This window comes from Magnolia sinica, chromosome 2 (genome assembly GCF_029962835.1).
Source record: "Magnolia sinica isolate HGM2019 chromosome 2, MsV1, whole genome shotgun sequence".
In the NCBI taxonomy this organism is placed as follows: domain Eukaryota; kingdom Viridiplantae; phylum Streptophyta; class Magnoliopsida; order Magnoliales; family Magnoliaceae; genus Magnolia; species Magnolia sinica.
In genome coordinates this window covers 9674795-9740750 of record NC_080574.1, presented here as the reverse complement: position 1 = coordinate 9740750, position 65956 = coordinate 9674795, and the positions used below count along the sequence as shown (strand labels likewise).

Below are 65956 nucleotides of genomic sequence, written 5' to 3'. Positions count from 1 at the left end.
CCCTCCTACTCATTTATGTTGCGGTTAAATGTATGCTCTGTGACTTTTCGGAACTCTAGATCCCGTTACATGAGAAACTCATGGGAGTCTAGTCCTCTTCAAATAATATGTCAGCATCATCACATACATTCTTAAATTCTTCTAGATATTTTTCAGACGTATGCTCTGTGGTTTGCCGGAGTTCCGGACCTTGCAATATCAGAAATCTGAGTCTGCCTAGTCCCATTTTAATCTCATCATCTCGTCCCTTAAGATCATCTTACCACACGAAGCAAAGACCGTACACCCGTACGGGCAGAGATGGTGCCTAACACATTTTCTCTCTGTAACTGAGGTCCCTTACTCAGAATCTCAGGTCACAAATTAAGAGTCAATTCAAAGCGAGGGAGTCTCCAGATTCTCTAACTTTACATATTCTGCAGGTTTTAGCCGACTGCGGGATTTTGAGTTAAGTGGCTAGTAGTGACTCTAAGTCAACTACATCATCAATCCAAATCAACCTACACACTCCCTAAACAAACATAAATCAACGTGGGCGCCGATTTTCCAGTGTTCACGGGTATTAATCAGCCTGTCTAAATGCAGAGAGCACTAGCGTTCAACCGGACATTAAGTCGAGTACAACCCTAGCATGCTCGCACTTTTTAACTGCACATAAAAACTGAATACAGACTCCATGAGACCATAGTTAATGGTGAGGATTCAATCACAAATGTTTCCCATGGTGTGATCCACCTAAGATTTGAGTTAGCTTCATTTTTTTTTGTGATCATGCTCTAAAATGAGCTTTTCAAAGTGGTTAGATGGTGTGGATTTAAGACACATACATCATTATGAGCCCCACAAATAGGGTTCTCACCTTATCTGTTCCCCTTAAGTTAGGGGTCGACCACCAGATCTTAATCAAAGTTGATTGACTGCTTGGTTCCTTAAAAAAATACTGAAAAAGGAAAGGGTGAGAGAGACAATTCCTCCATAACCTTCTCTTCATTTGATTTGTCTAGAACCTTCTACATTCCTCTCCCACTTGATTGAAAATAAGAGAAGGTTACGAAGGAATAGTCTCTCTCCCGTTTTCTTTTTTCTTTTTATATAAACCCCACTCATGTATTGTTTTCAACATTAGAAAAATCAATTAGCCTCCTTCAAATGCTATTTTGTCGTATTCAAAACGCTACCAATTTCTTTAAGCTAATCTTCCTCATTAGGCCTGTTGCTGCCCAATCCATCATTCATTCCTTCAACACGAACACCCAAACGCATGATCTCAACGATGATAACAACATCAACGTTGACCAACGTGTTGAACGGTCGTCCATCTCCCGCGGCCGCTGCAACAATGATTATGTACCAACTTTGTTTCCAGGTAGCAGTAATCTATATATGCTTTTTTCTTCATTTTGTACTTTATAAACAAAAAGTCATCTAGTCCATGGTACCATCTGAACTAGTGATCCTGTTACTCTTCACCATTTCAAAACGGTTAATCTAGTTGTGCCATGATGGTAGCGGATGGGGCACTTGTCTTTAAGGATTTCAATTTCAGATTGATGTTGAAAACTAAATTTTTTCCAAATGTTCTCGATCCACTATATCCGTCGAGAAGCTTGAGCCAAGTGTTGAACCTGATGAATCAGATGATGGAAAGCCGTTTTGTTGCCATGTAAAAGGGAATGGGAGGCATATCGAGGAGGGGCTTCGATGTCCGAGAAGATAACGACACTCTTTATATGAGGATCAATATGTCGAGCCTGGGGAAGGAAGATGTTAAGGTTTATACATTGCAGAATAGCCCGATTATAAAAGGGAGAAGGAGAGAAGGAGATCAAGGATAAGGAGAGCAAAAGGAAGTACAATACTAGGATCGATCTCCCGCCAAAGGTTTACAAAGTGAAGGGCATAAAGGTGAAGATGAAGAATGGAGTGCTTATGGTCTTGGTGCCGAAGGTGAAAGAGGAGTTGAGGAAGGATGTTTTCCATGTCAAGGTTGATTGATGTTTGGCTGGTGAATGCGTTTTGTTTCGTTTTGTGACAGTCTAGGGATATTTGTTATTATTTTTAGTGGGTCCAATGTTGAAGGGAGCCATCCATTAATCAGATGGGACCACTCTCGATGGGATTTGCTTTGAGTGGTTCATTTACGTAGGTCTCACCCTGCTCAATAGTCAAGATTTATGCCTCACTGTTGAGAGTTTGATCAATGGTCAGGGCATCGAGGCGTGTGGATTGGTGAGTAGTGGTTGTGTAAGTGGCTACCTGTCAGTGATATGGATTGTCACCTTGATAGGTCCATCACGAGTGGACCGTCTCTAAACATCGAGCATACTTCTGATGAACATTTGCGACTCCAAAAGGTCGACCCAAAGTAAATCCATTATGTTCAAACGTATCATCTCTGTTATGTTATCTGTTTTTACATGCGAGAATCTTGGACCCGGGTTTCATCGGCGGCCTGCCCGGGGAGTGGAATTGGGTCTACATGACGAATGCCCGTGATCTCATAGTTATTTGCTATATCATGACACCTATTACCAATCTAGTATGTTCAATCCATTGTGGAAATATTTCTCTACTTAAGTGCTTAGAAAATTGTGAGAGCCGTGTGCCAGATTGGATGCGGATTGGATGTGCCCCGATCACAGAGATGTTCCCGTGTCCCCTATTATACGGAGTTGCATGCTCATAGAGATGATCGTGACAAATCCATTATGTCCATCAGTTTTGTAAGATCACAGTGGGACAGGGAAAACCAGGCAAATCCAAAACTCGGGGCCACACCAGAGGAGACAGTGCGAATGGGAGCTTCCATCGTGTGAAGGAGCTGACCATGATGTTTATATGTCATCTAAACCGTTCATAGGGTTATCACCACTCAGATAAAACTGTGGCCCTCACAAGGTTTCTAATAACGGACATTTGATCTTCATTTTTTGGTTTGTTTTGAATCTTTTGGATATGCTCTATTTTTGTAATCTTTCGTAGTCTTGCAAAATTGTCGTCCCATTGTGGTCTTGCAAAAGCGGACTTGCAAAACTCATGCACAATGTGAACTAAACAGGTACAATATTCCTGCAGCTCGCCCATGTTGGCTCTCGTTTGTTTTCAGTCACATGTGGTATGTGTGGGCGTGCAAGAACCAATCGCATGGCGAACAACATTGACCCCAAGTGCCAAATAGGCAAACACAGATGAGACCTGAAAATATCAGTCACCTATTCAACCACCTCCACAAAATTGTCGATGATCAAGCGACCGTCAGAGGATGGGGTTCTTCCTCCAAAGATGGGTTGCACTTTGTCTTTTGTATGAAATGACTTTTTAATTACGAAATCTGGCAAACACAAAGGAAATACTCACATTTGGTCGCATAAAGCAAATTCAAGATGCATTTTAAATAGTACAACTGATTGTATTGGAAATGAAATAGTACAACGTATGAATGTATACTAGATTACAACAAAAGATTATCGTTACTCTTAAGATAAATGTAAAGCTATGATACGGAAAGATAAATTGATTGTTTTGTTTGGTTAATATGAGATGATTTGTTATGTCAATTTATCGTTATATTTTTAAGCTTCCTGGCTATGCAGATAGTCTGCATCTATTTTTGTTCTTTATTGCAACGGTTATGAATTGTCGCCACCTTAATCTTTTAGATCCTTATCCCTAGTTGTATTCTTCTAATTGTTCATCTTCTCTCGGTCACTTTTTGTCAATTGAATTTTTCGGTCGCGCCTCATCAACAGATGATGCGCACTATCCGTTTGAATGCTAATTGTGCTTCCATAAATAGTGCTCCAAATATCTTCAAAGACTCCTTTTTATGTGCTACATCCTCTTTGTGTAACAACACATGTTATTTTTTGATTGACTATTTCAGAAATGGCCAAAATTAGAGTAAAACTGCCCCAGCATGTAAGCCACCCATTTAAAGAAATAATTGATCCCATATAGGCCGTGCCATTCAACACATGGGTATTATTACACTAGTCAAAACATGTTTTGGGAGCTTTTATTTTAAATGCATCTAATTTCGAATTAAGGTGATTCCAAATCCTTAGTCGTGTTTAACAACTTGTAACCCAAATACTATAGATAAAGAAGACGAAAGATACATTTAGATTCAATAGCATATTTTCATGAGTTTGTCTCTTTTTTTTTTTTTTCACACACGCTCACGTTAGTGAAATTTCACCACTTATGATACTTGAACCCTTGACCGGGTGTTGATACTCCTGGGAGTCTACCACCCAAGCAAGAGTAAGGATCCACATGAGTTTGACTTTGATTACAACATAACTCTAACATCCTTAATCACTGTACAAGTGATATTTGATAGAATAATTGCAATGGGCCCATTGAAATAAATTCTATGGCAAAAAACCATGAAACTCCGAGCCTTGGGTGGGCCACAAGCATAGGTTCACAAATGAGTAATTTACCAACAAATTTCAACAGTTGATTCACATGACTAATGTTTGGATTCTACATATCATTTTATTAATATAATTTTAGTGATATAGCTCATAATTTGATTATTTTGGGCTATTATCAGCGTGTCACCTGTGCAAATGAATTAGTAGTCTGGTGAGATATCTGCTACACGTGCCACTTTCTGCATATAAAAATGAAAGAAAAAAGGGAGATAATTTAAAATCACAAAAAAAATGGGATGTCATAAAACACATAAAAATGATGTATTTGAGGTACCCTCATCTCTAAATACTTTCCAATCCATGCTTCTAGCACAACTTTTAGACAAGGAATACTCTCCAGTACACGTCGTCAAATGGTTACAACTGGTGAAAAGAAAATCGGGCTGAATTTTTCTAACATACCCGCTCATTTTTAACATCAAGGCACCGCGCCACCTTCATCTCTGGAAAGTATTGTCTACACGGAAGGTCCGTGTACCCGGGGGTGCATTAGCTGACCTGTACAAAACTTGTAGGCTTCGCAAAGCTAACCCACAACGATAGCGTTGCCAATGGGCCAGGTTTGGGCCTTAAATATCAAAATTTTAATAGATCCGGCCCTATGGCCTGGCCAGAAACAGTTATAAATCCGGGCCGGGACCTACCCAGGCCCGTCCCGGCACGTTGACAGACCTACTCAACAGTGCATAATTCCCATATTCAGAGAACTGACTGCGATCGCAACTTTCGTGGTTTGACTGCAGTTGCTTGTATGCCACTTGTACAAGTTGGTAGCGCCTACGTATCAACCGGGACATTGGCAGAGTATCCAACTTCGACTCTTCCACTCTCCAGGGCGGGTGCTTTTAGATGAACGATCCAGATCATCGATTGTCATCGAGAATCAGGGCAAGGGACGAACTTAGCAAAGCTCCCTTATAAATTCCCCGAGGGCGAATCACTCCGCTAGCTTCGCGTATCTGAGTCCAGAGAGAGAGAGAGAGACAGATGGATGAAGAGGAGCATGAAGTTTATGGTGGAGATATTCCAGACGTGGGAGAGATGGAGGCAGAGATGGACGCCAACCATGCCGACGTCGATATGTCCAGGACCGACGAAGACGCTGTCAAGGTCATTCACTCCCTTCTTCTTCTTCTTCTTCCTTTCTCCATTTCATACCATCTCGCGATCTCCAAAACCCTAAGATGTCGTTGCAAAGTGTGGATTCTCTGGGATTTGTGGGGACTTCAATTTGTTGGGTCGTTTAGCAGCAAGGATTTTGAAGGGTTTGGATTTTTATTTCACCAAAGTCCCTCAAAAGAGCTCCTTTTGCATTCCCACCTCAAGGCTGATTTGCAAAATCCTCTTGTTGGACAGGTTTCAAAATCTACTGGATTCCGAACGATTTTAAATCCACGCTGCCAAACGACCCCCGAAAATCAGAAGAAGATATTCTGACGAGATGGCTCAGAATCCTAACCCGTTTTCCTTCTTCTATCTGTGCAGTTGCAGGAGCTCGACGAGATGAAGAAGCGGCTGAAGGAGATGGAAGAAGAAGCTGCTGCTCTCCGCGAAATGCAGGCGAAAGTTGAGAAGGAAATGGGATCCGTACAAGGTAACCTCACTCTTCTTTCTGATTTCTCTGAGTCAGAGCTCCTGATTCGGTGTTTCAGATGTTGGTTGCCGTTCTGTTATTTTCTAGGGAAATGTACAAGAGGAAAAATCTAAGACATCATGGTGCATAAAAATTGATCCTTGTGTTATTAGGGCTAGATACAAGAGGACGGATCTAAATGCAATGTGGCGCATGAAACACATCCTTGCCTGTACCTCTGTTCACAAAATCGGCACTCACTGTTAATAATTTGAAATTCCTCAGCTTGGTAGAGCTGTACTGATGCAATCGCCCCACATCCCATACGTGCACGCTCCACATGCGTGTACAAGAAAAGGACCACATTCTCTTTTTAGCCCATTACTACTTTCCTTTTCTTTCAAATCTCCAGATTAGGAAATTTCTCCTTTCTTTCATATCTTTAATTTAGGCCGGGGATAATTTTAGATTTTTCTCTCTTATTTATCTTCTTATTTAGGCACTCTCTTAATTAAAATGCTTTTTTTATTTAGGTGCTTTCGTATATTCTCAGATTTTTATATTCCATAGCCTTGATTACATATTGTAAGGGCTGATTATAAATAGAGCCTATAGCCTATGCAATAAGACAAGTTGGATGAAATTATCTTATTTTCTCCACGATAGTTGTTTTGGTGCGGGTGGGGGTTGAGCTTGCTCACAGTCTTGCATTCGTTGATCTTTAGCATTCGGCTTGAGGATTGTTGGGTTTTTCATGCAACCTCTTTCTTTTCTTATTGATCTATTTGCTTCCCCTTTCGGGATTTGCGTCAAATTGGTATCAGAACAAGTTATGCTCTTGGGAAAAACTAGAAGAAGGTAAATTTTCATCTCAATCCAACCTTTTATCTTTTCCCTTCATCCATTCATCATCTTTCATGTTCTTTTCTTTTATTTTTCCCATCCCAAAATCACCAAACCCTAACCGTACAAAAACAAATCCTTCCAACTGTACTACATCCTGATCCTGTTCCAACCCATCAATTCTTTGCTCCTCCTCTCTTTCCTTACCAAAAGAAGAAGACGAAGAAAACAAACTTCTCGCATGCTTTGTGAAATCCCATTGTCTTATATGCTGCACTAGAAGAGGGATGATTTACAATCCTAAGATGGCTATGCAACTTCAAGATGAAACTGTCACAACCTTGCAACAAGTGGTCGATTTGATCACAAAACGGGTGGATGATCTAGAGTCCCGTTCCACAGTCAGAATGAATGCTTTGGAAGAATGTATTATTGTTCTTGAAAATGCAAACAAGGGAATCAATCCAAATCGCAAAACCTTTATGGATGACCTTATGGAGAATTGGAGTCCGGAAATGTTGACTCAATGCATCTTGGTTGGAATTGTGATTTCCAACAAGAAGAATATGAGCCTGGCTATGGGACCCAACATCATCACTTTGCGCAATCGGGAGCCAGATGGATGAACAACTAGATCATCCAATTTATCTTAAAGGAGGAAGGAATATTCGCACTTCAGATCCCGCTAAGTACGTCAAGATTGATATTCTAGATTACGATGGTAATTTAGATCCCAAAGTGTTCATTGACTGACTAAAGTCAATGGAGTGATATTTTTGTTGGTACGAAATGGAAGAAGCTGTTAAGTTGCGTTTTGCTGCCTTGAAACTTAAAGGTGCAGTTCAAGACTGGTGGTACGCAATTGAAGAAGATCTACAATGTTGTTGCCTTCCTCAAGAATGAAGTAAAGGTTTATACCGCTGGATTATGAGACGATCTCTTTTCACGAGCTCCTCACGCTTCGATAGGACAATCTAACCGTGGAGGAGTACACAGTGTTATTATGACTTAGTCATTCGGTGCTACCTAACAGAAATTGTAAGACAACAAGTGGCGTGTTATTGCAATGGGCTACAGTTCGAGATTCAAAGAGAACCGGTAACAGTTTGGCTCAACAATGTAGCTGAGGCATGTCAAATGGTCTGAAAAGTGCAGGAGCAGAAGTTGGTGATAAGGCGCGGTAATGTGCAATCTCTTTCTTTTCTTATTGATCTATATGCTTCCCCTTTCGGGATTTGCATCATGTAGTTTGAGAATGAGAAGGTTCATGAGTTAGATTTTTAAGTAGGTGATTCAAGTTCTCAATGATGGAGGAATCTACTGAGATGTGTTCTAGTACTAATTGTACATAGCCGCATGCTGATCCATGCGCAAAATTTATATTTGTGAGGGAGTGTGGGACATTTGAGCTGTGCAACAGATCTCACCATGTAGATGACCTGGCCCAATTATTGGGTTGTTCAATACATTAGGTGGCTGCTGTCAAACAACCATTTACTCCAAAAGCTTAAGCTGTCAGAGTGTGGTGTATCAATGTATATCAAGGGACTTTATCACTTCAACACCCCCGCGCATGTGCGAGGTGGGAACTCTGCACGGGAACATATTGACGAAGGTGGAGGGACACTCGCACCATAAATAGGCCGGGCTTAATTTCCCGGTCCTTGGGCTGGACCTGATTTTCCTGAACCCCCCCCCCCCCCCGGGAGAATAATATATTAGCGAGGCATATTTGCTGCTCTTGAGATTCGAACATAGGACCATCCGCTCTGATACCGTGTCAAACAACCATTTACTCCAAAAGCTGAAGTTGTTAGAGTGTAGTGTATCAATGTATATCAAGGGACTTTATCACTTCAACAGCTGCAATGCTAGGAAATAATTGATGGCTTTGGAAGAAAGTGGGGGAGGAAAAAAAGAAGAAGAAATTTCATCTTATCAGGTGGGAGGAGGTTTGTAGGCCTTATAAGGGGAAGTGTGGATTAAAAGGTTGGACACACTGAACTTGGCTTTGCTGGGGAAATGGCTTTGGTGATTTGGGTCGGAGGAAGGGAGGCCGTGGAGAGAGGTTATTGCTTGCAAATATGGGACCACCCATAATGGGTGGTGGGTGAGAGAGTCCTCTTTTTGTAGAGCTTAAGGGGCTTGAAAGTTGACATGTAAAATGATGTCAAAATTCAAGAAAGGGGCTAGATTCTACTTTGGAAATGGTGAGAGAATACTTTTGGAGTGACATGTGGATCGAGGACCTTCCACTTTGTGATGCTTTTCCGCCCGTTGGCGGTTTAGCCGTGCGAGATCTTGGTAAACAGGTTGCTTCTTGAGGTGTGGTACTTGCCTGGTTTGAACCCTCGTAGGTAGAACCTTTCAAATAAGGAAGTGGAGGCTTTTGTTTGCCTCCAACAAATGCCCCTTGGTGTAAGACCTTCTAGGGAGGGGGGAACTTGATGATTTGGACCAAGGAGAACTGTCACTTCTCAGTGCGCTCTCCTTTTACAATCTTATTTCTAAGAATATTCTCAAGGTGGAGTGCTCTCATATGTTCCATGTTTGGAAATGGCCCCCAAGGTTGCAACTTTGGCATGGTTGGTGGGGTGTAACAAGGTGCTCACAATTGACGACTTGCAAAAGATTCATGATAATTCCTTGCCACTGTGTAATGTGTGTTTTAGATACGGAATCCTTGAACCAGTTATTCATCCACTGCAGGTTTGCTCGCAAGGTTTGGGAAGGAATTTTCAATCGATTCAATGTCCATTGTGTTATTCTAGGCTTGATCAAAGGCCTCTTTATAGGTTGGCATGGGAGAAGAGGTGGTTCCCGGAGGAGAAAGGAATGGGACCTGTCCCTTCTATTAGTTATGGGCTATTTGGAGGGGAAAGAAATAGCAGGATTTTTAAGGATATCAGTGAGGATTTGATGGTTCTTCAGGGGTAATGAATGATGTATTTCTTTGGTTATCTTCCCCTGACCTTGGCTTGTGAGGTTGGTGGGGTTCTTGTATCTTTTGCCCATCAGGCTTTTCTAATAAATTCTCTTCATCTTTCAGGAAAAATGCTTTTACCCATTACGACATGCCTCTATTGATTGACTGGATTCATTAAATGTGTTCTTTTGTAAAGCGAATACAATATATTGTATGGATGCAGTTATGTTGTTTATTTGTTTATTTTACATCCATGCTCCATTCCATTTTTTGGGTTGCATTGTCTATGCAGATCCTAATAGTGCAGCTGCAACACAGGCAAGTAGGGAGGAGGCAGATTCTCGATCGGTGTTTGTTGGTAATGTAAGTTTTGAAATTTACTTATTTCAAGCTATAAGAGCAATTTGTTATTAGAGCATATTTCATTTGTCTAACCATTTTTTAGTAAGCTACTTATATATTTTCTGACGAATATATGATTTGTTGCTGGAGACAATAATAAATTTGAGTTTTTTTATTTATATATATTTAAGTTAGACAAAAAAAGAAAAAAAAAGAAGAAAAGGAAATGGAGACGGTACTCCTAAAGGCAATGGAAGACAGTCTCTGATTACAAGAGAGCTTGAGAACATCTTTAGGAAGAGCCTCTGCTAAAGAATTGACATCTCTTGGAAGAACAGGGAAAAAAAATTGTGGGCTCATCTGCAGCCCTCGAAATTATCTCGTTAGTTACAAAGCCATGTCTCCAAGGAGCTCTACTCGAAGCAGCAACCCAAGACACAACAACTTGGAGTAGTTACCTTCCATTATCGGGCTGCCTGAGAAGGTTTCCTGTTCTAGAGAGTCCTTTACTATGGCCTCCAACTTACCTTGTAATTATTTGAATCCTCATAACTGATATGGCTAGAGAAGATAAACTTAATCATGTTGTTATTGTTTTGAACTACTCTGCCAATATCCGAATGCTCAGATTCCCCAATGAGCAACCATCAACATTTAGTTCCACCAATTTTTGGGGTGGCTGCCTCCAAGAACATTTGATTTTAGGGAACATAGGTCCTAAAGGATCTCCTGCGATACAACTTCCAAGGTCTTTCTCAACCATACCCCAGCTGGCCAAATCAGATTTAATTCATTGTTCAACTCAGTGTCTTGGAGTCGCAACGCCTTTAAGAATCTATTCTATTCTTCTCTTTATATGTATTTCTCACAAGCATCTGTTGGAGCATACTCCAAGAAAATTTCCCTCTTGGTTTGAATGGGCCTGTAGACCAACCAAACACTACAATGCAATGAAACTACAATGCAAAGAAGGTGGTCCATTGACTCCTTCGCTTCTGAATAGAAAAAAAAACACGTTAGGAAAGGCAATGTTCCTCCTTTTTCAATTTTATGTGCTATGTCTATCTGGCACAATCTGCAGCTTGAGTCAGAGCCAACAACTCCATCCTCCTCCACATGGCGGATAAGGCTGCGATACAGGGCAATTTGCTTTGTAAAATTTATTTGGCAAGAGATTTTCAACGGATAAGGCTGCGATACAATGCAAAGAAGGTGGTCTATTGACTCCTTTGGCTTTTGAATAGGAAAAAAACACATCAGGAAAGGCAATGTTCCTCCTTTTTCAATTTTATGTGCTGCGTTTGTCTGACACAAACTTCAGCTTGAGTAAGAGCCAACAACTCCCTCCTTCACATGGCGGATAAGGTTGTGATACATGGCAATTTGCTTTGTAAAATTCATTTGCCAAGAGATTTTCAGATGAGGAAGGGGCTGAAGCCCCATATTCTTTCATCAATTTCATTAAGGGAGATGAAGGTATTAGTACTAAACAATTCAGAAAACATGCTAATTTCTGTATCATGAAGGCTCCTCCTAAAATTCACATTTCGACGCTATTCCGCCTATAATTTCAAAGTAGTCATAAGCACATTGTCAACTGACAACAGGCATAGTCTGGGAAAACTTTGAGCCAATGGAGAGTAGCAAAACCCATAAATCTTCCCAAAATCTGATTCTATCCAATGGAGAGCTGCAAACCTATAGATCTTCCCAAAATTTGTTTTTGTCAACATTGCCTAGATGAAATCTCGTATTGTTGATGAATACTTTTCCCACAACTTTCAGAGGTTTTTATGGAGGCCACAGGGGAAAAGGAGATGAGATAGTGGTTCTTGGCTTATGTTGCTTCTGGCTGTTTGGTCGTCTATATGTGGGGAGAGAAGTAGGCGTCAGTTTCAAGGCTCTTTTGGATTAGTCGAGGTGATAACGAACCAAGTCAAAGGGTGGATGTTTGCTTGGAAATTAGCCGGTTGTTAAGGGTAGTATTGGGTGTGGCCCCATGTGGGTTTCTTTTCTTTTCATTGCTTTTGTATTCTCTTCCTGTTTTGCTTATTGTGTGCATGCCTCTCTAATAAAATTTCCTTAACCTTAAAAGAAAAATAGGTCATAGCATTGGGTTATGTTGCACGTTGGTGGTCTTCTTTAGATGTCGCAGGTCGTTCGGGTTTCATGATCCGCCACAAATTGAATATGCTTAAAGAGAAACTCCATAGATGGCACAAGGGGTTTTTTGGTCAAAGGGAGGTAGAGCTCGATTTCATTCTTTGGGAGCTTCAAGCGCTGGATATATTGGAAGAAAATGCCTCCCTGTCTTATGAAAATAAAGCATTTAGGGATAATCTTTCTTCTAACTACTCTAGACTCGAGGGAGAAGAGATTAAGTGACACCAATGTTTGTGGGCTACTTGGCGCGAAGAAGGCGGTAAAAACATGAGATTTTTTCATGACATAGCCAAAGCCCGAGTCTACGCCAACTCTATCTCTTCTCTGGTGGCACAAGGAGGTTTTTGGTCAAAGGGAGGTAGAGCTCGATTTGATTCTTTGGGAGCTTCAAGCGTTGGATATATTGGAAGAAAATGCCCCCTGTATGATGAAAATAAAGCATTTATGGATAATCTTTCTTCTAAGTACTCTTCTAGACTCAAGGAAGAAGAGATTAAGCGACAACAATGTTTGCGGGCTACAAGGCACGAAGAAGGCGATAAAAATGTGAGATATTTTCATGACATAGACAACGGCCGAGTCCGCGCCAACTCTCTCTTCTCTGGTGGTTAATGGAATCAGATTGGAGGACAAAGATTTCATCTCAGTTGCATTTATCGATATCTTCTCTAGCCTGCTTTCTAAAGACCATTGACCAAGACCTTCCCTCGACAGCTTACACTTCAACAACCTTTTTCTGTAGGCGGCCATTTCTATTGAACTGCCTCCCTCAGAGGAGGAGATTAAGGATGCGATGCTTGACTTATAGCTACCCATTAGCTTTCTTTCAGTTTTTTTTTTTTTTTGGACTTGGTGAAATCTTACATAATTAATGTTGTTAGAGATATTTTTTCCCCAATTTGGTTGTCTTTTGTCGGAATTGGGCTCCTCCATAGCCTTAATTCCAAAGGTCGAAGGGGTTGTTTCTCTGAGGTACTTCTGGCCCACTAGCCTTATTGGTAGTTTATATAAGATTTTGGCTAAATTGTTGAGCCATAGATTGAGAACCATTCTAGGAAAAATTATTTCTCCTTTCCAAAGTGCGTTCATCTCGTGTCGCCAAATCCTTGACAACACCCTTTTGGCTCATGAGCATGTGGACTCTTGCCATCAGGTTGGTAGGTAGTGAATTTTGTGCAATTTGGATTTGGAGAAGGCGTATGATTATGCTGACTGGGTGTTTTTAGAGTATATGTTGGTTCGTATGGGATTCGGTTCGAAATGTAGAGGTTGGATAAAGACGTGTTTCTTCTGCTATAGTTTTTAATTCTGTCGAATGGCTTCCCCTTTGTTTATTTTAAGGCATTCAAGAGAATCCGCCAAGGGGACCCCCCTCTCCCCCTTATACTCATTGTATCTGAAGCCCTAAGTCGTCTACCAATAGAAAATCAAGATGTGGACTTGTTTCAAGGTTTTTTGGTTCCCAACTTCTGCAAAAGTCACTCATCTTCAATTTGCGATTGATACCCTAATCTTATATGATGTTGTGGAATCCATGGTGGATGACCTCAATAAGATTGTTTGTTTGTTTGTTTGAGCTAGTATCTAGTCTTAAGGTCAAACTCGCCAAGTTTGAGATTCTAGGTGTCAACTTATCTCCTTTAGAGTCTTCCAGCTTTGCTAACCTGTTTAGCTGTTGAGTGAGATCATTCTCGTCATGTTACCCTGTGCTTCCTCTCTACATTGGTAAACCTCCCAAACACTCGTGGGACAAGGTCATCGAAAGAGCAGAGAGAATACTCTCCCCTAGAAGAGTAAGCTCTTATTGTTGGGGGTAGAATCACTCTCATCAAAGCCTCCCTTTCCAACCTCCCTATTTATTTTATGTCCCTCTTTTGATGTCCCAAGTTTGTCATCGACAGAATCAGTAAATGTAGAAAGGTTTTTCTGTGGTGTGGTTGCTAGTCTTCTGGAAAATTCCATTTTATGAACTGGAAAGAGGTTTATTCTCCTCTCTTTGCTTGGGGGGGGGTGGATCAAAAGATTGGAGGAGGTTAACTCGGCTTTGCTGGGCAAATGGATTTGCAAGTTTGCCAATGAAGGGGGTAGCAGCCTTTGGAAATCTAATATGGTTCGATTGCTATGGTTTGAAGGAATAAGGAGTCCACTCTTAATCAGGCATCCCACATTTGGAAATCTATTGCTAGGATGGCCCCTATTGTTTAGGAGCGTGTGGTCGTTGCTGTGGGTGATGGCTCTCGTATCTGTTTATGGGAAGCTACTTGGCATGGTGACACCCCTCTTCGTGACATCTTCCTTTCACTTGCGGCTGTTTGTGCAGTTTCAGAGATTACTGTTATAGAATGTTATTCTGATGCCAAGGGCAAGGGAGGGCGAATTCCTCCATTGTTGTCGGAATCTCCGAGATGATGAGGCAAATTAGCTGATCATCCTTCATTTGTTTTTGCAGAGCTTTAGCCCCATTTCAGAGAATCAAGTTCAATGATTTGGAAGTTCCACGCCAGATTATCTCATCATGCCCCCATCCCCCCAACAACTATGTTTCTCCAACCTATTTCTCTGGTGATCCTCATGTTTTTCCAACCAATTTCTCTGGTGATCCTCTGAAGGTAGCGACTTTCGCCTGGTTAGCTGGTAGAAATCCTATCCTTACCATAGATAATCTTCACAAAAGATCTATGGTCCTTCCTAATGTGTGCTTGCCGTGCTATGAGGATGCTAAATCATTGGACCATTGATTCATCCACTGTTCCTTCACAAGGGAAGTTTAGTCCTGCGTGCTTTGATGGTTTAAAATTCTATGGATTATACCATGATTGATTGAAGCATTGTTTCGTTTTGAGTTCTCTAAAGGTTGGAAGAATCACAGCAAATCTGCTTGGGAGTTGGGACTTTTCTCTTTAGGCCGTCCTTTGTGGTGTTTTGTCAGAGCGCAATGGCCACTGCTTAGATAATAAAAGCAGTTCGGCCTTGGGGGTTTTCAATAGGGTTCTCAGTTTTATGAGAGAGTGGTTGCCTTATTACCTTCGGGTTGTGGGTCCTTTTTGGTTGTTGTATTGTAGTTTTTTTTTTTTTTCCTATTATTGTTGTTGTTTCTCTTTTGTGGCCTTCGAGCCTCCTTAATAATATTAAGTACCTTTCAAAAAAAATATGTTGGCAACATATCATTCATGAAAGGATTATTGGAGGAGAGTTGGGCTATGAGAAGCTAACCTCCTTCCAAATCATGAAGCAGTTGTTGGGATGACTAGAGTCAATATGCCATGAATCGTTTGGTGCTCAGCTTATGAAATGGAAGGTGTGCCATATAATGCCCCGAAGCTCATGGGGCTTGTAATAGCAAGAATGGCGATGCTGAAGGGTACGGCGTTCAATTTGTTGAGGAAATTTTCGCCTCAAGCCCTGTGTGAACTTGTTGCCAATCTCTGATTCAAGTTGATCTTTTGGAGGAGTTTGATAGATCCATGCCTCCTTGAGATTAATGATGCCCGTGCCGATCTCCTTCGATTCCCCACTTGGTCGGAGGGTGGTTATTGACAATGTCATGGCACATACAAGGAAGGTGCCCTGTGTCGGTGTCTATGTTCGACATTCTTTGGATCACTCTGGGGACTTGAAAGTATATGGAGAAGTGACTAAAAGAATAAACATATGCTTGTGGTGTGGCTCATGTGTTGCTAAATGTACCCCATGCAGTTGATGATACTGTTGAGTACTCTGTTGAAGTTTGTCATGTAGATGATTACTTGAGGCATGCCTCTTAAACCACCAGAGAGAAGTTCTGAATGGGTTGGAGAAGTATGAAGTATGAACAATGCAAAGTGATCATATTCTTGATTGATATTAGACCTCTGTTGTATGTCTCAGCTATATTAGTGGGCATGACGGTGCATCGTTGTTTTGTGTATGGGGGCTCATCTGTGAATGCCATCTCTCTTGGTGTTTGCTGCTTTGGTGATTCCCTGGAGTGAAATTGAGGCCAGTACTTGATCATTTGTGGGGTTGGGGATGCTATTAGTGACTTGACTATAGCAGCAAACCTTCATATCATATGCTGACCAATCAAAAGTGTGCATTTCCTTCCGTTTTATTGATGCACGCCTTTCCTATCACTTGTTATTCAGATGACACTGGAATGAAATTGCACCGTCAACTTGGCACCAGTGCGTTATATACCCTCTAAGAGTGTGGCAATAAGATTGTGTCAAGGGGGTTGAACACCCATTTGAAGTGGCGCTGAGTCTCATCATACCAAGGCTGCTTGCTTTCCCATGAACCCTATTGAGGCAGGTCTTACAATGGTCACCTCATAGCCTGTTTTTATACCGAAAAGTTCAAAGCGACCATTACTATCTGTGCTCATTACACGCAAAGTCACCCCTAGTGCGTGTGTTACTTAGGTGCTTACTGCTACCTATAGAGACCATTACTTTCACGTGAGCTGTGTGGACCCACAGAAGAAGGGTTGTAGCTCGACTGCTCGTGAAGCCATCGTAGTGGCAGCGTCTATTTCAGAGTCCGAGTCTCCCTGGATACCCTAACATTGGTACCTGTTGTTTTGAAGAATGCGAAGAAATCAGAGCATGCCTCCAGTTCATCGACCTCAGGGGCATTTCCTATGCTGTTAAGCTGTTGGGTTCATGAGAAGGATGCCGTAAACCTGGATAAAGTATTACGGTGCATTTAGCAATAGGCTTGGGCCCTTGATATCTACCCTGAACTTGGAACAGAAGGTTGGTGGGTTCACAAGAAGGATTTTATCAAACTGGATACAAGTATTATGGTGCATCTGGCAATGGTCATATCACTGCTAGAACTTAGAGTAGAAGGTTGGCGTTTTTTGTCTGCAGAATCTGCACATATGGGGTTTAGATTGCTGGGAAGATAAATATTTGGGTTCACGAGAAGGATGCTATAAACCTGGATAAAGTATTAAGGTGCATTTAGCAATAGGCCTGGGCCCTTGATATCTACCATGAACTTGGAACAGAAGGTTGGTGGGTTCACAAGAAGGATTTTATCAAACTGGATACAAGTATTATGGTGCATCTAGCAATGGTCATACCACTGCTAGAACTTTGAACAGAAGGTTGGTGTTTTTGTCTGCAGAATCTGCACATATGGGGTGTGGATTGCAGGGAAGATAAATGTTTGGGAAGCTTGCAGAATTTTTCTAGTTTGTGGCATGCACTTGTGACTCCGTTGGAGCGTTTTGGTCATCGAAACTAGTGTTATGAGCTGGCCGGAACTACTTTCTTGGAGTTATGCATTATATTTAGATTATATAGTTGGGACTTGCAGCATGATTTCTATAATGTGGCAAACGGTGAAACATTTGCATGTGGAACATAGGGCACTACATGAAATTTGAGCATCAGTTACTGAAGCCGGGTCTATTGATTAAATAACTTATGAAATCAACTTATCAGTCACATGTCCATCCTCATAACTAAGTGTGATAAATCTATTGATAGACTATATCCTTAGATTGTGTCTCGTTGTTGATTATTTATTTCTTGAAGTGGTTTTGATATAAAATTTTCCAGTACCCTTAATTCTGTTCCTTCTATTCATTCTTCATTGTGTCAGTAATTTATCATGGAGGAATTACAGGGTGGTATTCCGTCTCCTTGTTGATGTGTTTATATTTCTTCTAGTGGTTCCGATATAAATATTTCTTGTATCCTTAATTTCTGCTCCTTGTATTCTTTCTGCACTGTGTCAGTAATTCATTATGAACTAGGGGGTGTTGCTTATCAGCAGGCAGTTTTCTGAAGATTCATGACTTGCTGGGATCTGACAAATTGGGACAATCATTTGTTGGTAAAAAAACATTGGTCTGATAAGACTCACCATCATTGGAGTTTATGCTGAAAAGCTTCCATATTGGAAGGTTCTAACCCTTTGACAAGATGGCTTACAGAGATGGTTGAGGAGAAAGTACAGTAAGTCTACATTCATTGGAACATAGTTCAATGGTCAATTGATTATGATCTTCCGATCTTTGACTTTTTGGAGTGTTTCATTGAAGATGGGGCAACTCATGGTCCCAAATGTGTGGAATCCAGTGCATCAACAACATGTATGCTTGAAGATGAGCAGGGCCCCATAGTTCCTCTTTAGTAGGATTGGTTATTTGTATTAGCGGTTGATGTTTCTTCTTAGCAGTGATTAATCTGACTATGAAAATATTTTCTTTAGCTTGTTTGTATATTTGGAGGCATGCATGTAGATGATGTTATGTGGCAATATTTTGTTATGAATGTTCGCACTTCCAACTTGGAGTCAAGCTTTGACTTAGTGTCTGATAATGGTCGCAGGGTAATTCTTCAGTCCCCAAGTTCTTTGATAACTTAGCGCCGGGAATTGTTGCCTCATATGTGGGATGCCAGGAAGTTGTTCTGGTATAATTAAGCTGGGTTTAAAAATGAAAAAAAAGGAAAGCCACATGTATGAAATTTTATGAACAAAAAAGAAAAAAAAGAAAAAAGAAAAAGAAAAGAAATATCAGATAAAAGAAGGGCAAAAGAAAAACCAGAAGGCCCCAAAAGAAAGAGTGAAAGATGTAAGATATCTTTTGAGTAAGAAAAATGAGAAGAAAAAAAGAAGATGAAAGGCAAAAAAATAGGTATAGACCTAATCCCAGTAGGAAAAAAAAGGGGAAAAAGAACTAGAAATTAGATGGCCAGAAGGAATCTGATTCTGAGGCATTGATGGATGCATTGAGACAACAATGCAGAGCCTAAAATGGATCAGTTGACAGTGACTGAATTTATTTGCTGGCTTGGGAGTTGGGATAGCAGAAAGGAGCTGTGGGTATCTGCAGTTTTAGATGCAGAAGCCAAACTGGTCAAGATGATGATTGTTAGTCTCTGGAATATCTATATTCTTCACGGAACACGGTGAGGGGTCTCGATCTCTTTCTCGTGACCTTGCTCTCTTGCTTGTGATGTTATTTCTGCCCAGATCATGATGATGTCCTTCATACTTTTTGACAATCTTAAGCTTGTTTAGAATATATACACTATCATACCTTGAGGAATTTGCTGTTGAATACTTCAATTCAAATCATTCCTTATGGAAGGGAATTGGCTTACATGATCTGCTAAAGGATGAAGGGATTATAACTTAGATATCATTTATCTGCACCTTAGAAACTTGGTAAAAGTCGATCAATTCTTCTTTAATGACAACTGCAAACACATATTTTGTACAAACTTTCCAATTGCTCTCATTTAGAGAAGAGGAGCTTACTGTAAGCGTATTATGGTCAGCCACCAGGGTGGAGATACTGTATGGGTGTGGACAATACTAAATGAAGCAAAATGGTGAATTTAACTTTGGGTAGTTTCTTGGTCCACTTCCTATGCTGTGACTGTTACTGTTACAGCATTACAAAGAATAAACTATCCCGGCTTCCACATTTATGACTGTGAGCTGTATGATAGTCCATAACTTGGTCACTTGTCTATGTTGGATGTGTGCATGAGGTTACGGAGGTCATTTCAGAAAAAAACAACAACACATGATATGCCTCACACATCAATTTTAATAACATATCATCATAATCTACATAATTGTGAAAAGTTTTGTATTTTATCGGAGAGAAGTTGCATGTGAGCCTTTGCCATGGCCAGTAACCGGTTCAGCGGTTCCAGGGCCTGGTTAAAAGGGGAAAGTTCATGTCTGGAACTTTTGCCCATCTACCATATAAATGCCAACCATGGGAGAGAGGCCAATAATAATAAAAAATTACTTGATATGGGAGATGGAATGTACATGTTGGACAATACACTTTGTTTACTTCCCAAAAAATTTAGGTACCTAATGTGTTTTTTTATTTCTCTAAGATTTGGCTGTCAAGGAGTTCTGACCTCAAATATAATAATTCATGATCTACTAAGATGGTGCTTATGCAGTTTGTCGAGGTCTGGTTTTTATATTAGAGGCATGAGATTGTAGGTAGTTGATATGCACAGCAGTATGGTGGGACATTGAACTGAGGTGAGGAAAATGGTGAGGATTTAGTAAGACTCTTTTTTGCTGCTTTGAGAGTAGCAGAGGTAAGGAAAACAAGGCAAGAGCAAAACTCAAATAGCTGATCTCAGCTTAAGACTTTGGTAAAAAAAACAGTTAACAAGTGGGGTTTGATTCCTGGAGCTATTGAATCATGCCTTTTGTTTTATGTTCTACATTTCCTGGATTTTCAGTGCCAGTTATTTGATTTTACCATCAGATGACAAACTTTTTTCAGTAGGTTTAACAGATATAATACATACCAGTGTTTTAAAACCTGGACACCTGTCCAGGTGATCCGACCAGTTTGGATCAGAGCTGGTGACCACAGTGAGCTGGGTTACCTTAAAATCCTGTCTGTAAGAAAAGAACTAAACCACATGCATCAAAGCTTGAACCCATAACTTCCACTACAAAAGAAAACAAATGCTTCAGCCACTAGGCTAACAAACAGCAAAGTAGCTGTCATGTGTGTGTGTGTGTGTGTGTTCTATTATTTAAACTAGAGTTTATTTCATGCGCTGATTGGACCAAACTGCTCACAAAAAAGGGGTCAAGGCGCAATCCATGTTTTAAAACATTTGTAGAATCTGTGCTCCTGACTCCCATTGTTCCTCCAGGGGGGTAAGTATTCTCTTTGCAAATCCAAAATGGATTTTTTCCTTCTTCGATTTATTCTATAGCATCTACAATTTATTCGGTAGTTAGTCAAGTGTCTGATGTCTTTTATGTACTGCTGAGTTAAATTGCTTGGAGACTGGGAAATTTCAACTTGTATCTGTGGATGAGTTGTTTGAACCATTAGAAGTTGGGATTATTTAGAATTTTGCTTAGAAAGTGGAAATGCATATAGCATTCCAAGACTCATTCAAATATCCTTTCCAGTGTAACTGGATACCTTCATCTCTATCTTATTTTCTCTTTCTTGCTTTAGTCCTCCAGTTATTTCAACAAATACGCAGAAGAGTGAAATGACATAATTAGCAGCATATCTTAAATTTTGACTGAAAAACTTATTGCCGTTTAAAGCTGAGATGCTAGGAATACGGTTTGCCGAATTGATGCAGAATGGACCATTTTGGGAAAAAAGGGTAAACCTTTACGCTTTCACCTTTTCACCCTTTTGTTTTATTCCAATGTACTGGGCCCTAATCCGGTGTAAATAGATTATAGTGTTTTACTTCCCCCCTCCCCAGTTTTCAAATTTGTTTGGGAAAAAAAGGCTGATGTGGGCTGTATAATCCAACACGGTTTGATGTGCCGTATCATATCTGGGACTGTTACCACTATTTAGATCCTTATGAATACCACTTTCAATAGCCCAAAAGCCCTATAGTGAGTGAAGAGCTTTCCTACATGAACTCTTATGTTTGCACACATGTAGTGAACTGCTTTCCTGCATGAACCCTATATTCACACAAAATCACTTGCTACCGCAGACTATTTTCTTCAACCCAAATCTCTGTTGCCACTCCCGAAGCAATGTGCATATTCATTTTCTTCAGAAACATTATCCCCTCCTCTCGCTATTGCTCTTTACACACCTCTCCCCATTTCAGAAGGTAAAACTTGTGCATTTTGTCTGCACCTTTCAACAGAAAGCCCCTTTGGTTCCTTTCCAGCCTCTATGAGTAACACTAGCCAGAAATTTGAAATGGGTCATAACATATGCAGCCTTATTGTCTCACCGCATAACATATGTTGATGATTGGAATTATGCAACCCCCAAAGGATGGAAACTTGAAACTTGCTTCTCTGACCTGAGAGCTTCCTATCAATGCATTCCACAAACTACATCCTAGAAATGATTAGGTGACTTTCTAATACATAAGGCGGGCCAAGATATGAAGAGAGACTGGAAATGCTTAGGCGGCTTTCTATGAGAGCTTCCTTTCAATGCATTCCACAAACTACAACCTAGAAATGCTTTGGCGGCTTTCTAATGCATAAGGGGGACAAATATGAAGAGACAGGCTTCCTGGCTTTACGGCCACACCTTTTTATTAGATATTCCACCCGTTCCTTTATATGAATGCCCAATAATTCACTCTTTTTAAGATTGATCTCGTTGCTTAAAAAAAGAAATGCTTAAAGACATCTTTCAGTCTTTCTCAGATTCTCCAAGTTATAACTGCATTGCAGAAAAGAAGAGTATAGTTGGTGAGTTGAAGGTGAGATACTTGGTAGTTGGTACTCTTTTTCTGACCTGAATCCATTGATAAGCCCTCTCCTCAGCTTTTTTCAACATTTTCTTGTGAGCTTTTTTTTTGCCAATATCACAAAAGGGAATGGAGAAAATGAGTCCCCATGAAAGAAACCCTTCCACCCTCTAAAGAAACCTTTTTGAGGCCCGTTAGTTATAACAAAGAAGGCCAAGCGTGCACATTATGCTCTCTCATCCCCATTCTCATCAACAAAATGATTTCAGGCTGCCCATCTCAATACCTGGAGTCAACGCATTCATGATTGATCAAGAGTCTGCCTCCCAAACAAGATGCCCCTTGTGATTTTCAAATCACACTGCTGAGAACTATTAACTTTTATGAGGTAGAACCGGTGTTCGAAATATTGGTATCGCATTACGTATCACATCCTTGGGATACAAATATGTATCAGTTATCGCAGGATATATATCGTTTATATCGGGTAATTTATCTCACTTCTTGGGAAACATTGGGAAAATGGTTGGTTTTTTTTTTTTTTTTTTTTAAATGAAACTTTATGGATTGTTAAAAAAGACCTTAATATACACTTTTAAATCATAACATCTCAAAAAAGAAGTGCACATAATGGGCTTTCTTTATATAGCGTCCTAAGCTGTGCGTTGTCTGATTGAACTAATGCAACCATATTCAAATTGAATGCATAACATTTAGAGTGTACGTTATGGTCATTTTAGCAAACACTCCTAAATACTTCGAAATTAGTCTCAATTGATAGCTGGTTGAAGGGAAATTTCGAATTTTTTTTTATTATTAATTTTTAATTAAAAAATGATTTTTATTTTCCGAAAATTGATAAGGACTAAACAAATCAGTAGATCAGCCCTTATACAGGTTTGATATCATGTTTGGAGTGCAACATTGCAAGCAATTTGAGAGAAATTGGGGAAATTTTGAATTTTTTGCATATCAGACTCAAATTTCGAAATTAGAGTGCATGTGATGATAATTTCATCAAATGCTCTAAATACTGCGAAATTAGTCTCAATTGATAGTTGGTTAAAGGAAAATTTCGAAAAAAAACATGGTGAACGTGAAAAACCAATGGATATCAAAATCAAAGCTCAAACTCCATGATTTTTCATGCAAAACATGAAGAACCAATGGATTTATTATCATTTGACACTGATTTAATATAATTTTAACAAAGAAAAAAATGGATTAGAAATTGAAAATTTTTACCGGATCAAACATGTGGGATATATCGGCACTACCTATGTGTTTCGTATCACATAGGTGAGATACCAGATATATCGTGGGATATATCGGCTGATATCATTGATATTTAAAACATCAGGTAAAACTTTATAAGGACCTCCAATAAGACTTGTGGGCCTGCATTTTATAAGACACTCAGCACCCTATTTCTTTGTAACCAGAGCTGTAAAAGAGGCTCCAATGTCTTTATTCCATAGAATTCTGTCATGAAAGTAATGGGATCACCTTTGATCTCATTCAAAAATGTTTGGAAAAAATCTACCGGAAACCTATTTGGTCTTGCTTCTTTAACTATAAATGTAAACACCACTTTTCAGTTTTCAGGAGTTGGTACTAAGGAGTTGGCTAACTTGTTGGCCTCTATCAAAGTGTCACTAGCTGTTACATCGATTTTTCTAAATTAACTCTTGGAATCTTTTTTTTTTTTTCCCTATATTATTTCCGTGGTTCAGAACCTTTATAAACTATATGCAACCCATCTAATGGAATTCTGATTTGCAATTACTAGGCAGGGAAGTGGCATGAAAACCCTCAATCCTTTACATGATGCCCTTTCTCTGGCTGCTTCCTATGGACTCAATCCTATTCTGGATGGCCCTGGGTTTGCAATAGAAATAACTTCAAAGTTGAGTTTCCACTCCGGACAGTAGATTTTAATTCTGGCCTCATATTCTTATCACCATTTCCAATAATGTCCAATCCATCCTCACTATGTTGAATAGCTAAATGCCATCAAAATTCCTTGATAAAGACCCATTTATGATCCGGATCCTGGATAGATTCCTCAAGTTTTTTCCAATAGCATTGCTATGTTGCACCTGGTCCCGTCTTTCCATAATCTATGCACGATTGCAAAAGGTAACATTGTGGTTGTTCATCTCTTTTGTGGTTGGATGGTGCAGTTGTTCAGTGGCATTGTCTCAAACATTCAGCTGCCATTCATCAGCCCATGGTATCTAGAAATAAAACATTAATCAGGGGGTGCTGACCATTTGTTTGAGCTACTTACATACCATCACATGGATTGTACAGGGCATCCTTTATTGTAGATCTAAGTTTTCTGTGTTTTGGGTTTAGGATTTGGTTGTCCTGGTTCCATTAAAGAAGAAGGAGAAGGAGAAGAAGAGGAAGGAGGAGGAGAAGAAGCAGGAGAAGGAGGAGAAGATGAAGCAGGAGGAGGAGGAGAAGGAATGAGGAGGAGGAATGTCCTGCTGTTTACCCAACTTCTGGTGCATAGTGTATGAATTTCTGAAATTACTTAGCAATGGGCCTCAAGGTGAATATTGGTAAAAGTGAGTTACTGGGGGTAGGAATCTTGAAGGAATAAGTGGGATATTTTGCAAGGATGTTCGAATGTAGGGAGGGTTCTTTTCATTCTACATATCTTGGTCTTCCATTATGTATTGGAAAACCAGCTAAGCACTTTTGGGATAAAAATTGTGGAGAGATTTGAAAGCAAGCTGTCCCAATGGAAGTGTAGATATCTGTCTTTGGGAGGGAGATTAGCACTAATCAAGGGCGCACAATGTCTAATCTTCCGGTCTATTACATGTCACTATTTAAATGTCTGAAATCTGTGTTAATTAAATTGTGGAGAAAATTAGGCAAGATTTCTTGTGGAAGGGAGCAGAACTCAAGCACAAATTTCATCTTATGTAGTGGGATGATGTATGCAAGTCTTGGGATAAAGGAGGGAGCTGGTTTAAGGAGTTAGTAGGTTTTGAATCATGCTTTGTTGGGAAAATGGGTTTGGCGGTTTGGAGTAGAAGAGGGTTCAAAATGGAGAGTGGTGATAGATATGAAATATGCGGTGGAACAAAGTGGTTGGTGAGTTAGGTCTTCTTCATTGTATAGGTCATCATATCTTTGGAAATGGGCGGCATCAATGAAAAGCGAAGTGTGGGAAGGGGTAGGTTTTTCTTTGGGAGATGGGAAGAATATTAGGTTTTGGGAGCGATATTTGGGTGGGGGAACAAAAGTTTAGTGCAAAATTTCCATGTTTAGCGGGGATTGCTTTGGAGGCTGACTTGCTTGTGGATAAATGTTATTCTATTCAAGGAGAGCAAGTTATATGGGTTCCGCTGCGTAGGAGGAATTTGGCGGATGAAGAGATCAAGGAGCTTATTGGTTTGCTTGACTTGTTATCCAAAGTGAATCTGTTGGTCTTAGAATCAGATTCAATGTAGTTGAGTGACAAATCAGGAAAAATTTCAGTGAATTCTATCTATAAGTTGTTAAGTGAGGAGCAATAATGGAGTGCTCAGTCTGACTTCGCCTGTTTAGCATTATGGAGCACCTCCAAAGGTGGTAGTGTTCGCTTGGCTAGTGGGAAGAAAGGTGTTAACAGTTGATAACCTTATCAAGCGAAAGTCAATTCTCCCGAATGTTTGTTTGTTGTGCTATCAAGATGTGGAATTGGTGGATCATCTCTTCATTCGTTGTTTGTTTGCACAAAGGTTATGCGATTGGTTTTTCAATTTATTTGGAGTAGTATAGGTGATGCTGTGTTTTATTGGGCAATTTTTCTTGGTGTGGTATGGTGGGGGGATAGGAAAGGTTGGGAAGAAAGTGTGGCGTCTTTATTTACTTGTGGGTTTATGGTTTCTTTGGCTAGAGAGGAATGATTGATGCTTTAGGAATCAAAAAGGGGCAGTTATGGAGGTCTTTCAAAAGGCTTAATCTCATGTCATGGAATGGGTGTTAGCGTCAAGGATTCTCGCTTGGTTTCCTGTTTACTGGGTTGAGTTGTAATTTGATTTTTTTAGTCTTTAGACTTTGTATTCTTTGGCTTCGATCGAATCAATAAATCTCTCATTGTTTAAAACCAAAATTAATCTCACTAGGATTTTCAGCGCTCTTGTTTTAGTATTTCTCTCCTTTTCAAGGTATTGGAGTTCAGTTTCAACGTGATTCCCGTGCAGATGTTTTGTATGTCATTGGTCATGCCCTGCTGCTTGGAATGATGATCACAATGTTTGGGACACTGGTTGACTCAGCACCATCCAGAAATTAAAAAAAAAAAAGAAAAGAAAAGAAAAAGGGGAAAAAAAACGACGGATAAGAACCAGTAGCTCCCTCCCACTTGCTTTAAGCCCCAACCACCGTGTACATTTAGATTCCAACAAAACTCCCTATGCATTAATCTATTTTAAACAAGCCTCTTAATAAATGAAACGTTATACCCATTAAATTTTCCTATTTTGTTCCCCATGTACCCTTTAGGGCCTCTACCCTCTTCCCCGTAAAAATGCTTGCGTGACTACATATAGTCTCACCAGGCTGACTATTCGTCACCGTGGATGGATGGCTTCATGCGGATGAGATCCACCTTGTCCATTAGGTGCACCACCCCATGTTAGGCCTTGATCCTGAACATCACACTGATCCAAAACTCAGATGGGCCTCACCATCTGAAAGTGTATGATCTGCCTAAAACCTCTAAATTCACTCGGTGTGGTCCACCCTAGTTTCAGAATAGCATGATTTTTGTTGTAGTACCTTCATCTTGGTGAGAAGAGTAACATGAATGTATTGGATGGCTTTATACCACAGTGGTCCCATACAAGCTAATGGTGAGCTTCGTATTCCAACTCTTCCTTACGGTGTGGTCTACATGAGTTTTGGACTGACCCAATTTTTGGTTTCCAAGGTGAACATGAGGCAGTGCACCTGATGGACAGCGTGGATCTTATGAACATTCTTGCCCACATAGTGCTCGGTTAATTGTAGGCATGCCACTCGATGACTATGCGGCTGCTACCATTGAGCTTCCCATCTCTACAGGTCTCTTTCATTCTCACTGCCTCCACGACACTGTATAAGACAGATTTCACTTATTTGCAGCTGTGTGAGCGTCCTTGCTGGCCAAACAATGCTTGGATGTAACAACATGCAAGATCCAAGCAGCTCATCAGGTGGACTGCTTATGTAGGTTTCATGAGACAAAAGAAAAAAGTCTGGCTCTCCAGTCTAGTGGGCAATACATACTGAAAAGGAGTGGATGGCTAAAAGAAATTGACTACATATGACATTCAATGTGCCTGTGTGGCCTAGAAGATGAGTAAGAACAGACTAATCTTTGAGCTAGGAAACATCCATGGGGGTCTCTACCTAATGAGTAGCATGGATATCATATTTAGTCATGTGTGACCAAAGAGCAATTTCACTCCACTTCGTAGCTGCATTCTTGGTCAGTGGAGGTTTGCTCCAATACGTCTGGAAGTATGTATTCCCATACGCTGGGACTTTGGCCTTGAATCTGGGTCATCTTCCACTTAGCTAGACTATTCATATGATGAGTCTACTTTGTATGGGTGTTGCACCATCCACATTTGTGTAAGCTATTTTGGATGATCTAAACTGAGTTGAAACGTTGTCCTGTATAGTTGAAGAGTCGCCACTATGTTAAAAGTGATATTGAAATACTAATGCATAAGGGCGTAACTGGAAATTCATATAAATTTAATGTGCATGCTCTCATTTTTCTTAACTAATGGGGTGTTTGGGAAGCATTTCTTTAAAGCACTGGCACACAGGAATGGAAATAGAGGGAGGGGGCAGTTGGTCCTGTAAGAACCAGTGAGGATATTTGGTCATTATCCCAAAAAACAATTTATTAGATGCAGGGATCCACTAGGAAGAAAAAGGAAGAAACTATTTATGGGATGCAGGGTCCTCTAGCCTGTTATCTTTGTAATGCAACTTGTTTTTTCTGGTTTGGGTCGTCTTATTGTTCGGCATTTTTGCTTGTCTAGGTTGTCTTAATGATGGGCCTATTTTCTAATCATTCCTAGTCTCTATAGATGATTTATTTTAGCTCATGGTGGTAGTTGGTTTATGTGAATCATTCCGCCCTCAATTGATCTTTTCACTTTTATTAAAATTTTAAGCAAATAATCTCTCTCTCTCTCTCTCTCTCTCTCTCTCTCTCTCTCTTGTTATGCTGTGAAATTTCATCTCTCTCTCTCTCTCTCTCTCTCTCTCTCTCTCTCTATGCTGTGAAATTTCATCTATGGTTAAGAGTGCTAATGCTTATGCCTTATGTTATATGTTTAGACTAGGTTATGCCCGCCCCTAAGTCCCAGCCTTACCGTGTTAGCTATTCACTGACATGTTGAAGGTTATGCATTTCGACATGGATGTTGTATCTGGACACACTTTCCATTGCTATATTAATTTAGACTAGTCAATGTTGTTTGTATCTGGACAGACTCTTTGAGTTCCCTGCTCTTTTCCCTCCAAATTGCCAGTGGAACAAGAATGGCTATGAGATCTGTGGCTTTTCTCATCCAACTTGCAATTGGAGCTGGACAAGCAGGGAAAGTGGAGCTCGCCAAATTTATTTTCCATTTCTAGTCTCAGCCTTTATGGATTGGTTGTGGTGAAGAAGCCAAGAACCAAAATTTGATTCTGGCTGACCTTCTAGTTCTCCGTTAGTTCTCGATACTGTTGATATCTGACATCTATAATGCAACTTCTATGTGCAAAATCTTCTGGGTCAAAACATTGAAGGTCGATTATGCGTGCACACCTGAAGAAGTGCAGCAGCATTTCCAATCTTGTGGAACTGTGAACCGAGTTACGATTCTGACAGACAAGTTTGGCCAGCCCAAAGGTTTTGCTTATGTGGAGTTTCTGGAAGTAGAGGCCGTTCAGGAGGCTCTCCTTCTAAATGAATCTGAACTACATGGCCGTCAGTTAAAGGTGGGTTAAACCTTGTGAGCTTTTCACTTATTTGTTGATTTGGACGTCATGCGGTTGTGACTTCCATGGACTTCCTTATTAACAAAAGAGCCAACATGCAGGTCTTGGCTAAAAGAACTAATGTTCCGGGGATGAAGCAGCACAGAGGAAGGGGCTTCAATCCATACATGGGTTATAGGTTCAGAAGGCCATATGTACCACCATATTTCTACTCCCCTTACGGATATGGGTGAGTTGCTCATTGCCTGTTGTCCCTTCAGTTATTTTTTCCTTTTACGCGCCAAGGATCTCCTCAGTTTGCTTGGTTGTCAGTTTGTACGGTGGGTTTCATAGTTTAGTGGCGCTGTTGATATGATGGGACCCAACATGATCCCCATGCAAAGGATATTTTTGCATATTTGTTTGTCCTGGCCATTGAATACGGTCTTTTCCTTTTGAATGTGGACCATCTGTTCTCAACCATCTAGTTTCTGCCTGCCAACTGAAGGGTTAGGATTTTTCCACGTGGGAGATTTCTGGCTTGAATGAGCCATCACACTGGCCCATCAAAGCAACAAATTGGATCACTGAACTATGGTCCCACCTTTATCAAGGAAACGAAAATCAAGTAGACTATAATGTAGTTTGGTTGAAGATTGTGTATATGATACATTGATTCTTATTAGATTTGTTGTTGAAAGATCTTTGGATGCTTTTGCAGGAAAGTTCCCCGATTCAGGAGGCCTATGCGCTACAGGCCCTACTACTGAAAGGCCACTTCGCATTGAAAAAGTGTGATAATCATAGAAGCATATATTATCATGGGGACCTTTCTGCCGGTTTTTACTTGTGCGTGTTATATTCTCGTCACAGTGCAACATATGCGATCATTTCCTTTTTTTTTTTTTTTTTTTTTGTCGGATGCTGGAAAAGTGTATCGCATTGGAGTTGCAATGTTTCGGACAGTATTTAGTGGAATCTTGCAAATTTGACTTATGATTAGTTGATGCAGTCAGTTCATTCGCTAGGTTTAAAGCTGTTTATCTTGCCAAGCACCTCTTTGACCGTCCATGTCAATGTATTATATGTACATTGCCATACTCTGAAAATGTTGCCCCTATTTGAAGACCTTACAAAATGTGTGAAAACAGTAACTCCCACACTCTCTCTCCCCTAGAATATCTAAGCCCTGTATCCTGTGGACCAACTTTGTTGATCATTTGGCATCCTGAGAAATATGAATGGTAAAAAAGAAAAGAAAAGAAAGATGGGTCATTGATATGCTTCCTCCCACCAGATACATGACTTGGTTGGATTTTGGTGTTTAAGTTCAAGGGATTTTATTTATTTATGTAGGCAAGCAAGAAAACTCTCTTTATTACCAAGGGGCCGAAGCTCCATAGAAATGCAAAGGAGCATCAGGAGCAGAAGGAAAAATGAAAAAAAAAAAAAGCCCACATCCCAGGCTGGGAAGAAAAGAAGCCTACACTTTGGGCCATGGGCCTGTGAAAGTTCACACCCCCGCCAAGAAGAAAAGGAGGAGCCCACACCATGGGTCTGGGAAAAGAAAATAGAAGGCTCAAATAAAGGAGGCTAGCTTGGAGATAATGTAACTATGTAAGTAGCAGTAGCACCGAAGGGAGCACTAGACAATTTCAAAACGAATGCTCTATGCTGCTTATTCACAACGTTCACTTGAGCACTCACAATCTTCACTTGAGCACTAACGCCGGAAATGTAGGAATGCACTGAGTGAGCAAACTGGTGCATAACCCATGGGTAGTGAGGTATTCAACAGCAGCAAGCACTTCCTCATGCATTTCAACCAAAGCACTTGATATGGAAGAACATCAAACCTGGAGAGGCCAAAAGACAAGGTTTCTAGGCTTTTTATCTCCTGACCCATAAATGTCAAAACCCCCCAGAAGAGAGTAAAGCATATGAGCCCAACTCTGGTGATATCGATTTCAGCAGAAGATAAGAGTCCAATGAGGCTTGGGAACTCTTCCAGTACAATTTCCGGAATCAAGTGGATAGTTCAACCGCTATAAAAGGCCTGCAGACAAAGGTGGCACTCGGATGTTACATCTTCCAGAACATATCAAAGGATTACATCTTTCTCTCTTTTTTATTTTTTTGGGTGGGTGGGTGTTGGGTGGGGGGGAGGATCTAGAGCTAAAGATACGGTTATTCTGTTCCCTCCAAATGTGCTAGATAAGGGCAGAGAAACAAAGTCTACTGAACAGTATTTCTACCTAGACCCATGGAACACTCTTATAAGGTTTCGAACTTCTTGAATCATAGAGGGGCAAACGGCAATGGGAATAGATAGCTTCGAGTGAAGCTTTTTCCAAATCCAAAGAATATAGCTACTACTAAAGAAAAGATGTTTGATTGTCTCTGGTCTGCTGGTGCAGAAGAGAATCCATATGATCAATAATTTTAAAAAATATCATCAACATGTTCTTAGTTTTGAGGCGCCCCAAGAAGGCCATCCTGGCAGTAATGGAGTGCTTTGGAATATTTCCCTTAAACTAAACCAGCTTATCATCCCAGAGAGAATCAAGAGCACAAGGACGCAAGCCACAACTGCCGTGGTAAAGGTAAAAGATCCCTTGGGGCTAAAGGTCTAGACAATTTCATCGCCAGTGATCAGTGGAAGCAAAAAGGTTTTAGGTGCTGAAATGGACCCCGATATATAAAGATCAAATTGGAAATAACCTATATTTCGTACATGTCAATCTATGTGGAGGGTTTGGTGTGGGGCCATAAAACCGAATCTAGGTGATTGGATACGTCATCACTCATCAGATACTGGGTCATGGTTAGCAAATATGCATTGTACGTGGACCCATGTTATTTTAATTCACGTGTTAGTAACAGGCTGACATACGAAACACGTTCAATACACCTTTTGTATGTATTGTGTGTGATGTGATACAAGGTGTACCATCCCTTGTATCATTTGCACCCCACGACAAGTTTCAGTGCTGTAAGGCCACTGTATTCTCCAAAACTGGCCAATCAGGAGGTTCTGACCTCTTATCGTTGGCAAACCCATGTGTACAAAAAAAAAAGAAAAAAAGAAAAAAAAGACGATTTAAAAACCACGGTTCTGATCCTGAAGATGTTCTGTTGAAAAGTCAATCTCCACTTAAAATTGAAAGGTGGGCCTCAATGCTCGCATTTCTTCAGCCACATATTTGTGTGGACAACCTGATTAGGAACCCCTGTTGCATAGATTAGACGTTGAAGTACATGCGATATTGGACAACAAGAGTTGTATTGTGCACACACATGGGCGCAAGCTGAGGTTTCGACGGGTAACCTCAATGTATATATGTTTACACACACACGTGAACAACTTGCAGAGTATGCTTTTCTAGGAGGACAACCGGTTCCATTTTCAAATCTATATGTCGAATGATACGCCCCCACTGTTATTTCTGCAATATAAATATGGTATAAATGTTTTGTTTTTTTTTTTTCATAGGGAGGAGAACAATTAGGATGGCGGGGCGGGGTGGGGTCCCGCCAGTCATCATATGCGTCCTTATCAATGTGGCCAGTCATCAAGTGTCTGGCCAGTTATCAGACATGGGCGGTTGTGCATGTGGGATCCAAACCTGGGTTCCCAACTCATGGGTCGGCGCAGAAAGAGTGTGTTTCGACACCAAGGTCGCGGTTCGAGTGCTCATGTGATGTCTATATGAGTCACTGTCCCAAAAAAAATAGTGGGATCTGGCACAGTAATGCGATGCGTTGTTTTGTTGCAAGTGTTGCTCAAATGAAAAAAATAAAATAAAATGATCAGTGACACTTAGAATTATGGGCTATGCTAGATTCCGCATGTGTAGCACATCATGTATGGTCGTCCTTGGACGTTTTCAGCACATGCTCATGATGGCAGAACCATAAATGATGATAAGTTTCATTACTTATCTTTTCTTTTTTTTTAATAATTAGTATCACATGCAGCGCTTTTAGCGTTTGTCTTTAATCATTTGATGCTTGGAAAATGTGAGTTTATCTCTAAATAATGGAGTGTTTTTTTTAAAAAAAATACTCTGGCTGCATCTGACACTTGATACTTAGGCACTTGAAATTATACACTTGGCAAAAATTAACTCAAATTAAACATACTAAATAGTATGTAAAAAATAATAATGTAGGATATTTTTCATTTTTAACCCTAACCAAATATATTATTTTTTGGTGCATTATACATTTAAACTGTTACAAGTAGTTGCCTTGGTGTCATCCTGACACTCTGCTACACTAACAAAGGTATCTGAACTAAACCGGCTAAATTATGAAATATAAAAATGTTTGGTTTACACACACACACAGACACACACTCACTCACATACGCTACAATGGGTACTTGAACCCATGACGTTACCCACACACCACTATGGGTGCTTGAACCGATGTCTTTAGCGTTGAAAGTCATGTTAGTTTACCGCTAAACCATGGGTAGAGACCTATTTTGGTTGCCAATAGTAATCTATGATTCATGCACGCTAATTTTTAAATAAAACCATCGAATATTTTTCATTAATAAGTGTTTAACAATTTAATATTTCAATAGTAAAATAAGAATACTTTTCTTGTTCGCAATATGACACGTGATGTAATTTAGTTTGAATTATTTGTACGCCAGATAGGCACGGTTTGGCTAGTGACAGATAGTGACGCTCACACTAGCCATGTAGCTAGTGGTCGATATGTAAACCCCACCATGATTTAAATGTTTTATCCATGGTTTCTATCTACTTTTTTCAAGTCATTTCAGGGCTTAATCCCAGGAATGAGAGGGATCTAAGTCTCAGGTGGACCACATCACAGGAAATTAAACAATAATAATTGATTGTCCACAATAAAAACCTTCTGAGGCCCATGGACATCCAACCTGTTGATTAGGTCATACAGATATGGATGAAGGGAAGAAACAAATATCATCTTGTTCCAAAACTTTTGTGGCCTGAGAAGTTTTTAGTGATAGGTGTGAACACTATTTGCTGTGATGGGCTCACTAGAGATTTGAATCTACCTTATTTTTTATGTTATACCATACAATGATCAAGGAAAAATGGATGGACGGTGTGGATGAAACACATACATCATGGGCAGGCCACAGAGCACCGACCACTAGCCACTGCCTGGTGGCATGGTCATTGGCCCAACCGCGTCGGCAGTTTTCCTGCCTGTGTATCATCCATCAGACTCTCTCATGCTGCAATAGTATGGCACATCGGACTCTGGCCATTGAATTTTTATTTATTTATTTTTTTCTAATAATCCCAGCCGTTTATTTGATATGTATTTCCTTGCATGGGGAATAGGAACAAAAAAAAAAATAATAAAAAAATAAAATAAAATAAAATCCTAAATAGAATTCGTCAACGCATCGATTATGCAGGGCGGGGATTAGATACGGACAAAGTTAGTGGCCAAATCGTTACTGAAGTGACTTCACCAAACTCTATAGACCCCACCATGATGCATTTGTTGTATTCATACCGTCCAACCATTTGTAGAGATAGTTTTATAGCATGAGAAAAAGAATGATACAGTTCTAAATTTCAAGTGAACCCACCACAGAAAACCATGGGATCAGTCACACCCACCGTTGAAACATTTATAGGGCCCACCATGATGTTGTTTTTAGATCCAATCTATTCATAAGTTAACATAGAGATAGATGAAGTGAAAACAAAATATAAGCTTAATCGGAAACTTCTGTGGCCCCTAAGAAGTTTTGAACGGTGGATGTCACTATCACTATTTCATACGGTTTGGAGAGAGTTGGATTTAATTGGACCATGTATAATTATTAAATTTGACTTAACAACTTTCAAACATGCCTTTGCATTGGCCCAACTGTGATAGAGACAGTCCTATAAAAGCCCGTCACTTATCAATATAAAAGCTCCCCACTTCTCAACATTACTATGAAATGGTGCAAATGAATAACTGGCACACAAGCATCAAGTTTCTATAGATAATTTTATTGCATGTGCTACTGATACAATCAAAGAGGGGATGAAGAGGAAATGTATGGAAAAGGAGAGTGAATAGCCATGAGTAGAGTTAGGCATTGGGTTGAGTTAGAATTGGTTAGAAGTTCACTTAATACTCAATGAAATTCACAATTGACCTAGTACTTGATAAATTCATCTCGTTCACCGTTGACCATGAACTAGATGAATTTAATCGAGAATGGTAATGAATGTATTTTTTCATAGTGAAATTAATTGGTGAAAATTTACTTAATACTCGGTCAAATTTACCTAATACATTGTAGGTGAGAAAAAAAAATGAAACCATAAGGTCTTTATATCCTGCCACACACCTAGAATGAAAAATGAATGTATTTTTTCATAATGAAATTGATGGGTAAAAATTCACCTAATACTCGGTCAAATTCACCCAATACGCAATCAAATTCACCTATTACTCGTTAAATTCACAGTGTTCAATCAAATCAAGTTTACAGTTGATTGTGGATTTTTAGGGTTGACCGTGACTCATTGTCTATTTCATAATCGACTGTGGGTTTTCATGATTGACTGTGGACTTCACATATTAATTCCCCATTAGGCTTTCACGATGGACCGTGAATTTTATGGTCGGCTATGACTCTCTAGACGGTATGGTCGACTATGCATTATCATGGTCGACCATCCATAATAAGAATATTCTTGTCCGGAAAAGGTTCTAAAGTTTAGAAATGAAAAATAAAGTATTAAAATTTAAAACAATTACTTAACTAAAAGTGAAATTTATGGAGATAAATTTATCATGTTCTTATTATACTCGTGCAAATCCATGATCGGCGTACCATTTCCATCGTTACTATCATATGGATAATTTTTGGCTCAACGGGTGGTTTACAAATCCACGACACGTTGGGCCCAAAACAGGTGGTTTAGAGGATTCCGGTTTTGGTGTTATTCATCCGGTGGTAACGGCACCATGCGGGGCCACCGGTAGTTGGGCTCGTCAGTTAGCCCAGATTCACATGATTTGTAGACACGCGTATACCCGTCACTTCAATATAATTGAGATACCACGTAAGCACTTCGGCAAGGTACCCGAATTGTCGATCACAACCGCTTTAAGCAGTGCCTAAGATCATTGGAGCCTGCCATGTTGTATACGTGAAATCCACTCCGCCCATCAGGTAACAACCCTTATTTTCACTGTACATACAAAAAAAAATAAAAAGAAGATTGGCCAGATTGGACACACTCACGTAAAAATATAAAATAGTGCCCAAAACATCGATGTATTAGAGCAGTCCGATTTTATGTATTATCACTTCATCTGGTGATTCCAACCTTATGAACGGGTTTGATAAAAGATACAAACAATATTAACCCCACAAAGAAAACTATAGTTGGCGTTCCATTCATATTTTCACTGTATTGTGGTCCGCCTGAGCTGTGTAGGTAGCTGATATTTCTCCCTACGATCTTAAATTGAGTAGTGTACCTGATGGATGGAGTGGATTAAACACATATAGCATAGAGATAACCGAAGAGCTATGGTGTTTAACGTGCTGCGTAAAACTGGTGAGGTATGGTTTCGGGTCCCTTCTGAAAGTTTACCTCCGACAGTACGTACGAATAGCATATCCTTCACACGATCTTGTCTGCCCTTCAGACCGTATGTAATGGATAGGAAGCGGATTAGCTGGTGTACCTCACACCGGCTACATAGCTGCTGTAGGTACGTATCGTGCGAAGACGAGCGCTACGCTCCTCGAGCTCCGAGTTGTACGAAGGAGATCACAGTTACATGGGCCCTATAGTGTGTATTTATTATATATACACCGTTCATCTATTTTTAGAGATCATTTTAGAGCATTATCAAAAAAATGAATCATATCCAAAAATTATATAGGCCACACCACAAATAGTAGTGAGGATAATGATTTTCACTGTTAAACAATTCATAGGGCCCATATAACATTTATTTTCTATCCAATCTGTCTATAAGTTCACGAAGATCTAAATGAAGAGTAAAAGCAAATTTCATGTTGATCAAAAACTTCTGTAACCCTAAAAAAGTTTCAATGATTGCTATATCTGTCTTATTTTTCATCTCACACCTTAAGATAAACTCAACAAATGGGTGAACAGAACGGATATTACACATATCTCGTGATAAAACTTAGAGAATTAAATGTGTCTCATGATCCGACGCAGAGATTTTGCTGACTTCAATACAGCAGCTATAGCTGGTGTGAGGTACACCAGCCAATCCGCTTCCGGATACGGATGGCCCACGTGGAAGGACTTTTCTGGCACGGATTTCGGCCATGTGCCAGAATCCCCTGCACGTGGGTCGGAATCATGCCTCGTTACTGGGACTCGCACAGCCGCATTTGGCGGAATCCCGTTTTGTTGCATGTGCACGCGCCACCGGATTCGGTAGCGACCCCTCCAGTTACAAGCTCGCCACCGGTGAGTGCTATAAACGCTATTTGGGTCTCACCATGATGTATTTGTTTCATCCATGCCGTGCATCTATTCTTAGAGATCATTTTAGGTCATCTAGTAAAAAATGAGGCTATGAAACTCTAATGTGGACCACACCAGACGAAATAATGTTTATTGAATGTCAACTGTTAAAAACTTCATAGGAACCACGAGGGTTTTGAATACCGTTGATCTTCGTGTTTTCCTTTGTCCAGGTTTATGTGACCTAATCAACAAGTTAGACTGCAAATGAAAAATATAGTGAGCCTTAGGAAGTTTTTAACGGTGGAAGTTCAGTCACAACTGATTAATGTGATGTGGTCCACCTAAGATTTAGACGTGCCTATATATATTTTTTTCAAACCATAAAATAATACGATAAAATGGGTGGCTGGAGTGAATAAAATACATACATTAATGTCGGACCCACAGCACCGACCATCTCCCCGAACCACGGAGTCCGTGTCCGAGATCCCTTTTACCCACCACCATGTTGTGGAACGCGTACTACCCCGGCCTGTGCCGACCTCTAAACAGGCTGGGAATCTGTGCGATCTACCGTTATTTATGATTCTATCAATACGGTTCATCCATTTTTCCATGTCATTTTAGGATAGAAGCTTAAAAATCAAGCTCCTTCAAGACTCAAGTGGACCACACCATAAAAAAACGGCAGCGATAATGACTCCCACCGTTGAAAACTTCTCAGGGCTTCCATAGATGTTTATTTGCCATCCAATCAATTTAAAAGGTCATATAGATCTGGATGAAGACAAAACACAGAAATCAGCTTGAAACCAAAACTTCTTCGGTTCCAATAATTTTTTTTTATTGGGCTGTTTAATCCCCACCGTGTGTCCCACCTGAGCCTTTGATCTACTTTTCTTTTTCCTCTTATGTCCTTAAGAGATATGGGAAAATTGTATGAACGGTGTTGATAAACCCTGTATATTAAGGTGGTCCGCAATGCCCCAGCCTGTTCCGAGCTCGGAACAACGGGGTAGTACCTCATCCGCGTCCTTCTCTCTACATATTTTGTACATGGTTTTTTAGTCATCCAACCATGTGTCGGCCATTCATTGGATGATTGATAAATTTTAACAGGTGGGTTACTGCTTAGACAGATTCACTACATCGGTGAAGGGTCTTGATCTCGTGACACGTGTCACTTGTGCTAATTCAGATTGAAGACGGCCTGATCCGTGTGATTTTTGCATGGTACCACATGAAACGATCCAATGATGGTAGTGTCCAAGTGTCTCGATCGGATACACTAGACTGTACGTGATGATTTCCCATATTTGCGAGGGTCCCGAGACTTGACCCATGGGGTTCGATCGAGTAGAACATCCAGGCCGTGCATCAGGTGGGCCATCCGTTTAGATGACCTGGTCCAAGGTTGGTGGGTAACATATTTAGGCGTCTGACTTCTTTAACACGCGGGTTGCTAAGAACTAGAATGGCTGGTGGATTATTTAGACGGTCACCCATGACACAGCAGTTACTCTTTCAACTACTGAAGTGAAATTGTAGTCCGGCAGCTGAGCCACAAGTAATGGGCCAGAATGTAGACAGCTGACCATTCTCTGACTCAGTTCGTCCACGGATGCAGCGGATATTTTCACCTGTCGCAACTCATACTCTTCCTATTGACCATTCATGGTGGGATCCACCCCTTGAGCGGCTCAGATCAACCATACAGATGACCCATCTAGCATACAAGCAATTCTTTTGATAGTCCGCGGACTACAAGACGGGGCCACTTTCATTATTGGAGTACGGATATTCTCTCATCACCAGACAATCCACCAAATGCTGGGGAGGTGTGGGGCCCACTCGATGGATCCGTACAATGAGTGGAGCGACTGACCCTCGCGAGCATGCTGATGAGCTGTCTCACGAACGGCCATTTCCATTTAAGAAGAGATGATAATGTGGAGCAGGAAGAACTGAAACATGGTAGTAGAGCCATCTCTACAGTACGGACGGTATGGTCACCTGCAAATCGGGTCCGTCCATATGCAGGTCCTAGAATGGATGTTTAAAGTCTAAAAAATAATTCTACTTAGAGAATCCTATCCATCTGATCTGTGTCTATAAATTGACGGTGGAAAACAAAAATGGTTAAAGAAGAAATATGGAAGAGGATGAACGTAGGAAAATAAGGGATAGGATTTTTCTCATGGATTTTATTTAAGCCATTAGCCCTGGTGCGAGTATGTGGGTGGACCAGATAGTATTACCCTACCACGTTTCTTATGGAGAGATGGCTCTACCATGTTCCGAATCTTTTCAATCCGTACCTTATAATCACGCGCTAAAGTTTGGTGAATGATTGATACATCCAGAATTATTTGATAGCCTTATCAGTGTACGGCTGCTTGAAATGCAGGCTCATAGAAACAACACACGTGGCATATCTTGATTTTTATAATACGTCAAACATCTCTCGAGAAACACGGTCATATGAGTTACTGTGGAAATAAAACCATTGGATATTTTTTTATTAACCATCCATTAATGACCTGTTTGTTTCTCAAGGCCTGTTTGGCCGGGCGGATTAAGAGGGATGAGAGGGATGGGCTGGATTTTAAGGTAATGATGGTGGAGTCAGTGGATTGGTTTAAGATCCATAGGATTGCTATACCCCGGATGTTTAGCATGCCCAGCATATCCCCGAATGCTACCTTCCAATTTGTCCAACCAAACACACCTCAAGCATGATTGAATGGGATTAAGAGAAATGAGCTCAATTTTAAAGTATTGATAGTGATGCCAGTGGATTGGTTTAAGATCCATAAGTTTGCTATATCCCAGGACAAGTTCATCGAGTTTGTTTAGCTCGTTTAGCATATCTCAAAATTTTACCATCCCATCCTTCCTAATCCCAGTCCGGCCAAACACGCCTTAAGTTACTTAAAATTTGTTACTATGTCACAAGTTACTTATCTTACTTTTTTTTCATTAAGAAAATAAATATATTTGATAAACAACTTATTTATAAGCTTCTCATCTCTTCAGTCTATTTATTCCTTTGGCAACTCACGTAAGATAAAAAAAAGCTTAAAAAATTAACTAAAGTGGTTACATATGTTAAGAAAAAAAGTTACTTATAACTAATTATAAGCTAAACTTATTTAAAGAAGTTACTTATCTAGTGCTGTAAGTACAAAAAGCAACTTACTTGGTCTAAGAATAAGTAAATAAGTATAATTTTGCATCATAACACATCTAACTAATACACATAATTTAGGCTGTTTAATTCCAATTAATTACATGATCAGTACAATTTTAATTAATTTATAAATGCCTGCATGTAATAATGACAATATGCTAGAGTATTGCTTTTATTATTTTATTTTTAAGTTTATTGCACCGGACATTGACAGTGACTCTAAACCAAGCACCACATACCATGATAAGTCTGACAGACCATTACATGCTATGAGGGAGTGAGAGGCCTATACAAGCAGGTATGCATATCTAGGTAGTGGATCACACATATCACCGTCATGTGATTGAGAACGTGAAGTGTCTGCATATAAGGAAAGTTAGCATTGGTGTAACAACAAGGCATTGGCTGATCCCATGATTTTATTTTATTTTTATTTTTATTTTTTTTTGCGTCGTTGCTGTTGAAGACTGTAGGCTGTTTAGTTGGTCCAAAAAAAGAAAAAGAAAAAGAAGTGTGAACTAATATTTTTGGACTGAAGTTGCTTATAACTAAAGAGCATCAATGGTCTGTTAGAAGCAAGATTGACGGAGAAAAGACAATTTCTAAATAAAATGGCATTTGTATCCTTTTTCTTGTGGGCAACACAAGTGCAATAGCCTTTTTGCCCTTTCTATCATAGGCTCCACTTTTATGAGATATGCCCATAATGCTTTTTTATAAGCTCATGTTAAGGGTTGCAGGTTCTATGACCAGAAGTTACAGGTAATTGGGTAAATTTACTTCATGGGCTAGACACGCTGTCATGTCCCATTATAGTGAAGGATGTATCTAAAATCATTCAATTAAGGCTTCCATGCTTGTGGCACAGTTTCTCAGTAATGCTTGTTGGATCATGTATTTGATTGCTCTGTATTTCCTCCAAACTATGTCATGCGTATGTTCCAAGAGCCAACATAAAACAGTGCAAAACTAATATAGGATAAATTTTCAATCATGGTGCAGCCCAAATATTTAACTAGCATATTCATATAAGAGATGCTCGCATCCGACTGGCTGGAACACTCATTTACTCTTCAACCAGTGGATAATTTCCATCATTAACATGTTTGTGCAACATTGAATTAATTGAAACACCTACGTTTTCATTATTTTAGTGGCTATCTACTGTATAAGTTCAATGTGGGCTGCCAACCTGACACAATCCTGCTTCCATTTCAGGCTAGAGACAGGCAACAAGAGCATAAAACCCCCCAAAAGTGCAATTAGTTGGGAAACCCACTTGGGGTGGGAGTTTGGGAATGTCAATGGTTTTTTGTCTATGGAACCAGATGAGCGTTCAGGGCTAGTTTCAGCATTACATGATTCTCTTAGTAGGACCAACCTATTAAATGAATTGGATGTCACATACACATCATGGTTGACAACTTATATCCCCAAGTCATGGACAACCTATCGGATATAATTTATTTTGGGGAAATAATTGAGTCACGGTGGCAATGTTACTCGCCAGTATTTTTATCTATGTCAACATGACAAGTGGGTTTTGTTTACATGCATTGGCAAGTTAAGCTACCACACTGTGTATGTAGAATCTAAACCATTCATTTGGTGCCGCGGTGAAGTTATGAATAGATTCCAGGATCTAGCTTGATCCGTTAACTGATGTGGGCCTACAACAAAGGTAACAGCTGAGGACATTGTGGAGGGTGTGACTCAGTACAAGCTAGGTGAGCTACCCACACACCTCAAGTGTATTAGAATGCATGACGGAATTCTCCTTCCACCATCAGGGACCGCACATCATGCGTCTTGGTCAAAAATTCCCTCAGAGGATGGTTTCACACATCCGATTTAAGGCCCTGGAGTGGATGGGAAAATGGTGGAAGGGAAAGGTAAGAGAAAGGACCAAAGGAATGCACAAGATGGTCCCACTAGTGTGCTTATTGATCATAGCCAACCATCTCCCCCCACCAGCCACGTGTACGGTGGATAGAGATGGCTCAATAAGACCATTTGGATTTGATTGTAACCAAACAACCAAACGCATAATGTTCTCACATTTTAGAAAAAAAAGAAGAAGGGAGAAGCGGCCTTTCTGCTTTATTCAAACTCCGAAGCTCTCAACCACATTTCTTCGAGTATACATAACATAAATATAAAACCCAACAAAGATAAGGTTCTAATAAATATTTAAAAGCCTCCAAACAAGGAAACCAAAAACACCAATAATAGGGTAGCAGAGGTGGCAACTTTCTCTCCTTAGAGCCCCAATGCGGCCATGGGGTCCAACTGCAGGTCGGCCTGCTGCGATGTGATCCTTCTCTTTCTCAGTCGCTCAGCAATGATGAAGGCAAGCTCAAGGGACTGGGAGGCATTGAGCCTTGGGTCGCAGTGTGTGTGGTACCGTGAGCTCAGGTCATCAAAGGTCACAGTCCGGGACCCCCCAATGCACTCCGTCACATTTTGGCCCGTCATCTCAAGATGGACGCCTCCCGGGTGGCTCCCTTCTTGCTCGTGCACATCGAAGAAGGCCCGTACCTCAGCCTAATGTTAAATAAATACAACATTATCATTATCATTATTGTTAAGGTACATAGATCTGGTTTAAGAAGAGATGGTGTATAGAGGGAATATGCTAATAAGATGCTATTCAGATTTCAAAATACAATGTTCGGTATATATTGAATATAATCACACAAAACGATAGATATTTACTTCGAAATCCAAGAATTCAAGAATCTTTGCTGTACATGTAAAGAAAAGAAATGCTTCAGTGCTCTCAGAGTATTATAATAGTTGTGTGAGTTTTAGTTAGACTGTCCGATCAATCGATTTGAACTGTCCATCTGAGTCCAGAACATATACCATGTAAAAATCTTACTGATTGAATGATACAATCCATCCTTGATTTGGCCTATTTTCTATAGCCGTTGTTTCTTCCAAGCCATGGATGAGATGGCTATGAATTCTTAACAGAAGTGATTCTTTGGAATCATTTGCAATCGATGATGGCCTCTAACAAATAGATGGAGCAAATTATTGATTGGACCTACTTTTGTGTAAATGATCTTGACAATTCATGTTAAAGACCATTGATGGAATGATTATATTTGTTGGGTTGGTGCAATACTTGCATGGTTATCTGTGCAATGTCCGTTGGACCTAGTGAACAGTCTAGATCAATGGATTGGACAGTCCAAGTGCCCCAATGCAATTAGAAGCACTATAACTTATAGTGCTGCAAAAAGCACCTGAGCATTTCTCTATAAAGAGAGAAATATATTGCTTTCACACCTAAGTTGGAAACAAATAAATAAAAGACACCCACCAAACACCTCTAATTTTATAGTCATACTTTTGCTCTTTTCTTCAATTAGTATAATGACTTTTTGAGTGACTTGCAAGCAACTAGAAACTACCTGGTCACCCTCTAACAATGTTTAAGGTCTTTCCGCAAAAGAAACCTTTTCTTTTTATTTATGAACTGAATTTCCAAGATTATGGCATCTTCCTACCAAGTATCTGGTGACTGGGATTGTAGGGTCTCTCCAATTAAGAGAGGGGGCCCACCAATTTGAAGGTCTGCATTGACATGGGCATCGATTGAATGGTGGTGATGGTTATATATTGGGACCATAGGACGGATTGATAAGCATGGGCAGCAATTTAATAGCAGAAATCATAGATGATATACCCCTAGGTGAATAATCATACAGAGAGAACTTGTAAACCATTTTCCAGCAAGTGTGTAAATCCAATCGATGAGGGTGTGCATCGATCCAACAGCAGCTATGGTTTATGTACTGAACGTCGGAGGATAGTTCTGAATCTTATGATTGATGGGCATGAGCACCAATTGGAAAGTAGAGATGGCGTTTACCCGAATACCAATATGTGAATGATTGGTTCCACACACTGGATTTCAGTGTGTGGAACCAATCAGTGCTCACGGGAACTGACCCGAAAGAGACATGGTTTGTCGTGTGTGGTGTCTTATGCTCTGGTACCCAAACAGGCCCCAAACATGAGGGAGCTCTTCTGCACATGATGAAAAAGCTCCCCAATTATTTTCTCCTGTGGTTGTAGTCTCACACCATACAAAACCACATGGTTTGAAAGCTACGTGCAGTGCGAGTCACATGGGGAAAGGCTCTCTGATTGTCCTCTCCCATGGTGGCAGTCACAGACCAAGGAAAACCACATGGTGCAAAGCTACATGCAACACCAGTCACATGGTGAAATAGCTCTCTGATTGTCTACTCCCAATTAGGCAATCACACACCACAGGAAACGATGTAATCTTCTTTTTTAGGCATCTTGATTTTGCCTTTGATTTTCAATCAACATGGTTCACATGTGGAGTACATCCAAGCTGTGTATCAGATGGGACCTAGAGTGTGGATGACTTGGTCCAACTCATCATGTGGGCTACACATGAACAAAAACAGTTTGACGGTTTAGAAAATATGTGATTTCCTTGAAAACCATCATTTTTTGAAACACGTGTGCCCAATCTGATGAGTCGACAACCGGCCAAGTTTTGGGCCACACATACAATAATGTGGGTCTCACCTGGTAGACCCCACCAAGTTGGCACAGCTGGATGAGTATAGTGTGGAGAGGGTCCTGTGGCTTATGAACTTCTATGGGTCAAGGCTAAATATTGCATGTATATTTTGTATTGATGGGCATGTGCAATTGGACTATAGAGATTTTTCCATAGACCAGATTTAGGCGGACAGCTTCTATAAGGATGATTTTTCTCTGCTACCCAAATAGCTAGTGACCCAATATCATAGATGAGGAGATGATCAACGACAATAGATCCATGATAACAAGGCAATTAAACATCAGAAAAGACAGAAGAGAAACGAATCTTACCCGAATTGCATCGAATGGGCGAGTTTTGAGACCACAAGGAGCCTTGATGGTGTTTCCGTGCATGGGATCGCTGACCCAGGTGACAATCTGCCCCGCGTGACGAACAGCTCTGATCAGATGCGGAAGCTTCACTCTCATGTTCTCCGCTCCCATCCTAGCAATCACAGTTATCCTCCCTGCTTTGTTCTGAGGATTCAAGATCTCGATCAGCTTCACCAGGTCGTTGGGGTTCATCTTATCACTCACCTGCATTTAGAAACCCGATCAACATCTCTCAATCCACAGCATCCGATCCCATGATCTATCACCAGACTACCTACGACCAATGTATGAGTCTATCATGAAGATGTATATACCTTGATGCCAAGAGGGTTGGCAACACCTTTGAGGAACTCAACATGGGCCCCGTCGAGTTGCCGAGTGCGTTCCCCGACCCAGAGCATGTGAGCTGAACAATCATAGTACAGCCCCGATGTCGAGTCCTCCCTGGTGAGTGACTGCTCGTAAGGCAACAGCAGGCACTCGTGAGAAGTCCAGAATTCCGTTGTGGTCATGATTGGGTGGTCCACTGTCAGCCCAGCAGCGGACATAAACCCCAATGCCTCGTCAACCCGGTGAGCCAGCTCCCTGTACCTGTTTCCACAACAAACACCATAACCCAACTCAGCACCAATCTCACCCAACTAAACTGAGTCAACCCGTTCCAAGTTACTGAGTTCAGCACGTACCTGTCTCCCTGCTCACTATGCTCTGTGAAATCAAGATTCCACTGAGTGACCCTCTGCATGGCGGCGTACCCTCCGGTGGCGAAGGCCCGCAGGAGATTGAGCGTGGCCGCAGCCTGGCAGTAGGCACGGATCATCCGCTGCGGGTCAGGAATTCTGGACTTCTCATCAAAGGCATCGCCATTGACATTGTCACCCCTGTAACTGGGAAGCTTCACACCGTTCTTCTCCTCGAACGGATCAGATCGTGGCTTCGCAAATTGACCCGCCATTCGCCCCACCTTAAAATTTTCAAGAAAAAACCCCAAAATCCAAACTCAATTGTCAATGCCACTATTTCAAGCAAACCTAATTTCAAACAGAAGCGAGGAGAAGAAGTAGAAGTACCTTGATGACGGGCATTTGTCCACCGAACATGAGGACGACTCCCATCTGGAGCAGGATTCGGAAGGTGTCCCGGATGTTGTTGGCATTGAATTCCTTGAAGCTCTCGGCGCAGTCTCCGCCTTGTAGCAGGAAGGCCTTCCCCATGGCAGCATCGGCAAGGCGATCCTCCAGATGGCGGGCCTCACCGGCAAAGACGATCGGAGGGAAGGCCTCTAAGGTCCGGAGAACGGAATCGAGATCATTCTGATTAGGGTATTCTGGGAGCTGAAGGGCCTTCTTGGATTTCCAGCTGTCGACGGCCCATTTGGTGGGGATCGATGGGGATGACGGCAGCGGTGGGGATACCTTGGAGGAGGGCTTGTCGGCGACAATGGGGTTCTTGGGGGCATCAGCAGCATGGACGGCTGAGATGGGCTTGAGGGGTTTGGTGGGGAGGAGAGGGAGAGAGGGTTGGTGGGTTTTGGAAGATGGGAAAATAGAGGAGTGGTTGGTTTGAAAAGGGGCTTTTGTTGAGAGAGAGGAGGTGCTTGACATTGCCATTTCTTCTCTTCTTTTTAGTTCCTTCTCCTTCTTCGGTCCTTCTTTCTCTTCTTTGAGAGAGAGGGAGAGGGAGAGGGAGAGAGAAAATGCCCTAAGAAGGGTGAGAAGAGGGGGAGAGATTTATAGAAGGGGGAATGAGGGGGTTGGTGGCCAGTGCAGGGAAGGTGGTGGTTGAGAGAGGGAAGAAAAATTACAAATTACATAAATTAGATAAGGTCCTGATCATCAGAATCTGTTCATGATAGTGGTAACTGCGATTAGATGATCCAGATTAGATGATCCAGACCGTTTATCCGATCGGGCCCATTGTGGATGATGAATAAGTCAAAAATTATCTTAAGCTGAAAGATTCTCTAACTGTATCAGTGGCCTAGAAATTTTCGTGAATTAAAAAGAGGCAAAAACATAGTGAGAAATGCCAGATATTGAATGCTCGGATCTTCCATCTTGAGACGCGGATTGTCTACTCTCTGCCTGTAGCGAGGTGGCTACCGGACAGTGCTCTGTGGGCCCATCATGATATATCAGTTTTGTCCACGCCGTCCATCTATTTTAAACTTTTGTGGCCTAAAGAGTTTTTGATGGCGGGCGTTCAATCGCAACCGTTCTCTTGTGCTGTGGTCCACATAAAATTTGGATCCGCCTATTTTTGGGCTGGGAAAATGGATGGACCGAATGGATAAAATACATACATCATGGTGGGGCCCACATAGCACCATCGAGTAGTGGCTACTGACAGCATTGGTAACTGGCGGACGCGGATTAGCTACTGAACTTGGCAGTAGTGAGTTTTGCGACTGAAGTGACGTAACTACGTTCTGTGGGCCCCGCCATGATATATGTGTTGTATCCACACCGTACATCCATTTAGAGAGATTATTTCAGGGTATTACTCAAAGAATGAGGCAGATTCAAATCTAAAATGGACCCCACTACAGAAAACAGCAGGGATTGAACACCTACCATTAAAAACTTCTTTGGGCCACAGAAGTTTTCTATCAAGTTGATATTTTTGTTTTCCCTTGTTCCATTTCTTTTTTTAACTTATAAACAAGTTGCATGTCAAATAAACATCATAGTAGACCCTAAAATGTTTTCAACGGTGGGCGTCACCGTCCCCACTGTTTTATGTGGTGGGGTTAACTTTAACTTTGGATCTGCCTTATTCTTTGGCTCATGATTTAAAATGATTCTTTCATATGAACGGATGGTGTGGATATAACACATATATCATGGTGGGGCTGAAAAAAACGTGGTGGGGCTAAAAAAAACGTGGTAACATCACTTCAGCAGCGAGACTCGCTACTGTCGGGTTCAGTAGCTAATCCGCGTTCGTAACTGGCCGATACACCTCGACGTATTGGAGTAGGATACGTCGGAACTCTGGATTTGGTTCTTTTCGAATAAGCCCCCGAGTGCGAGATGCCCAAAAATACTCGTACAAGATTGTATATTTCTGCACAAAGGCTACGGAGGCCGTCCATATTCAAAGCTAAAGGCAGGTTAAGAAAAGGTTGAAAAAATGCACTTGTCTTTTATCCACCATGCAAGTGAGACCCATCAATTAAACGGTTTGGATCATTGTAAATTAAATAACCCAGACTCAAAGTTGTATCCTTACTGTTGCGCCGGTGGTAGACTCTCCGGAGTTTCAACAACCGGTCAAGGGTTCGATTATCCATCGTGGTGAAATCCGACTCAGCGTGACTGTGCGGGGTGCGTGGGATGTATGTGGTGTATCCTCACGCTCCGTCCATTTTGAGAGGTCATGTTAGGCAAGGAGACAAAGAATGAGTAAGATCCATGCATATTTGAGATCCAATATGTTCAGAAGTTAATAGTGACATGGACGAAAGGAAATCACAAATATCAGGTTGATCAAAAACTTATGTGGCCCATGGAAGTTTTTAATGGTAGGACGTTTTCTTCCAATAAATGATGTTCCAACAGAGATCCGTTGGTGGATGTTTTTCCATTTAAGTCATGAGTGCATTCGGCTTATTGATGTTCCAACAGAGATCCGTTGGTGGATGTTTTTCCGTTTAAGTCATGAGTGCATTCGGATAGTACACTTGGCCAGGCAAAAGTAATTGTTTATCTTAAGAAAAAAAGGACGCAGGTTTCTGTGAAAGATTTTCGTTTGAAATTCCTGCACTAGGAACCTAGGTGGGGCCAACTGTGATGTTTGTGAGAAATCCTACCTGTCCATCCATTTTTTTAGTTCAATTAATGACTTGAAGCCAAAAATAAACCATTTCTAGAGCTCAAGTGGGCCAAAAACGTGATTATTGAATGTCCACAATTGAAATATTGGTAGGCCACAGAAGTTTTGAGTCATGCTAATATTTGTGATTTAAGTTCATCCCAGTATGAATGAAGTTATTAACGGTATGGATGACTTGTAAATATCATTGTCAAACCCAGGTAGATTTTAATGGTGGGAATTTCCCTAACTACATTTTCCTTTAATACGGCCCACTTGAGCTTTGGATACGGTTCATTTTTGGCATCATGTCTTGAAATGAACTCAAAAAATGGATGGAAGGGGATGATTTCTCACAAACATCACAATAGACCCCACCTGGGCTTCCAGCGCAGGAATTTCATGTGAAAGCCTTTTGCAAGAAATACGTGTAGATATGTAGAGTTTACCAGTATATGATCAACATTTATCGGTATATAGCCAAAGGAAGCGGATTGCGTACAGAGTAAACTCCGTAGGGTCCACTGTGATTTATGTATTTTATCTAGTCTATCCATCCATTTTATAAAATAATTTTATGGCCTTAGCTCAAAACCTAAGCACATAAAAGGCTAAAATCAACCACACCAAAAGAAACAATATGAATTAAATTTATACCGTTAAAAAATTATTGGGGGCCACAGAAGTTTTGGACCAAGATTACATTTGTTTTTTACCTTCATCCATGTTTTTTGATTCTTTGAACAGTTTGAAGGAAAAATAAACATCCCTGTGGGGCCTGGAAAGGTTTCAATGATGGAAATCATTATTTTCACTGTTTTGTGTGATATGGCTCACTTGAGATTTTTATAAGTTTCAATTTTAGGCTCAACGCCTAAAAATGAATAACATAAATTCATAGTGGGCCCAACTGAATTTTCTTAGTATGACAACTGGATTTCGTGGCTAAGTGGGTGCATAGCGGAGAAATATTTGTTAGCTCTCATTTTGTTGGCCTTCCAATAAATTTTAATTTAGACTTTTTTTATTCTTCTTAATTTTAATGTTGCTATAATATAGAAACTTTATAATTAAGAAATTTTAATTTTGTTATAATATAAAGCCTTCGTAATTAGGGAGCCTTAGGTGATTGCCTCACCTGCCTGCCTGTTTGAGCCGTCACTGCCCGTACATGTGCTATCGTACTACAAGCGAGAGATCTGATCCATTCATCATACGAGAGCCAGGTGGAGATTCCCTTTGCCGAAGAAAATGGAAGCGGATGCCGTGGAGTGCCACACACCACCAACCTCTTCGACGTGGCTTACAAAATGATGGATATATAAAGTGGACCACACAGGAAAAAGAGAAGGGATTGAACGAATATCGTTGAAAATTTACTGGTGGCTGAATAATTGTGTTTTCCCTTCATCCAAGCTTGTTAGAGCTGGGAACAGGTTATATGACCGCTCTAGAAAGGTTTTAATCGGCAGATATTATTGCCCTATATATATATACACACACCTGCAGAAACGCTCACCTGCAAACCAGTTCGTACGTACTACATACTAACTTTTTAGAGAACCCATCATACGTTAGGTGGATCCAAAATCTGAACCGTTCATGTGAAGCAGCACCTCGTGAAACCCAGGACCAAGTTTTACTTTGATTAAAACTTTGATGGGCCATGAAAAATGAAAACAGTTTCCTTCCTTAATTTGCATTTCTCTTTGCTATGGCCCACCAGAATTTTAGATCAGGGTGAAAATTTTTCACATTGGGTTTCATGGGATTCCACATCACATGGACCGTTCAGATTAGACACCCATGACACGTGTGCAAAAGTGCGCACGTGCGTAGGTGCGCAGGGGAGGCCACTTGAGCTTTGGATCAGGATCCAAGGTTTTTTGTTCAGACAGTAAAAAGATCTTGAAAAATGGAAATGGATGGACGGTGGTGTGCCATAAAACTCGGTGGACGTCAACACACCACCGACTTCGGTGGTGTGCAATCCGCTTCCCAAGAAAATAAAGGTCTGGCATATACGTGCACTGCGATGGAAGAAATGTTCACATCCAGCCGGTTGTACGAGAAGTTACCGTCCATCTGGTAAATAAATTTAATCATATCATCTGTGTACAAAATCCAATCCGTCCAATATGTTAGTTACATTATGAAAATTATCATATTTAAAATTTTAATCTCCACTAATTACATGGGCCATACAATAGAACATATTTATACACGATGAAAAATAACAGACTAAAAAATTGTCTATATGAAGACTAGATGGAGCTCAATTTTTTTAACATACAATCTTCATAGTGGGTCCGACCTATTAGACAGATTGGATTTCATATTCACATGACATGTTGAAATTTATCATCCTGGCGCATGATACTTAATGGCTTGAAGGCGCAGGCTTGGAGCCGGCCTGAATGACTGGGTTTTTAGGTCTTCTCTTTCCGAGGTATGCTACGATACATCGCCACCTATTGCTATTTTTATGTTGTGACATTGGAAATGGGATCTGAGTCATTTTTAGATGATCTAAACCGTTCATATCGTGGACGCTACTGTGGACGGGTAATGCAAGTAATATAATTAAAAATGAAATAATTATCAACTCGACAATAACAATGGTTAAAGAAAAATGTCCATATTCAAAGGTAAAGATTAAAAAATCAAAGGATTGAAATATTCAAATCTACCCACATCCACGGTGCGTTCCACCGAATGAATGGTTTGGATCACTGAAAAATGAATCCAGATCCAACAGCTACAGTTCTACATGAAAAAGCAATACGTGGGGAATATTGCAGCAAACCTTTTGTTTTTCAATGATTTTGTACTGAGCCAACTGCATTGTTTTCTTATTTTTTATTTATTTTAAGAAAATCATACCCGTCCACAGCGATATTTTATATTCCAGTGAGAACACGTAGCCACACACATTCACATCAATCGAACCGTCTAAATCATGGACCACACTGTTGATGGATCATATTCCAAAAGTTACCACCATCGGACCCGATTGGTGTCCATCAAGTGAACAGACAGAAAAGAAAATAGTCGTCTCTCTTTAAGTTCAACCGGAGAAAACGGACGGTTACGATCATTAACAGGGTGCTGATTTTAAGTTATTCATCCGTCAATAATTGATGGCGGGGACCATGATTTCATCATCCAAATTAGTCTCCCATCAGTATGACGCCACGTGTAAAGTAGATGTTGCCCGTGATTTGGACTGGGATCGTCTAGCATATAACACCGTCGCATAAAACACCCTACAGCTATATGGGGCCACCATCATGTAAATGTAAAATCCAGTCCGTTCATCACGTGAGAACCATTATTTAGATTGTACATATTAAATATAAGCCAACACAACAACTTATTTGGGCCAATCCAATGAGAATAATGTAAAAGTGCTCCCGAAATGGCAAAGTTCATACGGTGTGGTCCACCTGAGTTTTTATCAGCTTTTAAAAAAATAAAAATAAAAAAATTCTTCTGTTCATCTTAGTGATTTACTCCTGATTAATGGGTTCGATGGTGATACAAACCATGGTGACACCAGATACTAACCTATGGTAGGCATCCCATTTCTTATATTCTACGTCCCCAAATGAGTGGTGGATCTAGCTGATTTTTAACCTCCAGACTGACATCTGTAATAAAACCTGAGAGATGGAATGAATTCTACGCACACAACGTGGGGGGCCCCACAGAATTGAGTATTTAGGATTCAAGTTACCATGACTTTAATTAGTATCGTTCGTTCCGGTGGTTGGTGAAGGGGAAGTGCACCGTACATCGTCAGGAGAGGTTTTGATAAAACCATGGGCGGGTATAGCATTCATTCACACACTAGCACACGTGCTAACATGACAGATGTGTGTAACATTCGAGCTAAATGACTATACTAGCTTATATTGTTATAAGAATAAGTAGCAGGTCCAAGTGTTTATAAAAATTAGGAAAATTTCCCCAACGGTTAAAAATAGAAACCAAGTTTTATTATTTTTAGTCATTTGTGATACACAATGACAAACTCATGAACGAGGTTTTGATTTGATGGGACTAAATTCTGCCTATGGCCCTGAAAATCCTAGCGTGGAGCCCACTAGTTCATTTGAGAGTGTTAAGAGAAAAGGAAAAGCAAAGGAAACATTGTTTTATTTTAATGTGGAACTTTCTCTCAAATAAAACGTGGGAAATTGTGAAAGCATTTCAAAGGAATGTCATGTTCTCCTTTTGGTCTGTCCTCATTAGGAATGATAACGTGGATTAGCATAATCACATGGGCTGAAAGGAAATTGGGTTTCTTCATGCACCCTTTCTTACTTGTCTGTAAATGCTAAAACAGCAGAAAAGGATGAGAAAATCAGTTTACCATGTGTTAAGTACCTAAGTAATACAGTAAAAGCTCATGACACTTTAGACCATTGGGATTGTAATTGTAATATTCCACCATGCTATGCAGCGGATGTTCTGCACATTGGGCATCTAGGAAGCCCTTTTCAGGTGGTGGTGGGCACTTCCGTGACTCAAACACATGATATTACACTAGCTCTTATTCTTAAGAACCTAATCAATGTGCTAAAATCTCTAAGATTAATAGAATGTGTCAAACAACTATTTACTCTAAAAACTTAAGCTGTCAAAGTGTGGTGTATCAATGTATATATCAAGGGACTTTATCACTCCAACACCCCCTGCATGTGCCGAGTGGAGCTGATTTTTCTAACTCCCATGAGAGAATAATATATTAATGAGACATATTTGCTGCTCTCAAGATTCAAATAAAGAATCTTCCACTTTAATATCATGTTAAACAATCATTTATTCTAAAAACTTAAGCGGTCAAAGTGTAGTATATCAATGTACATCAAGGGACTTTATCACTCTAACAACGCAATGCAATGAATTTTCTCTCAAAATGGACTTTTTATTTTCTCATCCAAAAGTTGTTTGTACTACAATACAAAAATTATGGAGAAATGCATTTTCATCCTTTTTATCTTATTTTTTGTACGCGACAGATGGAATGAAAAATAATAAGAGTTGATTTGATTTATTTTTAATTTTTTAAAAACCTATTAAATAAATTTAGTCATTGACCTATGAAATGGTGGGTGGATATCAATTTTATAGAAAAAGGTCCAATCAACAGTTTAGTACATTCAGTCGTTGGGTCCCGCCATTGGTAACTTAAATATCTAAAGAATCACTTTTATCAAATCATCCTAACCGTTCCATATGTGATTTTGGAAACCTATGGACACAATAAAAAAGAATGTCATCTTACATGTACATTTCTTCTCCCGATATATGTGATTTTTTCATGGTAGCCCATTAAATGGGTCTGGACCTAATAGACGGTTCAGATCATTCTTTTGGACTAAGTCTTAGGATACAACTAGGAGCACTGTAGTTTATAGTGCTCTGAGAGCATTCTTGATGGTTTATCTTAATGATCCCGTATTAAGAATGCTGTCAATGGGTCAGGTTATGGTCGGGTCCTCTAGTATCCTTGCAGTCTCCGGGTCTGGTTCGTGAAGCCACATGACCATATCCAATCGGGTTCTGACCAATCGGGTCCCTCAATCTAGGTTTTGAGTTGAGCTACGGACAAATAAGAAGATTTAGGGCCTGTTTGGCCGGGTGGATTGGAAGGGATTGAATGGTATTAGGGTAGATGGCATGGATTTCAAGGTAATGATAGTGTTGTCGACATGGTTAGCTCCTCCAATGGATGGATTAGATCGAACACACGTGCATGTATCAGCGGACTTTCTTACATGTGTGGCTTAGAAGAACTTATTTCTTTCACTGAAAGAACCAATATAGAGATGCTCCAGTACTCTCGGAGGATAATAAGTTATGGTGCTACTGGTTAGTTGCATTGGAACACTTGGAAAGTTCGATTCTTGATCTAGACTGTTCATTAGGTTGAACCCAATTTTTTATTGGCTACGATGCAAACATCACACAGTTTGACTAATGCTAACCGTTTGATCAATGGCCTTTAAATGGACGCTCAATATCATTTGCATAAAAATAGGCCCATTCAACATTTTGATTCATCTGGTTGTGGGGACCATCATGGACTGGGAATCACTCTTTTTTTTTTTTTTTGGCATTCATAATCATCCAATGTATGGATTAGGAAAAGGATGTTTACAAGAAATAAGGCCAAATCAATGGCTATTTTTGCCATTAAATAGAAGCAGAGCACTATAACTGCACCCAATTTCATAGGTTCACTCACTTGGACAGTCCAATCAATCAATCTGAACCGTCCATTAAATCGAGAACACTTCTCATGAGCTACTAAGAAAAAATTACCAATAATAGGATGATCAAATCCATCTTCCATTTGGCCTTATTTTCTGTAGCCATCCCTTTTTCAACCCATGGGTTCATTTGGACAGCCAAATCAATTAATCTGAACTGTCCATCAAGTTCTACTAAGCAAAAATGCATTTGTTTTTACTTGTAAAACTAACTGGCCTGAACCCAACTTTAACCCATCAGATGGACCTGGCTCGACTTCTAAATGGTCCATTTGGGAATCTGGACCTCTTCTGGTCGATCGGTTTACCTGTGGGCCCTAGCATAGTAAAAAATCTCGTTCTCTGTATTTTCACGTCTTAGAAAATTCTCAGGAGATTTTACAAATTTGAGGTTTTCTTGGAAAAATCTCTCTGAAAATAAAAATACTATTATATATAATATTTATATAACAAATTCCATAAGGTTTTACTATTTTCATAATAACATGGCAATTATTTTATGATAAAAGCGTGATATTTTAAAGTCTAATGATATTTTGAAAATCTAACTATAATACTATTTAATGTATTTTTCATTATTTTATCGCGAGATTTTCAAAATCTCAGCGGCATTTGTCACGTTGGGTCCAGGCATTTTCAAGATGCATTGAATAACAACAGCGTAGCATTTCAACAAAATAGAAATCAGTGCGAAGATGATATTGATAAGAAAGACTGAATGTGAAAATGGGTGGCAATGAGCAGGGCAGCCCGACTCTATGGGGCTGGGTCCTGGGCCCTTAAAGTTGCCCAGAAGGCCTGTTGAGGTAGACTCAGGCCAATGATGAGTGGCCCGGCCTAGTCCAATCCAATCTGAGAGTGGATTAGGTGAGGCCCGGCCTCACCCAAGACGGTGCGACCCTTACTGTGGAGCCCACCTTGATGTGTGTATTTTGTATCCAATCATAATCATTTGTTTTTTTTTCAAATCATTCTAGGGCATGATCCCAAAAATGAAGAAGATCCAATTATCAAGTGGACCATACCATGGGAAATGGTGATGATTGAACATCTTGCTATAAAAAACTTCTTTGTTTTTTTTTTTTTTTCCATAACACATGCACACACACTTGCGCCACAGTGGGATTTAGATTTCACCACCTATGGGTACTCGAACACTTAACCAGGGGTTGAAACTCCTAAGAGTCTACCACCGGGGCAAGAGTAAGATCCTCTTCAGGTGCACCTTAATGTCCTATAGTGTTTATTTTCCATCCAATCTATTGATGAGGTCACATTAGCTTGGATGAAGGGAAGAAAACAAATATCAACTTGTTTCAAAACTTTTGTGGCTCATTAATAATTAATTGCATTGTTTCCTATAGTATGGTCCACCTGATAATTATATTTGCTTCTTTTTTTTGAATAACATTTTAAAATGATATGAAAAAGAAAAAAAAGAAAAAAGAGATGGACTAGTGAATAAAGAATACACACATCAAGGTGGGCCCCATGGTTAGGGCCGCACTGGCTTGGGTGAGGCCGGAGTCTCACCTAATCCGCTCCCATCCAATCATGAAATGGGCCATCATTGTAGAAAAACGCTAAATATTTTATAGACATTTGTAAGTGTTTTCGTTCATAATACTTGGTTCGAATTGAGTTAGGATGGTGTAAATTGATCCAAACTGTTTATATGATGTGACTTGTAGTGTGTGGAGGATAAAAAAACAGATTAAAAAATCTTAAATTTAAATATTATAAGGCCCTTTCAGCTGAATTAAGGTGAGGGTGACATATCAATCAGGGCAGTCCATCTAGGTGGGCCCTTAAAGTGGCAAAAATAATTTAAAAATCACCTGACTATTTGGTCTTCAATCATTGGCCTTCAATAATTCTTTTGTTGAATGGGAATTGATAAGCAACATAGAAGGAGAAAAATATTCTCGTCTGCTTTGTATTTTCTATTGATAGTGTACATTTATAGAACAATTATGATACTATATTTGTACAACTAAAATGATGCTACATATGGAATGTACTATGAGTTGTACATGACTGTGCTTGATATGAGACTTGATTTGTGCAATTATTCTATACACGGCTGTGCTTGATATGAGGGCTTGATTTGTTCAGTTATTCCATACACGACTATATTTGATATGGGGCTTGATTTGTGCAATTATTCTATAACTATCAATAAGAATGATAATTTTAAAACCGTGGTCTACTCACGATAGAACCAACCGATGGTCCGAATTGCTACTCATCTGCCACAGGCCCACATGGATTGGGAGAGATGGCTCTATAATGTTCCGGTTTAACCGGCTTCATGTCGAGGGAATGTACAATGCGCGGCACAGCTATTTGTATAGCATGGACGGTTCTGCATTCTGACAAGTGGGGCCAAGCTTCAAGATCTAGACCGTTGCTTTGTTGAGTCCCATATCTCAGATTGCAAGGATTTTGTAGTTGAGTGTCCACGGTTGTTGTAGGACGAATTTAAATTAAAGATTGTTAGACCAGAACAACAGCGTAGATTCCCGAACCATGGGTCCCATTTCCACGTGGGCCTCGAGGCTACTCTTGATCTCACACGAGCGAGGCCCATTCAGATTCGACTATGATCTGCACCTGATACGTGGGACCTTCATATTCCCAATTATTGAAGAGAAGACATTTCTGTTAGATCGGGGGAGAGCCGATCTGAGCAGTGTTCAGCTGTTTTGTACGGCTGGCTGCAGCCGTCCCATTGCGGCGCGGATTAGGTGAGGAGAGGCACAGATTGGTGGTTGAGGCCCAGCCGTGCGGCCCTCTTAGATGTATGTTTTGCATATCCATGACGTTCATCTGTTTTTCCATCTCATTTTAGGTCATGTTCTCTAAAAATTAGACAGATCCAAATGTTAGATGTACCACACCACAGGAAAAAGGTGGTGATTGAACTCCTACCGTTAAAAGCTTCATAGAGCCTACAGTAATGTTTATTTCCCATCCAATATGTTGACAAGGTCACAAAAAACTGGATGAAAGGAATACACAAATAGAAGCTTGATCCAAAACTTTTGTGGCCTATGAGAAAATTTGAATGGTGGGAATTCAGTCCCTATTGTGAGGTTCACCTGAATTTGGAAAATGAGAAGGAAGAACGGATGATTGTCGTGGATGTACAACACATCAATCAAGGTAGGCCCCACGGTCCATCTGCCTCACCTAATCCGCGCCCGTCCCATTGACCTGTACACCAGAGAAGAGGGCCACAGTGTCGAGAAAGTCTTTAGGACAAAACCACGACTCGTACGGGCTTTGCTTAACACGTGCCATCTTTTAAGCGTGTAAAAGATCTACAACATACATCTATTATTTCCCCCGATCAATCATTTTCAGAAAAGCAACTCAGCTAATGTCTATGATCTTTGGAAAGTCATATACTCCTAAAGAAAAATGCACGGTTGGGAAAATTACCGACGGCCCATACCCTCTAGAGAGTTTTCATTACCGTTCATTAAACGATGAAGGGTCCAGATATTTATATGAGGCTGCAGCGTTGAAACTTCTTCTGCGAAGTATCCAACACGCGCAAATACAGTCAGAGTACGATCAAGACGACTCATTGACGCAGGTCCCGTCATTCACCTACCCCACGTTGGCTGCACAGCAAAGCAGTCTGCCATCCGCACGCGCACTCTTCCCGCACGCGTGAAGAATATGTGATATTTACTGGGTAACAGTGTTAATATAATAAAGCTTAAAAATCAGACCTGCGATTCTCATGGGGCTAGGTGATCCTTGCAGGAGATGAAATGGACCGTTCAGAGAATCATATCAACGGTATACATTGAAAATACATGAATGGCACCGAATGAAGCGTAGATAGCCTGAATTTAACAGAAATTTATCTTCTCTATGGAGCCCACGTCATGTACGGATCGGATTCCTTACATACTTGTTATTTTTCCCTATGTTCCGCGTGGAATGGTGCGAGTGGTACCAGGCACAGTACGACCGTTTAAGGGTCTTTTCCTTACCGTCCAAGTGTGTGAGTTCCCACGTTTCGGCACCATAGTATATTCTTTCCCCAAAGCTCCGAGTATTTCAACACGTGACCATTTTTATGGTGGGCCATCAATTATTGCTCATCTTATTCACGCAACCTTCCAAACTTACTGCCGGCAATCCTGACCGTCCGTGCAACAAAGAGCTTTGTCGGGCCCGAACTTTCAGTCCATATATCAGTTGCAGCTCGTGTTAAGCGAGGGATCCAGGACGTTCATTGGGTGGTCCCTAGGCGCACGTACAAAGAAATGGGCGGTTAGAAAGATGATAGCCAAAGTTCTACATCCGACGCATATGTATTGTTCACATCGGTATGGATGTGGGACGACCGCATGCCCGGATCCTACACGCGTGCTGTGGTGCATTTGTAGGCTACTCAAGGTGGAGCGTGTGAGAAGAAATGATCAAGTAAGTAGTTGCTCCTGTACCATAAGCTTCATGTGCCGCTAATGATTTATCGGTAAAGAGTCACATATTTAGAAAATCATATCCATGCAAAAGGTAAGCTCTATAAAGAAGAACAATCTAACTTGAAAAAAATAGGCTGATACGTTCTTGATTTAGGCTAAACATATTTGAAGTTCATTCATTTTAATGATGTGGCTCACTTACTGCTTGGATTAACCTGATTTTTGGTACAGGTGATATTCATGAGAAGTCTAACCTTTTTAACCGCTGGGATACCCTGTATGTGTATATGTAGGCAGTAAAATGGTGGACGGTTAAGACAAAGCAAGATCATTTTTTTGAAACCAAAATTGGAATGGCCAGGTGAGCCGGTTGGGACCAGAACTGGCATAGGCGGTTGGGTTCGTTCTGGAGAGTGGTTTAAACGACCGGGTCAGATATTAAGGGGGCGTTTGGATCTTAAGTTACTTGAAATAAGTTATCTTAGTTTATACTTATTAAGCTGAAGTAATTAAGAACTTTAAGTAAAAAAGTTACTTATAATTAATTATAAACCAAACTTATTTATCTCAAATAAGTTACTTATCTACTGTTGTAAGTTAAAAAAGTAACTTATTTGGTGGTACCCAAATGGGCCCTAAATGTTAGGTGGGTCAGGTATATTGGCCAGTTGCTTTTCTTTCTTTCTTTCTTTTTTTTTTTTTTAAAAAAAACTTTTATATTAAGTAATAATGCATTCGAGTTGGGACGTTGTTTTCGGAGAAACGTAAAAATATATACAAACAAGTTAGTTTCATTTAGTAGCGTTGAACAAAATCATAATCACTCTTCTACTGATGCTTTATTGCATAATAATAAAGAGGTTTTTGAAAGAATAAATAAATAAATAAATAGAGGCAACGTCCTATTTAGTATCTACGATGTGCCTGTGGGGTTATAAATCCAAGCCATTGATCTAAGGTCCCCATTGTTGATGAACCATGCCTTAAAAAAATCTCAACATTTGCTCAAATTTAACCTTCCCATTGTTGCATTGCACCAAAACTCCACATTCAAAGGAGAAAAGACCAAAGATGTGATGGTTAGGGTCTTTAAGGGCCGTTCCTAATAAGTTATGTTTTCTACATACAACATTAGATAAGTAACTTATTTCAGATAAATAAATTTCGCTTATGATTAATTATAAATAGTTTTTTTAATTTAAATTTACTTAATCACTTCAGCTTAATAAGTAGAAATCAAGGAAGCTACTTAAAGCATAAGTAGCTTATCTTAAGTAACAAAAGATCCAAATTCCCCCTTAATTTGGAGATTTTAAAGGCATTTTTCATCCATGTCAAGGGATCTAAGATCAATGGCTTGGATAGTCCAATTATGAGCCCCATGTGAACCGGTTAGGTGCCAAATAGGAAAGTTTTCTATTTGAAACAAAACGATTAGGAAACCGAGCCTCATATAGATATCATTCTCTGTATCTGCTCAAGTAGTGGCTGGGGGTTGGGCCAATTGGACCAGACCGTAGAACATTTTAGAACCATCTGGTGATGAATTACACTAGTTTGTTGTTTGGACAATTGAATATTTTTCATTTTTCACCCTTCAATAAATATTGCAGGAAATCAAATAGACCAGATTTTTGGTTCATGATACATCTAAAAGCAGGGACCTATAATTTCTGCGGTCTAATTTGAATTAACTGGTAGGTGAGTAATTTCCAAGTAACTTCTAAGACCCTGTTTGGTAGACACCTAAAATGAATTCAGTTCGTTTTAGTTAACAATGACTATGTATTGGAGATCTTGATCTCTGGCACACAGTTATTGTTAACTGAAATGAGATGAAATCATTGTCTTAGAGATTAAGATCCTTAATTCACAATCACTGTTGAACTCATTTTTAGGTGTCTTACCAACTCGACCGAGTTCCTGTGTATCATCCATCATGTTCTGCCAGAGTATTGAAGATTCTTCCACAAGTGCAGATTTTTGGACAATTGAACTAGCCTAATTTTGGCCAACACAAATACATTTCTGGGTCCATTTAAGTGGCTCAAAATTTGTATATGAATACTACAGTTCTATGGGTGCATTAAGCTTGAACATGCATTACCTTCAAGGATTTATGCAGTAAGATTAGCAGCCCCCTTTCACAGAAAAGGAAACCAATAACATGTTATTTGCGCACCCTATATGGAACCAGTTATTGAATTGCTCGTCTGGTCCACACATCTAATGGCTAGAATTTTCAAGGAGATTTTCTTCCAAATAACGTATGTAAATTGAAAAGGAGAACCTAGATAGGGTATGAATGGGCTGGGCAAATGAATGCCCCAGACCAAAGCCTAACTGAACCCAGGCGAATCCTAACCCGCTAAATAAGCATCTAGGCACAAGCACAGCCCAGCATGCCAACCAAGTAGGCATTCCAACAGTGTTACATTAGTTTGGTCAGGCAGGGCCATGATGTCAGGCCCTTGTACCATACAAACCCAGGTTCTCCGTCATAACTCATACTCAAGCCTAACCCAACATCATCGTTGGGCCAAACACAGTCCAGAACTAGTAGAACTGACTGGGCTGGAGCTGGCCGGCCTACTTTCATCTGTAAATGCAAGTCAATGATGGAGAACTCACAACAGGGGCAAAAATACCACCAAGAACAACCCATGAAAACGAAAATGCAATGAGATGTTTGAATAGGGATGTCGGGTTTCCTTAACACCTGCAACTGAAAAGAGGAAAATTACAAATAGAGATAGCGGACCCTACCCTATCCTACATCCTACAATAGATCCCGAGGAATCGCATTGGATGGGTGGTGGTACAAATCCCAGAAATCATCCCCACAAGCTGTGGTAAGGTCGACCCTACTGTATCGTTCCTGTGAGAAAAAATTGGTGCAAATTGCAATTGAATGGCATAAATGAGCATATGATTAGTGCATTGTTTAAATGGAAAGGATCCAACATAAACGAACCTTTTGTTAAATCAGCAAATTGCCTTCGTACATGCATACTAGATCCGGACCATTCATCTGGCAGGCCCCATCATGGGTCATGGCACAAAATTCCAATGGTCAAATGATCTTATCCTTCTGATCAACATGCTTCCTCCCATTGAATGCATGAGGCATTTTTATCAATGCATGGCAGAATGAATAAAACCATCTACTTGGAATCTAGATTTTGTCGTTGTTGCTTCTCCTATGCCCCCCTTTTTGGGTTTCCATTTGTTTCATTTGTTCCTTCCCAGGAACTGAATGCCCTGTTTCAATTCTCTGATCTTCTGCAGCAGAGTCCAACCTGCTTTCTCTTAGCTTCCCGGATTTCCCAATTGCAAGAATAAGCTCAAGTTGCTTCTGCTGCTGCTCCTATAAAACTCGATAACAAACGGAAGTCAAGAAAATTGCTGATATGTACTAAAGCATAATAGAGAGGAATTACACAAGTATTGTGCTGAGGGTTAGTATATTATGATCAAGCTTTCAGTGGGTCCTTAACTCTTGCTCCGGTGGTATACTCTCAGGAGTTTCAACACTGGGTCAAGGGTTTCAAGTACCCATAGGTGGTGAAATTCCACTACGCATGAGTGTGTGGGGTGTGTGTGCGTGCGTTAAAAAAATAATAAAAAATAAAATAAAAATGATCAAGCCTTCAGTTTGTACAAGTGGGGACCATGGTCAGTGAACGAAGCCATTGATATGATGGGTCTCATTTGGATGGTTCATGCCCCCCCGCCCCCCCCCAAAAAAAGAAAAAAAAAGAAAGAAGAAGAAGAAAAAAAAGAGGGAAAGTCCCCAGACTCTGAGATCCTACCCACTGAATCTCTGGCTTTGTTATGGTTGGACGCTTTCTTTCTTAACCCTCTATTTGCTGGATTTTATTTATTTATTATTTTTTGATAGGTAAGCTTGGCTCGAACCCAAGACCTCAGTATTGAAACACGCCTGACAAATTAATTTATTTTCGTTATCGATATCAATGCTGTACACTGAAGGGTTAGGATTTTCCATTCTCTATGCATGGTCATCCAGTGTGGATCCAATTATATCAACTGTTTGGATCACCTGTGGGTCCAATCATATCCACTGTGGAGCACTCTTGCATGAACTGAAAACCCAAACACACTTTGTATAATACGACTAAAGATGAATAGAACATAGATGAAAACTAGGAAGGCATAGTTTACATTTTGTTTTTCGTTTTTTTAATAAGCATTGCTTGCAATCTGATAAAATAGCATCACTGAATGTATGTACATATGCACACATGTATGTTTGTTATGTCATGACTATCGTTTCATTACACATGTATGTATGTTATGTCATGACTATCTTTTCATTTCCAAATTTCACGTCATTCGTCCATCACTAGTATTTACATGCCATTTAGCAATGCATATATGCTTCACTCCTCGTAGAGGGCCATAAGAAAGAAGAAAGAGAGGTAGTATTTTTAATCCTGCTGAGAGGAGTGTACTGGACTGTGTAGCTATAGAGCAGCATGCTGGAAATCGCAAAGCACATGGTGCCCAGTTACAGCTGTTCAAATACATTTGTGTAGAGATGAAGTGTCCTAAGCCAATAAGAAGAGTACTTTTTGTAGTTTTAAAAAACCAAGGTGCCAAAAGCTTTCCAAATACTATCCTCAGCCTTTTAGAAAGGTTCCATGTATAGGCCCAAAAAAGATCAAAATACAGTTTTTTTTAATTTCCCAACAATGATGAGAACATCAGAATCTCTACATTGCTGACGGTTTATTAAATGCTTTGTTGCTTAGGGAGTGCCTCAACTACTTTCATCTGATATGACATTTAACCCTTCTTATGAACAGAATCAGACAACATTTCAGCAGTACACTGTTCATCCGAGAATTTGAGTTATTGGGAGATTCTATTTAGAAAGCCAAATAGCCATGTGAGACTAACCTGCATTGCCAACAAGACCTTCTGAATTTCACCAAGTTCCCTTTCGAGTATTTCTTCTTGCATTGCAAGTGCCCGAGTGGCCTCAGAATTTTTCTGAGCCAAAGCTGCAGCCTGCAAACATAAACAAATATTGGCATTGATCATGAATGTGAGGTCTTGCTTGTTAAGCTGGCTGATGCATGTTACTGGTAATGATACAAATAGACTAAACAGTACATTTATGTGAAACATGTTTCTAGGCATGTCTAGCCAACTTGGTTATTGGTTTAACCAAGGTATTCCGTAACGACCATTACAGCCCTGTAACAGTAAACAAATTTTAAAAGGAAGAAACTGTATTAGCCCTGTACCAGCCCGTTATGGCCCATTTTTTTTTTTTCTAGAATGGGCATTACAGCGCTGTATCATGTAACAGATCCCACTGTTACGGGGTCATTTGGCAAGTGTGAATTGGAAATTTTGGGCCTTAGGTGGGCCACAAACGTAAGG

General features: G+C 40.2%; 3 protein-coding genes across 3 annotated transcripts in view; 1 reads left to right on the top strand and 2 right to left on the bottom strand.

Moving 5' to 3' along the window:
• Positions 1-5252: 5252 nt before the first annotated feature.
• Positions 5253-30444, top strand: LOC131234263 (polyadenylate-binding protein 2). The gene is made up of 6 exons (XM_058231053.1): positions 5253-5549; positions 5925-6033; positions 10074-10144; positions 29254-29445; positions 29547-29674; positions 30146-30444. Exons 1-6 carry the CDS (start codon positions 5427-5429, stop codon positions 30192-30194), a joined length of 672 nt encoding a protein of 223 aa, XP_058087036.1. The 5' UTR covers positions 5253-5426; the 3' UTR covers positions 30195-30444.
• A 12740-nt stretch (positions 30445-43184) lies between these two features.
• LOC131234247 (phospho-2-dehydro-3-deoxyheptonate aldolase 1, chloroplastic-like) lies at positions 43185-47727 on the bottom strand. Its single transcript, XM_058231051.1, has 5 exons — positions 47079-47727; positions 46695-46972; positions 46323-46599; positions 45967-46212; positions 43185-43629 (listed from the first exon to the last, which is right to left on the bottom strand). Exons 1-5 carry the CDS (start codon positions 47616-47618, stop codon positions 43345-43347), a joined length of 1626 nt encoding a protein of 541 aa, XP_058087034.1. The 5' UTR covers positions 47619-47727; the 3' UTR covers positions 43185-43344.
• A 15729-nt stretch (positions 47728-63456) lies between these two features.
• Positions 63457-65956, bottom strand: part of LOC131238036 (uncharacterized) — a 16620-nt gene continuing 14120 nt past the window's right edge. Inside the window, exons 3-4 of the mRNA XM_058236162.1 lie at positions 65468-65578; positions 63457-63911 (exon numbers count right to left, since the gene is read on the bottom strand). Of these exons, the coding sequence (XP_058092145.1) occupies positions 63720-63911; positions 65468-65578 (303 nt within the window). The 3' untranslated portion in view covers positions 63457-63719. The remainder of the gene's footprint in view (positions 63912-65467; positions 65579-65956) is intronic.

What these genes read in the sequence shown, in the direction of transcription:
- LOC131234263 (XM_058231053.1), top strand. Translation starts at nt 5,427, where the DNA reads ATGGATGAAGAGGAGCATGAAGTTTATGGTGGAGATATTCCAGACGTG. An exon ending in GGAAATGGGATCCGTACAAG is followed by an intron (nt 6,034 to 10,073) that starts GTAACCTCACTC and finishes TTGTCTATGCAG; the next exon opens with ATCCTAATAGTGCAGCTGCA. An exon ending in TACTCCCCTTACGGATATGG is followed by an intron (nt 29,675 to 30,145) that starts GTGAGTTGCTCA and finishes ATGCTTTTGCAG; the next exon opens with GAAAGTTCCCCGATTCAGGA.
- LOC131234247 (XM_058231051.1), bottom strand. Translation starts at nt 47,618, where the DNA reads ATGGCAATGTCAAGCACCTCCTCTCTCTCAACAAAAGCCCCTTTTCAA. An exon ending in GACAAATGCCCGTCATCAAG is followed by an intron (nt 46,973 to 47,078) that starts GTACTTCTACTT and finishes GAAAATTTTAAG; the next exon opens with GTGGGGCGAATGGCGGGTCA. An exon ending in CCAACCCTCTTGGCATCAAG is followed by an intron (nt 46,213 to 46,322) that starts GTATATACATCT and finishes TTCTAAATGCAG; the next exon opens with GTGAGTGATAAGATGAACCC.